At 32.6% G+C, this 72,089-nt stretch overlaps 6 protein-coding genes across 6 annotated transcripts in view; 3 read left to right on the top strand and 3 right to left on the bottom strand.

Moving 5' to 3' along the window:
* Positions 1-2,310: 2,310 nt before the first annotated feature.
* Positions 2,311-10,679, bottom strand: LOTGIDRAFT_203282 (hypothetical protein). Its single transcript, XM_009068229.1, has 7 exons — positions 10,616-10,679; positions 5,392-5,564; positions 4,980-5,206; positions 4,396-4,552; positions 4,082-4,225; positions 3,682-3,797; positions 2,311-3,278 (listed from the first exon to the last, which is right to left on the bottom strand). Exons 2-7 carry the CDS (start codon positions 5,546-5,548, stop codon positions 3,165-3,167), a joined length of 915 nt encoding a protein of 304 aa, XP_009066477.1. The 5' UTR covers positions 5,549-5,564; positions 10,616-10,679; the 3' UTR covers positions 2,311-3,164.
* A 10,589-nt stretch (positions 10,680-21,268) lies between these two features.
* LOTGIDRAFT_109083 (hypothetical protein) lies at positions 21,269-28,683 on the top strand (the record flags this gene model as incomplete). Its single annotated transcript, XM_009068230.1, has 8 exons — positions 21,269-21,534; positions 22,881-23,005; positions 23,155-23,522; positions 23,859-23,960; positions 24,153-24,323; positions 25,153-25,302; positions 25,584-25,692; positions 28,406-28,683. Coding segments are annotated over 8 exons (1,569 nt in total), but the record flags the coding sequence as incomplete, so codon positions are not given.
* A 3,099-nt stretch (positions 28,684-31,782) lies between these two features.
* LOTGIDRAFT_155694 (hypothetical protein) lies at positions 31,783-37,320 on the bottom strand (the record flags this gene model as incomplete). The annotated part of the gene is made up of 7 exons (XM_009068231.1): positions 31,783-31,863; positions 32,172-32,286; positions 32,406-32,570; positions 33,828-33,946; positions 36,199-36,257; positions 36,531-36,702; positions 37,273-37,320. The coding sequence occupies 7 exons, from the start codon at positions 37,318-37,320 to the stop codon at positions 31,783-31,785; spliced, it is 759 nt and encodes a 252-aa protein (XP_009066479.1).
* Positions 37,321-39,763: 2,443 nt separating this feature from the next.
* Positions 39,764-42,168, top strand: LOTGIDRAFT_177635 (hypothetical protein; the record flags this gene model as incomplete). Its single annotated transcript, XM_009068232.1, has 5 exons — positions 39,764-39,969; positions 40,340-40,478; positions 40,771-40,913; positions 41,169-41,346; positions 41,539-42,168. The coding sequence occupies 5 exons, from the start codon at positions 39,764-39,766 to the stop codon at positions 42,166-42,168; spliced, it is 1,296 nt and encodes a 431-aa protein (XP_009066480.1).
* A 1,674-nt stretch (positions 42,169-43,842) lies between these two features.
* LOTGIDRAFT_229745 (hypothetical protein) lies at positions 43,843-53,586 on the bottom strand (the record flags this gene model as incomplete). The annotated part of the gene is made up of 12 exons (XM_009068233.1): positions 43,843-44,041; positions 44,330-44,447; positions 46,658-46,721; positions 46,968-47,060; positions 47,401-47,508; positions 48,008-48,109; positions 48,594-48,661; positions 49,042-49,133; positions 49,518-49,591; positions 50,901-50,982; positions 52,614-52,854; positions 53,055-53,586. The coding sequence occupies 12 exons, from the start codon at positions 53,584-53,586 to the stop codon at positions 43,843-43,845; spliced, it is 1,773 nt and encodes a 590-aa protein (XP_009066481.1).
* Positions 53,587-65,319: 11,733 nt separating this feature from the next.
* LOTGIDRAFT_211321 (hypothetical protein) overlaps positions 65,320-72,089 on the top strand; it is a gene marked incomplete at its 5' end in the record, with an annotated part of 26,895 nt that continues 20,125 nt past the window's right edge. Inside the window, one exon of the mRNA XM_009068234.1 lies at positions 65,320-65,371. Within this exon, the coding sequence (XP_009066482.1) occupies positions 65,320-65,371 (52 nt within the window). The remainder of the gene's footprint in view (positions 65,372-72,089) is intronic.

The following is a 72,089-nucleotide window of genomic DNA, read 5'->3' on the forward strand; positions in this document are numbered from 1 at the left end:
ATTTGATCTTAGTCATAATTTTTTCTATCAACGGAATTGGAGTTATTGCCCTTGACTTAGTAAAAATGTATCAAAATTTATTGGTTTATGAACGCAAGAGAGGTAACAGTTTATGTCTGGAAAAGTGGAAAATTCATAAAAATAAGTAATATTGAAAAATCTTGAGATTAAGTGTTTTTCAATAGATAATTGCATATTTATGGATAATACTAAGTTTTTTTGATTAATCAGATTTGAAATGGATCCTGTTAAATTATTTATGACACCAGGTAAATCTACTAAATCTTTTTCGCCAAGTTTAAAATTCTTGAATTTTATGTTCATTCCCAAGATGTAGTATCACTTTCAATGAGCAATGTATTGCACAATTTAGATTTTTAGTATGATTTGATGCAAATTGGTAACTGCCTTGTTATACTGAAAATGCATCAGAAAAGTGGGAATATCTTGCTAGGCCACCACTTATTAGATTTTTTTAAGTATACTCATTATGTAGTAAACTGATATTAAAAAAGGATCAACATTTTCAGAATAAAATAATAAAATTGTATGAAAATTTTCAGAATACTTTCTCGTTTGTTTGTTCCTCGATACCTTCCTCTATTTTGAGTAATTTTTGTGTTGACGACAAAGGGTTAAATTTTTGTGTAATTCCATATACCATTCTTAAGTCTCGGCTATGATAGATCACTTTAAATCATTAATACATCAAAAGTTAACACATCCAATTCAGTGTTTATTATTACTTACAATTTTAATCCAATTCAGTCTTTGAATAGCATGAATATGTGGTCGTATATTGTTGTTGCCCCTGTCCGTTGGTCCACATTTCTTGTGAGCACTATAGAGACTACAGTTTTTATCTGACTTTGATAAAACTTGGTGTGATGCTTTAGATTGATAAGATCTCGGTCAAGTTCGAATTTGACATATTTTCGATGAACGGTTTTTGAGATATTGCCCTTGACTTAGAACGCCTTGAAAATTGTTAAAAATTGTTCTTGAGCAGGATTGAAGCTACAGTTTTCATCTGATTCTGATGAAACTTGTTGTGATCATTGGAATTCATAAGATCTCGGACAAGTTCTAACTTGACGCATTTGCGATGAATGGTTTTTGAGTTGTTGCCCTTGACTTTGTTAAAGCGCTTCGAAATTTGTTAAAAATAGTTTGTGAGCAGGATTGAAACTACAGTTCTCAACAGATTCTGATGAAACTTGGTGTGATCATTGGAATTGATAAGATCTCGGACAAGTTCTAACTTGACATATTTTCAATGAACGGTTTTTGAGTTATTGCCCTTGATTTTGTTAAAACCCGTCGAAATTTGTTAAAAATAGTTAGGATTGAACTACTGTTTTCATCTGATTCGGATGAAACTTGGCATAATCATTGGAATTGATAAGATCTCGATCAAGTTTTAACAAGACGGATTTTCGCTGAATGGTTTTTAAGTTACTGCCCTTGACTTCGTAAAAACGCGTCAAAATGTCTTTGTGAGTACTATAGAAGCTACAGTTTTCAACCAAATTTGATCAAACTTGTTATGATCATTGGAATTGATAAGATCTCGGACAAGTTCTAACTTAAGGCATTTTCAATGAACGCTTTCGGAGTTATTGCCCTTGACTTTGTAAAACGCTTCAAAATTTGTTTGTGAGCACAATAGGAGCTACAGTTTTCAACCGATTTTGATGAAAATTGGTGTGATCAATGGAATTCATAAGATCTCGGACAAGTTCTAACTTGAGATATTTTTGATGAACTTAGTTATTGCCCTTGACCTTGTAAACACGTGTCAAAAGTTGTATTTTGCCCTTGATTAGAGCTGTGTGATTTAATTGTTTGTTGTATTTGGGTTATTTATATTGATTTTAAGAAATTTTATGGAATTACTTCACATATATAACTGGCATATATGTAATCGAATTCAAAATGATAAAATTTCTTCAATATGAGAAAATTCGTACTTTAGTCACTAAAGACTGTTTTATTATTTCTGACAGCTGCCAATGGGCGTATGTTACCTTGCCTCGCAAGCTATCTTTGAAGTATCTTTGTTAAGTTAACTTTTGTTTGTTTGTTTGTTTGATTTGAAATTATATCTTTTATGCATGTTTATACTGTATGTATTCTTTGCTTTGTATACAGAAATCCACTTAATAGTGCTTTACTCTTTTTACCTTTACTTTATATCATATAAAATATCTGCATATTTCAGAGTATTTAAGATTTAAACCAGATTTACCTTTGGAAACAATTTTATTGAAGTATGAAATAGAATTTTCCTTTTTTTTTTTTTTTTTTTTTAACTTTATCTTAAATAGTGCAGGCCTCAGATCTGAACACAAGGTTAGGGCCAGGAGGAAAGGATCACTTGGTCTTGTCGTTTTGGCTCATTTGAAGCCAATGCAAGGGAATGATTAGAGAGCTATATCCATTTTAAATTTTACTATTACCATTATAAATTATATATAACTATATTGTAAACTCTTTGTTATTTACTTCTATTAAAGATACATTCCCTACAAAGTTGTTCCCTTACACCCTTTTGCCTCGTAAGTATGACAGTTAACAACCATGTATTGATCCCATCGAATTAAATGTATGCTTTATACTTAACGTACATGATATCCAGTTTTCAATTTTTATTGTAGATTGAAAATCAGTTTTCTTAACTGTTTCCCTTTTCAAGTGAATAGACTTTGCTTAGGTTGGCTGGAATAAAAACCTCAGATATTTCAAGGTAGAGTAGTGGCCTTGAAAATTTGCTTCATTAATCAACAAGGGTTTTCAATTTTTTTCTTTCTTTTACCCCCTTTCACACTACAAAGCGCCTCATTACCCAAAAGATGCCAAAATTACCCCATCAGGAAAAATTACCTCCACATTGAAAACCCCTTGAATAATATATGCAGCTTTGGCTAGAAATTTGAATTATCACATTCTTTAATATCTACATCTTTCATCCCTATACATGTAGCATTCTCAAACATACCAATATCTAGTATTTACGATAACATTGTTAATCTAACAGGGATTGATTTACTTTGATTTTACACATGATTAAAATTGAATATTTAGAACTATGATTTTCAATAATTGTTGTACAGAGATGGAGTATAGAGAGTTTCCTGTGGAATTCAATTTCTGATGGCCAATATTTAAGCATCAGCTTTCATCTGTCTTTGACTTAATGAGACTTTTTCACCTGGTTTAAAAGCTGGCATACCCAGATAAGGACAACTGGAACATCTGAATGCATCACCTAAATAACACTGGAAAGAAAAACAAAAATACAATATTGTGTTCTTTCAAGTGTTTAGGAATAAATCATTTTTATACGCCCACATCTCTCTATGTGGACGTATATTGTCGGCACCCCTGTCCGTCCGTCAACATCAAATGAAATTCGGTATGTGTATAGATATTCATAAAATGAAAATCATAGCTCAATATCAAGTTCGAATTTGAGCTATTTTCGACCGTTAAAAGCAGAGATATTGCCCTTTGCCCCAAAATATTTACCATCCATATGGGTGTGGTCCACTATCTTTACAAAAAGCAACAAGTCATATCTCTAGTAAAGTAGTTCAAAAAGATTAAACCGATTCATTGAGTATAAACAATACCTCCATTTTTTGTCAAATCTTTTTGAAAGAATTAGAATAAGTAACTTACACTGCCACAAGCAGATGAAAGGTTTGACTGTTTGGTATCATCACCATTATCTAACTCTTCTGCTAAACCACATGTACAGTCTTTACAAGCTTTTTTTCTTGTAGGACCACAACCAGCTAGAATTATAACATTGTTTCAATATTCCATTCATTCTTTAATCCAAGAAAAGAACCTTTGCATCCATATGGTATTTTGACACAAAATAGTCCCAGATATTTCCTTTTGCATCTGCTCGACATGTATTGCATGTTTTATGCTGTTTATTCAAAACACAAGAACTTAATAACCAAACTAACATTGAATATGTATGTTGTGACGGTTTAAGTTCAAATTCATTTTGAAAGGTCTATTTCATTGTCTCAAACTGAGATTATATGAGATGTCTGGTTCTAATTTCTACCTTTTAGTGTGGAAGGATCAGGCTTTTTTAAATCTTCAGGATCTAGTAATGTATCTGAATCTAGCAATTCTATATCATTATCTTCTAAATCATTACTATTTAAGGTCCATACTTTTGCTACTTGTGGATCTATTTCTTGTTTGGCTGAAATTTATAATTAAATAATAGACAAACATAAAAAGTCTTAATTAAAGCAGAGCTCACTGTTTGATAAAACAATTATGTAACTTAGTGAGCAATTTGAACATGTGTACAGATGATTAGGAAAAGTGATAAAATCACCAGGAGCTCATCTCACATATCCTTTAACTAACCTTGAGGAACTGTTGTAAAATTAAGTTTTAATTGGGTTGATGAACCAATCTCATAACTTGGCTTACTTGCTTCTACCTGTACTAAATCTATATCCCCATGATTCTTACTTTTAATTAATGCACTTTTATCATCATCACTTAGTGGTACCAGACTAGGCTAGAAGAAATATTGGAAAAAACAACATTTAAATTTGTTTTATGATCTTTTTATGACCCTCTAAAAAAACTGAGATTTATCCCATTCCAACAAACATTCAAATATAAGACTGTTCATGCTCCTCTTAAGTCTTGAAGCTGTTTTGGTTTAACATTTTGAACACAATGCATGGCAATGAAATAATTTACCATCAATCGTCTGTTATTGCTTTAACAAGTTATTAATAATAATTGCATATTTTGTCAAAGATGGTAGAATATTATTGAAATCAGTACACAGCAATGAAGGCATTGTTGAATTCTTTAAATTCAAATTGCAAGGAAATAATACAAGACAAATATTGAAGTCTTTACTTCGCAATATCCATCACAACCACTATCAGTAATTGAAACCTAGTAAGGGTAATTTATTGAATAGAAGACATTACCTGTAATATATCAATAAAACCTGATAGTTTGATTTCACGACATAAATTGTCTGCTGTTTTTAATTCTTGTGTAGGATTTGATTTACTGATAATTTCACGAAGATATAATTTACCGCCAATTTTTAATATAGCACACACTTCACCTAATAATTCTATTGTATGGGAGATAACTCCAGGTTGAAACACTCCAGATAAGACCACATCAAAACTTGAATCAGGGTGTTTGGCTAAAATGGATAATTTCACAAGATTAACTAACATGTATATTTTTTAAAACTGCATAAAGTTCTAGTTGTTTCTTTACCCACTTGACAAATAGTTAAAAAATGTAATTTTAATGAAAATGTGATGAAGATATGAGTTTCTAAATGAGGGATCATTTTCATCTCGCATCTCACAACAATAAACTTACCAAAATTCAATCTACCAACATGCTCTAGCTGAACTCTTCCAGATGGGCCAACTTTTTCCTTTAAACTATTAACAACATCAGTCATATTTTCAGTAGGCTGGTTACCTCCCCATAGCACTAAAACACTTTGTCCTTTTGTTACATTAATACTCTCCATTCTGACAACCACAACTCTGTAACAAAAAAGAGACCAATCAGAGTTACTACTTATTCATTTAAAGTCTCAAACTTCTCACCTACGAAAGAAAAAAATTGATGTAATTCCAATTCACATATCATAAACGATAGCTTACAAGGCAAGGTAATATACACCCACTGACAGCTTTGATTTTGAATAAATATATTTAGCAGTACCGGTACAGTAACAATCACCAGTATGAAATATCCAAACTTCAGTCTTACACTTCTTTTGAACTCTTTAGGGCGATACTGAATAATATTGGGTATGTGTTATCGCCCTAGTTCTTGAAAACATGTTCAATTTTTAGCTCTGAAAACTTAAAGAGGCAAATATTCAACCTTCAGCGCGGCACTGAATAATAAAACCAAATTTTGTCAAAATCCGGCAAGAATCATGCCTCTTAGTGTTTAAGAGCTACAATATGAAAGCGTTCTCAACAACGTGGGCAATAAGTGATACTAAATATTTTTCGATTTTTCTGATTTTTGATAGGGTTCATGATAACGAACAATCACACCAAGTTTTGTCAAAATTCGTCAAGAATTGTGCCTTCTAGAGTGTTCACAAGCTAAAAATTGAATTTGTTCTCAAGAACAAGGGCAATAACTCATACTAAATATTTTTCAATTCTTCTGATTTTCAATAGGGTTCATCCTTGGGTGATTAGGAACATTCATACCAAGTTTTGTCAAAATCCGTCAAGAATTGTGCCTTGTAGAGTGTTTACAAGCAATTGTGGTCGGACAGACAGGGTGACGACAATATACACCCCCCATTTCATGTGGGTAACAACATGTTTTTTTAGGTTCTGTTTTAATATATCCTCTACATATTTTTTTCTTTTTGTAGAATTTAAGCTTGTGTATTTGATTAAATCAAACTATTCGGCTTTACAAACCCTTAGCTTATGTGGAAATATAGGGGAAGAAACCACTGGGGCGGAAATTGAAAAGGGGGGAAACCACGGGCTACCAACGCTGTTTAACTGTCATTTCTTAATTGAAATTTCGATTGTAAATCATTTGTCTTGGAATATTTAAGGGTACATAATTTTTCATTGGAGATTTTCTTAAACTTACAATACATATTTATAGGGAAGGAAACCACTGGGTAGAAACCACCCTGAAGACAATTTGACAGCCTTTTCGCATAGCTGTCGATTCAAGCTGTCAAGTTAACATCCCTTTAGTAGCCGCCAATTAAAAAAAAAATGATACTAACTCGCCCAAATGAATAAATATTCCTTAACCAATCACTGCCATTGATACATAATATAAAATGAAAGTAGATCTAAAAATAGTACATAAGGCAAATAACCTAAATAAAACAGACATTTTCGGGCTAAAATTACGTCCCATTGTACAAAATTCTCAATATTGAGACAATTTGGTCACCATTACGCGTAGCCGTCGATTTGAGCTGTCAAGTTAGCCGCCCTTTAGAAGCCGCGGATTCAAAATAGTGATACTAACTCACCCAAACGAACAAATATTCCTTAACCAATCACTGCCATGGATCCATAATATAAAATGAAAGTAGATCTAAAAATAGTACTTATACATACTTTATATGTTTCAAGAGAGTATTGAATCTAGGTTAAAACCTGGCACATTCATATTAAAGGGTAGATGTCCCACACTTAAAATATATACAGTTTGACTATTCTTTCAGAATCTTCACTTATAGACATTTTCGGGCTAAAATTATGGCCCATCGTACAAAATTCGATTTTTTTTTAAATCTTCATGTTTAGTGGGGTGGCCACCCTTTAATACTAATGTGCCAGGTTTTAACCTAAATTTTATGAAAGCTCATCTGATGCCCTTTTGAAACATATAAGACTCAGTGTTGAGAATTTTGTATGATGGGTCGTAATTTGAGCCGCAATATGTCTATAAGTGTTGATTTTCAGAAGTGTCGAAAACTAATGTACTATTTTTAGACCTACTTTCATTTTATATCATGTATGCATGGCAGTGATTGGTTAAAGAATATTAGATCGTTTGGGCGAGTTAGTATCACTATTTTGAATCGGTGGCTGTCAAAAGGCGGCTAACTTGACAGCTCAAATCGCCGGCTACACGAAAAGGCGGCCAAATTCAGTTGAAACCACTAGGGTGGAAATTGAAAAAGGGGGAAACCACTATGGGAGGAACTTGTAAAAGGGGGAAACCACTGTAAGCCAGTACATCAAGGCTCTTATTACATCAAGGCAAACTGAGGTATATGCTGATTCGGCACCGTTTCAGATCACATTTTAAAGCCACATCCGAACACTTTTTTACTAGTAGGCCATGGACTGTGCCTCTCAAATGTGCTTTAAAATGATGTTTTGTAGCACAACCTGGAGATTACTTGTTCTCAGTTGGAATCTATTCCTATATGTTATAGCTTACTAAAAATCCATGTTCCCACATTCAGAAAGTTCCACAACTCCAAATTTCAGCTTTTAAAGATGCACATTTTTATTTGATTTTTATACAAATCTAGAACTTTAATGAGCTATGAAAAAATATTTTGAGACTCTATGAGGCATGAAACACTCAGGATTTGTTGAATATATGGTGCAGTCTCCCCAAATGTTATAAATCAGTTAAAGAAAACGGTTAGTCAAAGGTAATAACAAAAATACACTCAACATTTCAAATACTTTCATTTAACCCACATTCAGTAGCAAATATGAAATATTATGACTGTTAGTTATATTAAGAGACAATTTAATAGTTATATTTCACATTTACCAGTCTAGAATAGTTTAAATGCATCGAACATACATTAATCCTCTTCTAAATCTGTTAGTTTCCAATTTGAGACATTCACACGACCAAAGTAATCAGTGAATGAAAAAAAAAGTAGATTGACATGAGAACCTTTTTCTTTCTCAACTTTTATTACATTTACAATAAACATTACTATTACATAAACCGGAATTGGCAAGATCCATTTCCATCCAAATAATTAATAAATTGTCATTCACCACATTCCATGAGACTCGGCTTCAAAATGTTGTTGACCATAACACTACATCAGGTTATAAAATTTTCTCATTGTCTGTACTTAAACTAAACATTTTCTTACATGCTTCATTAACATTTCACTTTTAAACTTGTATTTCAAGCAAATTAAACTAAAATAAATAAAATAAAGACATTGGAGGTGATAGAAAGGGGTGTGTGTGTGTAGGGGGGGGGAATGGTAAAAAATGGGAAAAATGAAAATCTGGGAGACGATTGCTTCTCTGGAATCAAGGATGACTAGATACCACTTGAACTAAACATTCAAGTTGGATATACATGTTTTACAAAATACCTGTAATTTGTAGTCCAGCCATGGATTCTGTTTTATACAATGCGTACAGAACAACCATCTATGTATTTAACTTCTGTAATTTGACATATACTTCTTCATTGAGATTTTAACAAAGATATAATTTTCTTTACCAGTAACAATTTGTTATCATCGATCTTGAATGTTTTTTCATATAAAAAAGGTTCTGAACCAAACCTGAAGAAAATGGGTAATAAATAAAGTTTATGTAATAATCAAAATATTTAACACATTAATATTAGATATATAGAATACTGCACAAATTGTTTTTTATATTTCTATTGCAACCTGTTCTATGGGACAAAATTGCTTAGGAGTTTTACACTTTCTGTGGCAGTTGTAAATGTATTATTTCTCAATAAATGTACAACAGCTCTATAATGGTGAATATGCCTTCATTTTTTATGTAGGCCTACATGAATTAAGAATTTACAATCAAACTCAAAGTTGTGATGGAAGATATATTCTTGATAAAACCTTTCTTTATTACATGAATTGTTATTTTCATAACAGGTAGTAGCTTTACCTATAGCCCACATGTATTTAAAAACTGTCATCAACATAATGCAAGCACGGTCCCTACGAAAAAAAAAAGTTGGCATAACACAGACACCACAATTTTGAGTAAGCCTCATACAATGATATTGACCTTACTTTTGGCTATAGGCCCTATATGTGAATTTTTTAGAAAACAATCTATTTAAAACTGCGTATTAGTTTTACAATTAATCAAAAGCGACCAAACCAAAAATGTCAACAAACCAGTGTCGTGTAAAAAACCCACTTTCATTTTCTTACCTGCAAATACATCATTCTGCACTTCTTTTTCGCCGCGCTCCAGATAAATACATTCTTTGCAAAAGATACGACTCTTGTCCAACACTTTTCCAAAATATTGAATGACTTTTGCATGATCTTTCGATTCCGGATGAATTGAACACTTCGTTTTGTCAATCAGATTGTTTACAGAAAGTTGACCTCGTCAAACTAGAAAAGGTCAACTAGCGGAGTTATATATAAGAATAACGTCATTTGTTTGGTTTGATCACAGGTCACACTCTCGGCAAGAGGTGCAAATATTTAAGTTTCATATTTTCAACACCGGATACAAGAAAACTGGCAAGATTCCAGCTTGGGAACATGGATTCTTAGCTCTAGCATTACAATATCAACACACTTAGCTTGAAATTTTTAATCCCCTTACAGACAACTCGGACCTTAATAACACTTTGATAGAACCACAGATGTGACATAAATTATTAAGGGGGCAATGATGGTATGACGGAACAGAACAAAAAATATATCTCTGGGTTTTGAGGATCCATTTTAAATAAATAGGTTAAACACCTGCACCTTCAGAGCTGCAGAAAATCCTGACAAAACTGCTTTGGCCTAACTCTATAATATATTAGACTCTGTGGTCCGAGTTGTCTTTGAAAAGTGGTCTAAGTTGTCCCGCACGGACCAACAGGAAACTTCGAATGATAAACCTACCTACCTAGTTACAACACTCTGAACGGAATAAATGTCATAATAATATCATGTTCCTTGTCACTAATACTAATGTCATTGTCAGTCAGAATTTATTTATTTTTTTGTCATTTCTGTTTTACTTACAGCCTTCGTCAATGAGTTCATTTTACTGAGGTAATGTAGGCTGTCAAGTTCAATATAAACAGGCCGTATTATATTCATAATGAGTAAAATACAAGTTACCTCACGGGTTACGTAAATGATATCTTATTAAGCAATGGCGACACCAAGGAAAAAGTGAAACGATTGTACCAGTAAACGACCTTCACCTTGAATTCATAACATTAGGTGCGCAGTAAATTTCATTTTCTTTGTTGTGTAATGAAAAATGTAAACTTTTTCTGCAATGAAATTGATACAAGTGGCAAGCCAGTAACAAATCCAATAAATTCTTTCGACATTATTTTGACCTTGAAACCTTTATTTTCTTCGAAAATCTGGTCACGTGCTATTATGAGTGTATTTTCATTGGCTGTTGTAAAAGTGCGGGTAGATTGAATTTTATTCGGTCCTTTTTCTTACTCGAAAGTTGGATGTTCATGTAATTTAGTCTTCTATTATAGGCCCAGAATCTGTTTGAAATTTGATAAACAAGGTTTTTTTTTTGTCAAATTTCGAATATGGAATCGCAAGATGACAGTTGGAGTTTCAGTGCTCCACAGTATGTTGATTTTACTGCACCAGAGCCGACGGATGATGATGCGGATAAGTGGTTTGGTTAGATTTATTGATTTTCTCTTTTTATTTACCGGTACTTTTATTTTATTTAGACACATCTCGTAAGGAGTTAGGTTATATAGTCAACTTGGCATTTGACAATAATGGCTCCAACAATTGGTCAGGTCAGTGGCTTACAGTGGTTTCCCCCCTTTACAAGTTCCTCCCATAGTGGTTTCCCCCCATTTACAATTTCCACCCTAGTGGTTTCCTCCCCTATAATGCCTGGCTGTATACAGTGGTGTAACCTATTTTCGTGGATATAAGGATTCAACACCGAATTTCACAATTGTTTCTCCGTCACACGTCATTAGTCAGTCAACACGTCACACGTCAATGCTACCTTATAAAATCAAGAATCATATTATTTTTAGTCACAAAACGAAATAAAAACGATATTTTGAAAATGGACACGTCAATGATACCTTACAAAATACAGAATTTCAATATATTTCAACGAAAAACGAAAGATCATTTAGAAAATTCTGTTATGAAAATAAACACGTCGGTAAACACGTCAAAACAGTAGGAATTGCCAATATTGTTCGTTCTTTACAGAGTTTTTGTAAAAAACGCATGAACAATAGGAACTTTCTCAAAGGGCTGCTTTTTTGGAAAACTCAAGATCTGTGTGGCATCAGGTATTCTAGAAAGGTTAAGTGTGCGTCAATAATTTTAGGCCGTAAATTTCATCACACGGTCGGAACACCAAAACTTCTGTCAGTAAACAAAGAACTGGTCTTCGTCACACGTAAATACGTCAGTACACAGGTCAGACGCGTCAAAGAACTGTTATTCCTCACAAGTCAGTCCGTCAGTAAAGAAAAGTTAATCAAACTATGTGAACTCTCTTAAAACAACTGCCTTAATTGTTGACAGACTCAATCGCAAAGTGGCCTCAGGTGTTCCAGAAAGTGTAAGTATGCCTTAAAACGATTAGATCGAGTTTTAAACACATTCTAGTAGGTTAAGACTCAAAACCGTCAGTACGTCTCAGAACTGGTCTTCGTCAATACGTCAGTACACACGTCAGACGCGTCAAAGAAATGAAAACACGTCGGACGCGTCAAAGAACTGTTATTCCTCACAAGTTAGTCCTTCAGTAAAGAATAGTTAATCAAACTATGTGAACTCTCTTAAAATTCCACGTTTTTGACAGACTCAATCGCAAAGTGGCCTCAGGTGTTCCAAAAAGTGTAAACATGCCTTAAAACGTGTAGGTCGAGTTTTAAACACACCTCAGTAGGTTAAAACTCAAATCCGTCAGTAAACACGTCTCAGAACTGGTCTTCGTCACACGTCAATATGTCAGTACACACGTCAGACGCGTCAAAGAAATGAAAACACGTCAAAGAGCTGTTATCCCTCTCAAGTCTTTCCGTCAGTAAAGAAAAGTTAATCAAACTATGTGAACTCTCTTAAAATACCACATTTTTGACAGACTCAATCGCAAAGTGACCTCAGGTGTTCCAGAAAGTATAAGTATGCCTTAAAACGTTTAGGTCGAGTTTTAAACACACCTCAGTAGGTAAAAACATCAGTACGTCAGTAAACAATTCAAAGAACTGGTCTTCGTCACATGTCAATATGTCAGTACACACGTCAGACGCGTCAAAGAGTTGAAAACACGTCAGACGCGTCAAAGAACTGTTATTCCTCACAAGTCAGTCCGTCAGTAAAGAAAAGTTAATCAAACTATGTGAACTCTCTTAAAATACCACATTTTTGACAGACTCAATCGCAAATTGGTGTTCAAGAAGGTTTAAGCATGCCTTTATACATTTAGTTTGAGTATTCATCACACTTCAGTAGTAGAACTAGCCAACAAAATTAACTTTTTTGAAGATTGTGGGTATTCTGAATGTCATAAAGTAATAAAGGTAATACATGTTTTAAGTTAAGCACAGTAATTAGGACTTTGATGTTTGTCGGCATAATGACATATAAGGATTTGTACAAGGGCAATTAAATAACTCATGAAGATAGATTCGTAATTGGTCATACTTTTGACTAATTTTCTAGTCCAATCGGTAGTGATTAGGAATTATAGGGTGTAAAATGCAGGTAAATTAAGCAGAAGAAAATAATTTGAAAGGTTATTAAAATTTTAAACCTTAGACCTAGGATAACAGGAAAATAAGTAGTGTCATTATTGTGATGGATTACTACTCTGGATAGCTGCTAAATGCTAAATAGTGAACCCTAAATAATTAATATTAACTAATTAAACAGTCTGTTAATAAATTAGTGTGATGAATTAACGGTAGATGGACAAAAGCCCCTACACAATTTTGCTCTAGGACAAAAGCCCCTATGGACAAAAACCCCCTATTACCTAGGACAAAAGCCCCTACAAAAAAATCAAATTATTTAAAACTTTTAATATATATCAAACAAACTTAAAATTGTAAAACAAAATTAATGTAGCACATTGAGTCATAAAAAAGGTAACCTATTTGAAGGTTGGGGCACATTTATGTGTCAATAAGGAAACAGGATAGGACATATAATTTCTCATCGGACAATCACAACAATCTTATATTTCTTGCTACACCTTTCAAGAAATCTTCCACATTTTTTTCAGCTTTTTTGAACTGTTCACATAAGTTGTAAAGACGGAACTGCAATTGCTGGGTAGAGCGTTTGGTGCGTTTGGATGGTAGTTCACCCTAACATCTTGATGGAAAGCAGTTGCTACGAGACATGCATCTTTCGGAATGTTGTCGAACACAGTCAAGATACCAAAGTTGTTGGTACGACTTTCATTATCTAAGGTGGCCAGATGTACATTCCATTGCTCGGGAGGAAAAAGAGCTGGTCGCCTACTCATTCTTATTGGGGGGAGAGGACCTCCTGGAACAATTACAGGGGGCTGTATAGCACGAAATCCATCAGACACATATGTATTATCAACATAGTCCAACAAGTCTGTCAGTTCATCGGAAACATTACTTCTTAGATAGAGCATTCCATCTTTCACACGATCAACAGGTAAAAAAAAGCCAATGCGTCAATCATGCCACAAATACTCAAACTAAACGTATAAAGGCATGCTTAAACCTTCTGGAACACCTGGGGCCACTTTGCGGTTAAGCTTGTCAAAAAGGCAGTATTTTAAGAGAGCATACTTGATTAACTTTTCTTTACTGATGGACTGACTTCCGAGGAATAACAGCTCTTTGACGCATCTGACGTGTTTTCATTTCTTTGACGCGTCTGGTGTGTGAACTGACGTATTGACGTGTAACGAAGACCAGTTCTTTGACGTGTTTACTGACGAAAGGGAGTTTTTACCTACTGAGGTGTGATTAAAACTCACACTAAATGTATAAAAGCATGGCTAAACTTTCTAGAACAACTGTGGCCACTTTGCGATTGAGTCTGTCAAAAACATGGTATTTTAAGAGAGTTCACATAGTTTGATTAAATTTTCTTTACTGACAGAATGACTTGAGAGGAATAACAGTTCTTTGACGCGTCTGATGTGTTTTCATCTCTTTGACGCGTCTGACGTATATATTGACGTGTGACGAAGACCAGTTTTTTGACGTGTTTACTGACGGTTTTGAGTCTTAACCTACTGGAGTGTGTTTAAAACTCGACCTAAACGTTTTAAGGCATATTTACATTTTCTGGAACACCTGAGGCCACTTTGTGATTGAGTCTGTCAAAAATGTAGCATTTTATGATGGTTCACATAGTTTGATTAACTTTTCTTTACTGACGGACTGACTTTTGAGGGATAACAGTTCTTTGACGTGTCTGACGTGTTTTCATTTCTTTGAAGCGTATTGATGTGTGACGAAGACCAGTTCTTTGACGTATTTACTGACGTACTGATGTTTTTACCTACTGAGGTGTGTTTAAAACTCGACCTAAACGTTTTAAGGCATGCTTACACTTTTTGGAACACCTGAGACCACTTTGTGATTGAGTCTGTCAAAAATGTGGTATTTAAGAGAGTTCACATAGTTTGATTAAGTTTTCTTTACTGATGGACTGACCTGAGAGGGATAACAGTTCTTTGACGCGTTTGGCATGTTTTTATTTCGTTGACGCGTCTGACGTGTTTTTATTTCGTTGACGCGGCTGACGTGTGTACTGACGTATTGAATTGTGACGAAGACCAGTTCTTTGACGTGTTTACTGACGGATTGAAGTTTTCACGTAATGAGGTGTGTTTAAAACTCGACCTAAACGTTTTAAGCATGGTTACACTTTCCGGAACACCTGAGGCCACTTTGCGATTGAGTCTGCCAACAATTAAGGCAGTTGTTTTGAGAGAGTTCACATAGTTATTTTATTTTTCATGTACCAACGGATTGATTTGTGAGGAATAACAGTTCTTTGACGCGTTTTCATATCTTAGGCATGCATTCACTTTCTGGAACACCTTATCCCAGTTTGGGATTGAGTCTGTCAACCAGGCAGTTGTTTTAAACCCCACTATAAATCATTGAGAAAATATTCTTTTTCTCTTTATAAATAAGTAATAATTCTTAAATTTGTACGAGGCACTAATTGAATTGAAATGACTGTAAAGAATGGCGATTTGTTTTGCAAATTTCTTAAAATTTCGTTTTTTGATGTAGTAGTTTTTATAAACATAAGTTATAAGTTTGTAAGGTAGCATCGACGTATTGACGTGTCTGGCGTGTTTACTGACGTGTTTGACGTATTTGATGTATATACTGACGGGTGTGACGGAGACCTTACTCGAATTTCATCAAGTTTCAACAACAAAAATTTTATGTCTTAGATGTTTCCTCAGATATTCTAAAAAATAATTAAAATTGGTTTATTTCGATTTTCTTTAAGAATCCTTCACTTTGACCCATATTTCATGAGCAACCAACTAGACATCGGCGGCAGAATGCGTCACCTATTTTCGTGTACAATGTTTGATCTATAAATTAGTCTAGGTAAACACGTTGTATGGATACCGGGTGGTATAATTAACTTCTCTTAGTATTTATCTTTAATATCAATTCATTATAACTAGTGAAAATTCCTTCAAAGAACCACGATTTAAAAAAAAAATGGTGACTGACAAGATAAATCGGAAATCCTCGAATAATAGGTTTCCACGAAATTAAGTTACTTGACTGTATGTAAGCTTTGAATATTTAAAGAAGGAGAATTTGATTTAATAACATGTTTTATTTCATTTTAGATATAAAAATCTGAAGTTATATTTTTCCTAATTCAAATTATTTTTTTTCTATATTTTTTAATAATTATATGTGTTGTATACACGATTGCCTGAAACAAATAAAGAGTTAATTTTTTTAAGCAATCATTATTGGTTTGGTCTTATGTTCAATTTCATACTTGTGTATTGGATTATTAAAATTTTAATTGATATGTGTCTCATAAGCCTCTTCTTTCTTTATATATTTATATTTTAATGATTTGTGACTTAAATAAAATAACTTATATTACTGTTAAGGGAACTTGTAAAGGTAGTACATGTTCATTAAATGGGGTGTTTTGATTATTTATCGATTATGCCTCTCCGATTATTTCGATTTATCAATTATTATTTTCAACTGATTGCCCATCACTAATTATATAATGTAGGTCTTTGGTCTAGTTCCTATGCGTTGACCTTGTGACGTAGAAACTGTTTTAAACATCAAATTTGAGAACTGCTGTGAATTGATAGAAAAACTTTTGCAGGGACAATGTGAAATTAATGCTCGATTGGTTTTTAATTATTTGTGGTTCAATCAGAATTCATTTTTAATAATCAAATATCTGTTAGTAGGCCTACAGGATTCAAAATACTTTCTAACTGGTTAAAGTGATACTACACCTTAGAATACACTCGTCCTCTGGCTAATATTTGTGTTTAATAGTGACCATTGGTTAAATAAGTATGCATCCCCCACTTTATCAAGTCAGTGGTGGAGTATTCATTCTAAATTATATGAATTACTTTTTCGCAGAGTTGCTTAATCTCCTACGAGGCATTATTCCGTCTTCAAAATATGACAATGTCGAGGTCAATTCAAGAGTAGAGGTCAAGGACGCGGGAAACAACACTTGAGAGTTACTTCCCCTTGAAAATTACACCAGATTTCCTAGACTTACGATTTGAAAATCGCATAATGGATGTATTAAGCGTTTTATACTTAATTACTTGATTTTGTGGATATATCAGATTATAGAGGAATTTGATGTATAGTTAGGACACCAGGTAAGTCCACTGATGGATATATACTGTTATTGGCCAAATTTGAGCAAAATTAAAAGTTTATGTTCATCTTAAGATGTAGTATCCCTGTAAGACTTTTTAATTTTTACCGCTTAGCGGTAGATATTTTAATTAAGTAAAAACTTTCAAAAAGGTAAATGACATCTTCTTTTACATATTGGCTTGGTAGTTTTATGTTTTTATTCACACTCCAAGCCACAAAAGCTGATTGAAAAAAGCAGAATTTCCCTTTGAATAGGTTAGTTCTACACTAAATGCTATGATTGGAATGGTTAAAATTAACGTCATTAGAACGGGACTATGAAAACAAAATATCATACAAGAATCTCAATTTATTGCAATGTTTTTTGTAAAATAAGTTAGTATAGTTGTACCGCGTAGTAGTAACCCTAGTACCGGTACTGTAGTAGTGAAAGTAATCTACTTGGATTGAAAACTAGTCAACAATATTTTTTGGGAGGAGAGTCCTCCTAGACAAAAGACATGATCAGATGCAATCTTTCTAAGAGAGATTCTTTCTACCTGTTGAGTGCATAATTGCGAGTTGCATGACAATCACTTTCTAAACCACTTATCGGCTATTGTAATAGGACTCATATTTTGATCTTGTGATCTGTATTTGACTATATGGTACATGGGCCATTGATGATTTGATGTCATGACCTGTCATACCAATTGACTTCTGGTAAGGACTCATTCAAGTCTGTATTATAAGTGAAAAAACAGAGTTCATTTCTGGGCTAATGAACTGTAAATCTTTTTAATATCAAAGTATAATTGCATTTAGATGTGAATGATGATGGCAAGGAAATTAAAGAAGAACATTTTGTGGGGTATGGAGAAACAGCTAGAATTAACAAATTTTCAGATCAGAAAGAAAATAGTGACCCACAGCAAGGTATGAATAAAAGTTAAACTTAAGAACCATTCATTTATTCTAATATCAACCTAAGGAATAATGAAAAACCAAATATGCTTGCAAAGTCTCAGGAAATCAAGTCAGGAACTTGAGATTGATTATACATGTAATCATATGTGTCTAATGCTATATTTAACATTGTGCATTTGGACAATTGAGGAAGCATTGTTCTAACCTGAACCTGAGACTGCCAATAGTTAATAGAAAAGACAAATACAAATTTATAAGTAGTATTTCTAGTTTGACTGAAGCTTATATTTGAAGGGATGAGAGTGCATTTCTAGTACTATTTTCTTAAGGGTATTAACATATTAGACCCAAATCCTAAGAAAATGCTGATTGTTGATCTTTAACAAGTTAAAATGTCGTTGAATATTACCTTGCTTAGTGAGCCATCTTTCTTACAGGTGCAAATACTGATGATAAATTAATAAAAAAGGAGAATAGTGATGAAAACAATATTCAAGAAAACTTTAATGGTACGGTGTTATTATAGTTATTATACCCATAGATTCAATACATCAAACAAAATTTTTATTCTTACTAATTAAACATTGGTGACTTTCTTGCTGGACTTTATTTACAAACTCATACAGAGTGGAAGGGATAGAGTGATCACATCTTTTTATGTTGTATGTAATCTTCACAATGAATTGTCATGCTGGAGACAATTCTGCTTGATTTAGATTTATGGCCAATTTACTTTAATTGAAAACATTTGTATATTTGTCTCTTGTTTACAAATATTGAATAAATAATTTCAGATGAAATGAAAAATTTGACAAAAAAGAAGCGTGGTAAGATATTAACACCAGAGGAATGGTTTGGGAAGAAACCAGATGAATCCAAGACAAATTGTAATGCAGGAACAGCACAGTGAGTTTTACCCAATTCTTTTGGTGTGATTTTCTCTATTTACAAGTACAGCCCTAGAGATTTAATCACGCCCTGTGTGCAAGAGGCTGTAAGCTTACACATTAAAGATCCCCTGACAGTTGGAAATTAAAAAAAAGGTAGGCTTATGCCGCTGACCTGACAAATCTCCACACTGCATCAGGGTTGGTGATTTTTTTATTTAAATCTGATTTTGTATAGGTTTTTTTATATATGTGAACTTACATTGCCGTCGCCCCTGTCCCTCCGTTCACTTTTCTTGTTTTTATCCAATCTTGATGAAACTTGGTATGCATGTATATATGTATGAGATCTCAGTCAAGTTCGAAATAGGTATTAATTGGATGACCAGTTTTAGAATTATTGCCCTTGACTTAGCAAAAGCGCATCAAATTTGGCTTGTAGGCACAATAGAGACGACAGTTTTCATCTGATCTTGATAAAACTTGGTAATGCATGTATATATTGATGAGATCTCAGTCAATTTCGAAATTGGTAATAATCGGATGAATGGTTTTGGAGTTATTGCCTGTGACTTATCAAAATGCATCAAATTTCGATTGTAACCACGATAGAAAGTGGCGAATCTAAACATTCATTGAAATGCATTCGAAGCACATGGCTTGTATCGAGGGCATGCGTTTAGCTTATCCATAATATTATTATGTCTTTTATTTAATGATTTCAAAATTGAGTTTAGGATAATATTAACTAAGCAAGTTTAACTTTAGAAGTGTTCAGTTCAATATTTAATTAGGCCTATTTATCTTTGCATTTGCATCGACCATGCTTCTTGTTTGGTTTTGCGGGTCACCCCAGGACTGAACTTGGCGCGAATTGTATTAAAAATTTTTATAACAGCTTCGAAAAATGACGATTTTTCATAATTGAACCAGTTATGTTTTCATGCGGATGATGCCATTTTGACAAGTGACAGTGAAAGACGATTTTTTTACGTCACACGTTTTCATACTTACGTCACTTTTTAACTTAATACTTACGTATGTAGTGAGACGGATGTAAGTAAATGCAAGTGACGGTGAAATGCGATTTATTGATTTTATGTCACGTATTTTCATACTTATGCCTCTTTCTCACTTAATACTTACGCATGCCTTAGTGAAACGGGGGCCAGTGGTGGGTCGCTATCCATGAGGTCATGGGTTCAATCCCCTGATAGGAAAAGTTTATCAAGATTTTCGAATCCATCTTCCCTCAGACACTCTGGCAAGGAGTAGCACCTAGGGTGCTGTATTAGTAGGCATGATAAACTATCCAGGACAAGACTAGGACTTGTGTATATTGATAGTCTAAATATGGTATTAAATTTTGTTACATTTTATGCTGTCAATAATTTTGTTTTGATTTGAGAAAAATTGTTATTCTATTTCTGCAACAGATAATTTGTATTTTCCAGGAGAGTACTAAAGTCTGCACCTGTAAGACAATCACCTCGTCTGAATCCTAATTCTGAAAATAATTCAATGAAAAAAGTTAGTTCTATGTCAAATTTACATAAGAGAAGAAATTCAATGGAAGGTGCTAAAAAGGTACTTAAGAAAGTTGATTCACAATCCAAGTTAAAGCGTTCATCATCTTTAAGAACAAAATCGTGTAACAGTCCAGTAAATCGAACTACTTTAAGACGTGGCTTGTCTACAGAAAGATTGGTGGTACAAACCACAGATATTCAGAAGAAACCTAAGATCACCATGCCCATGACACCAAAATTTATGAAGTAAGTACAAATATAAGCGTTTCTGAAATCTCAGTGGTACCTCTTTTCTATACTAAATACTGAAGTATCACTGTAACACAAACTGTTATTACAAAAAACCTTGTCTTAATGCTACATCATGTTTTGCATTTTATTCCAAATGTACCTTTGTACAACTGTTCTGAGATTAAAGGTTGCTCTATTAGCCCACTGATGTATTTCACTTAGTGCTAAGCTAGTCAAGAAAGTTAAAGACATATGTAAAAACTGTTATTGATAAAGTGTACTTTATACCTAATTTCTGACAAGATTTAACTGAACATGAACTGAACATTATTTTATAGGAGAAAGACAGCAAGTGTTGGCTCACCAAGAGTTGTTAAAAATTCTGAAGAACAAGAATTAGAGAAAATAGCTGAATTACAAAGACAAATGGTACAGAGAAGGAAGTTAGCTGAAGAATCATTAAAGAAGTTGAAGGAAGGTGGAGCAGCTGTCCCTGTGATCAAAGGTCGTAGTGACAAAAATATAGAACAAGAAAATAAATCCCAGAATAGACTGAAAGGCTTCTTCAGTAATATTAAAGATAAGATGAAGTCAGGATCTGTAAGTGTGCAAAATATTCATTATTCAAAATGGTGTAAATAACACCTTGAAAAATTTCTAAAATATGTTATTTACTGCTATGTTTCTTAATCTAGATGATCAACTTGAAAAGGGTTAATATAAAAACAGAGCGTACTAATTATTAAGTAAGCGGTATAAACTAGTATATCCATCGGTCCGTCCGTCAACATTTCTTGTGAGCACTTGTGATGCTTTAGATTGATAAGATCTCGGACGAGTTTTGGAGTGATTGCCCTTGACTTTGTAAAACACTTCAAAATTTGTTTGTAAGCACAATAGAAAGCTACAGCTTTCAACCGATTTTGAGGAAACTTGGTGTGATCGTTGGAATTGTTAAGATCTTCGACAAGTTATAACTTGAGATATTTTTGATGAACGTTTTTATTGAGTTATTGCCCTTAACTTTGTAAACACGCGTTAAAAGTTGTTTTTGCCCCTTGATTAGAGCTGTGTGATTTAATTGTTTGTTGTATTTGGGTTTTTGATATTGATTTTAAAAAATTTTGTGGAATTACTCCACATAAATAACTGGCATATATGTAATTGAATTCAAACTAATAAAATTTCTTCAATATGAGAAAATTTGTACTTTAGTCACTAAAGACTGTTTTATCATTTCTGACAGCTGCCAGTGAGCGTATGTTACCTTGTCTCGCAAGCTATCTTTGTCCTTTATAATGGCCTACTATTTGTAGTTGAAACCACCAGAAAAAGTAGCAGTCATATTTCTCTCTCATTTGGAGTTTATTTTGCTTATAATCTGTTCATAAGTTTTCTAAATTTAAGATTCCATATACTCGCCATGCGTTAAAAATGGAAATAGTTGGTTTAAGAGCGTATGATTCCATATATGCGGAAGCGGTATCCGTCAAATGGTCTCCATCTTGCGCCAAAAAAAAAATCGTTGGGCGTAGCAATTTTTGAATTTAAAAAGATAACACATACGTTTAACGCACATATGAAATCATATTTGACGCATGATGGATCCACAAGGGCCATGTATGTATGCGTATATGGAATCTTAGCATAACACCGACAAATATACCGGTACTTCTTGGTGTTAAAAGGTTTACGTAAAACTCAAAAGATATTTTTTTTTTGCCAGTTTATCGAAATGTCCCTTCTTTTTTCACATCCGGGTTAATGTCCCTTCTTTTTTCAATTAAGAAGTATCATAGATAGTTTCTTAACTATGCTTAAGCCCTTTTGATTGTAAACCCCCAACTTTTGTTATTGAGGCAATAGATTTGATGTGACTCTTAATACATCATTGACTTGTTATTTTAAAAAAGCAGGAACATTGAAGGCTTTTAAAGTTCCATGTATCTGTTGAATTTTTGTTTTAGTCAAAAGAAAGTGAGAAGGAACGAAGTAAACAATCAGTAGACAATAATAAATTTGAGTCAATGGCTGAAAGAATTTTGAATTTTCAAAAAGGAACACCAGAAAGATTTCATACTAGAGCTAAAGACAGATGCAAAGGTAAATAGACCTATTTTATTTTGATTTTCACAGTACCGGTATAGTTACCGGCTTTAGGTGAAGGTGTAACTATAAAAATGTAATGATTGGTTTAAGTCAAATAGTGATGCATACTATTAACTTCAAAACACGGTTCTGTACTCTTTCAGGTTTAAAAAGATTGAGGTCTAATTCTAAATCACCACAGAAGGTAAAAATAACAATGCCTCATACCCCAAATTTACAATGTACAAGACGAAATAGACCAATCAGAGTTCCAAGCCACCAACAGTTAGAGGAAAAAGAAATTGAAGAAATGAAGAAAAATCAGTTCCATGCCCGTCCTGTTAATACTAAGATATTAGAACAAACCACTGGCATAAAACAGATTGTCAAAAAACCTACAACGAAAGTTGAGGGTTTTAATTTAAGCTCTGATAAAAGAGTTAAAGACAGGGAAGCTTCTAAAGTTAAAGATGAGGAAAAGTTTGTTTTCCATGCACAACCTGTTAATAATAAAATACTGGAAGGTGTAGTGGTAAGTAATTCTCTGTGTTTTTAAACATGAAGATTGTGTTTATAGACTTTATTTGAGATGATTGACATACAATTGTATTTGAATTTACATACAATACAATCAAATCACTGCATTTGCAGTCAAGTCCAGACTATTGCAGGTACGGTAATAAATCAGTGGTATCAATCTCATGAATGTGCTATTCAATGTTTTCTTGTAACTGGTCAATTCCTATGTGTAAGCAGAACATGAAGGACATGCAACATTTATTAGTTAACAATAAAATTTTACAAAAATATGATCACCTGTTTTAATTAACTTGTAATTTTGCACAATTATTGATAATCAATTTTCTAGGGAGTGAAGCCTGCAAAAGAAATTCCTGGTACAGTTCCACAATCACCAGCTTTTGCTTTGAAAAACAGAGTAAGATTACCAGTAGAAATACCAGAAGATAAGGTTAGCTATATTTTATATTGTTATCAAAGTATATTTTTCGAATGGTATTAACGAATGGTAAATTCTTTGTCCAAATAGAGAAATTCCCAACTTATATGCAGATCATGTAATTTTGGTAACATCAAATTCAATGTGTTATGAGAATACTTTTGGATAGATCTCTTATACATGTACGCAGATTGTGATTTTCAGCATGATAAAATTCATAGAGCTCGTCATGTACCTCATTATGGTTTACCATTTCAACCTAAGATATCACACAAAACAACAGTCATGCAACCATTTAGTTTTGAAAATCGGGATCGAGAGAGGGCTGCTAAGAAAGAGGCTAAAATACAACAAGTACTGGATGATGAACAGAAGGTCAGAAGCAGCCAGAAAAAGAAATGACACTGTATTAACACCACTGTTTAACACCTTTTATATGAGTGCTGAATTATTTTAATTGAAATAGTGGCAAACATGAATTGATACTGTCCTCAAAATGGTATTTAATATTTGGGATTAAAAAAGGTTATGAATTTTATAAAGATCCTATTAGAAACATATTGATTCATGTATGTTGCTTTGTTTTTATTTTGCACTTTTTAATCACTTTAATAGTTTTTAACCTTTCACATTGTTTTCAATACCGTTATGCACAGGAAGCAGTACATGTTCTTAGATCACGCCCTGTTCCACATGTTGGAGTTCCATTTAACCCTAAACTAACTCACAAGAAAACCATACCAGAACCCTTCTCCTTTGAAGAACAGACACATCAGATGGAGCTAAGGAGAGCAGCAAAACGGCGAAAAATATTTGAGGAGGAGAAAAAGGTGAAAATAATTCTGTTCTTTTCATTTTGCATTTAAGCACTGTTTTCTATTAATCTTAACAAGTTGCACAAGGTTTTTATGAGTTTTTTATGTCCAAAGATGATCGTGATATGCCACCTTGGACTATCCATGACTCATTTCTCATGATCTAAAAAATCACAATCTTGTGGCTAGAAATATGAACTTAAAATTCATTAAAACTTAATTTCATGGGCAAAAGATAAAAGATGGCTTTTGATTCTATATGAATCATTGAATGCATTTTCAACTGATTTTGGACTGATACCTAGTATGTTATTAATTATCAAATTAGCCACAAGTATTAACTAGTTGATGGTATAAAAAGACGCTACCATTATTATATATTATTACAGGCAAGAGAATTCCATGCCCAGCCCATGCCACAACTTGATGAACCCGTTGGTATACCAGAAAAACAAGGTAAAAAATGGACAATGCCTGTTCCATTTGAATTTGAAGTTGATTTTAGAAGTTCAAGGAGAGCTGAGGATAGTCAAAGCAGAGTAAGATATTTTATTTATTACAGAATTTTCCTTACCTAAATTTGCTTTTCAAATCCAAATCATATCTGGAAAATTCTTAAAAATTTTTTTTAAAAGATATTAAAGATTGTTTTTTAAATAAAAGCTTCTTGTTTGTACCTCGTAAATGTTTGAAATGTTAGACATACATACTATTCAACTAGGTGGTGACAAATTCAATCTGAGACTGAAGAACTCCAGAATTGATTATTAATTTTGATTTATAATTGATAAACAAAACCAAGTCAATTGTTTTACTTTAGAATGAAGAAGATATGTTATCTGATGACAAGACTGTTTTTAAGGCTAGACCCCTTACTGTTATTTATCAAGAACCATTTGTTCCTAAAAAATCAACGAAACCCTTAACAGGTAGGTTTTTTGCAGTGCATTCTTTTGGAAATGTCTATTTTTTTTTTTTTTTTTAGAATTTTACGTTTGCTTGGGTTTTTTTTCAAGAAGCAAACATACTTGTCCGTTCCTGTTTTCTATTCAGTATATTGGACAATTATTTTTTAAATGTAACACGGCACCATTTTGACCAACTGGAAATGACCTGTGGACAATGGCTTTTTTACATTTTTTCTATTTATATTACGCTATTTGCTTGTAAAATAAAAAAAATGCTTTTCTTCTATTTCTGGTCATATACGTATTTGTGTTGTCCAATGTTTTCTTCTGGTTTTATAACTTATTGAAAAGTACGATTTTTATCTTTAAAGAGCTCTGTCACGTGACCTAATTTGCAAACACCAAAAATCTGCCCTTAATAATGATACATAACACTAGATAATTCAATCAAAATTGCATTTTTTAATTTCTGAAAATTTTGTATTTTCTTCTTTGTTAACTATGCATGTTTTTTTTTAAATCAAAATGGGTCCTAATATTGATTGCTAAATAATATTTGAGAACCGATTTATCAGTTTTGATTTTGTTTTGTATTTACTTCCAGTTGAAAAACATGAATACTTTGAAAGGTTGTATATCGTGACCTTGACCTTTGGTGACCCGAACGATTTTTATGCCCACATGAATATGTGGTCGTATATTGTTGTTGCCCCTGTCTGTTGGTCTGTCAACATTTCTTGTGGGCACAATATAGACTACAGTTTTAATTTGATTGTAAAGAAACTTGGTGTGAGCATTGGGATCAAGTTCGAATTGATAATTTTTCTATGAACGGTTTTTATACGCCCACATCTCTCTATGTGGACGTATATTGTCGGCACCCCTGTCCGTTCGATTTTTTGATGGAATCAAATGAAATTTGGTTTATATATACATATTCATAAAACGAAGATCAAGCTCGAATTTGAGCTATTTTTGACTGTTAGAAGCAGAGTTATTGCCCTTGACCAAAAATCTTGAATATGCTCTTTCTCTCTTAGTTTTCAACCGATTTTGATGAAACTTAAAATGGATGTTATTGGACCTAAATCGAAAGGTTTGAGAAAGTTTAGTTTACTTCTGATTAAATTTAAGGATTTTTCAAGATTTATGCCTCTTACGTGAGTTTAACCTCTATACAGTAAGTGCTTATATCAATATCAATTGCTCATAAACTTTCTAACAACTAGAGGAATCAAATGAAATTCGGAATGTGCATACATATTCATGAAACGAAGGTCCATCCGTCAACATTTGCTTGCAAACGCTCTAAAAACTAGATTTTTTGATGGAATCAAATGAAATTCGGTATGTGTATATGGCTGTAGTCCACTATCTTTGAGTAATTGCTCTTGACTTAGTAAAATCGCGTCAAAATTTGTGAGCATTGGGATTGATAAGATGACGGGTTACGTTTGAATTTGACGATGTTTCGATAAACGGTTTTTATATGCCCACATGGAATGTATATATTGATGAGATCTCAGTCAATTTCGAAATTGGTAATAAAGGGTTTTGGAGTTATTGCCTTTGACTTTTGATTGTAGCCACGATAGAGACTACAGTTTTTATCCAACCTAGATGAAACTAGGTATGCATGAATATGTTGAGATCTCAGTTGAGTTCGCAATTGGTAACAATCGGATGAAGGGTTTCAGAGTTATTGCCCTTGATTTAGTAAAAACTACTCAAATTCGGCTCACAGGCACAACATAGTCTACAGTTATTATTCATTATATATTGATGAGGTCTCTGTCAATTTAGTAATTGGTAATAATCAGGTGAACGGGTTATTGCCCTTGTGTGTACAGCAATGAGATATTGTTCATGTTTGAATTTGATGATATGATGAACTGTTTCAGGTTTTTGCCTTGACTTATAGATGAATTTAAGAAAATACATTATTAAGCCACTAAAGATCATTTCTTACAGCTGGTAGTGGGTGTATGTTACCTTGCCTGGCAAGCTATCTTTGAGTTATTGCCCTTGACTAAGTAAAATTGGATCAAAATTTGGTTGTGAGAGCAATAGAAGCTTCAATTATCAATGGATTTTGATGAAATTTTGTGTGAGCATTGGGATTGATCAGACGCGGTCAAGTTCGAATTTGCTACAAACTTTTTTTTAGTTATTGCCCTTGACTTAGTGTGAGTTTGAGGATACGTTAATATCTATCTTTTGTGGTCTAAATGATAAAGGTTCCGTAGTTTGCTACCCTTCAACTGCTGTAGCTTAACTTATATAGGACATCCTATTGAGCACATATTTTTAAAATCATGTAAATTGAATTGTTCTGTACACAAGTCTGGTGACAAAATTGACCCCGTAAGGAATGTAATGAGTTAAAGCGATCTGTCGAATATGCTGTGCGATGGGTGATCTAGAGAAGGAGACACAAGTTTCAGCAGTCTGTTGAATATGCTTTTTAGTTTAAACGACCTATATCCAGTTTATTAGTGTAGAAAATCATGTTACTGTAATGTTTTAAGTTTTAAAAATCAAAACTGTTACGCACTGCGTCAGAACCACATGCAGCCTGTGGATCTAGTCTTTGATTTCTTTTATATCACAAATGTATATCAACCCATTATTTTGTTTGTTTATCATTTAAACGGCAGTTCATGTTGAAATTCGAAGGGACAATATTGGTTAATTTTTGCAAATAATTTCCTTATATTCCTTTTTTCTCATCCAGATGTATCAGATTTTGAGTTATTTACTGAAAGACGCGCAGCTAAAAGGGAGAGTTATGAAATGTACAAGAAGTATAAAGAAGCTGAAATTGATGCACAGAAGAGGCAAAGAGAACATGAAGAAATGGAAGCTGAAAAGGAAAGGATAGCTCGTGAAAGACAAGAAACTGTACATAAAGCTAATCCTATACGTAGCTTTGCTGCTGTCAAAATACACCATAGTGACAAGCCATTAACTAAAGCTGAATCACCTCATTTCTCCGATAGATTTAAGATTTAATTGATGGGATATTAGATTTAGATTTTAAATTTATTTATAATACATTAACATGTGTTAATAATTCTTTTTGAACTCTTCTCTAAGAAGTTTATTTATATTCTGATAACTAATCACATAATGGTATAGGTTTGTTAAGATATTTAATGTTGATACCAATTAATAACAAATCAAATACTTTTATCAAACTACAATCTTTGGACATGTGCAAGCTTTTAATGGGAAGTATTTGTCTTTATATTTGCTTTGCTAGTTAATTTTAGCTAGCTGTATCTGTATGAAACTATATTTCTTGTTCACGAAGAGTTTCTGGTTTATTTAATGAGCTTCAAATGTCTAGTAAATTAATACAGGACAGGTGCTGCATTTTGGATGGTTGATTTTAGCCTTGAATATATCTAAATAGTCTTCAGAAGTACTTGAAATGTATGAAAATCACAGAATTCCTTCAAAAATACTTCAAACTAAGAAATTTTCTCCCTATTTCTATATATGTCACTTCTATATATCACAGAGTATTTTAACATACTACCACAGATAATTCTGGATGCAGATGGATTTGAAGAACACTATTAGTGATAAATTCCAGTTTCTGAGACTAAGGTATGATTGGTCAAAAAAAATGGCCTACCTGTCCCTTTAACCATTCATGTTGCCGCATATAGTTAAAATTATGACCATTTAACTGTTTTTGAATTATTTAAATGTGGCATCCATTCATGTTTTAACTGTTCATATGTTATCTATTCTCGTTTAACTGAGATTTAGTAGCCCGTAAAACTCATTTCATTTCAACTGAGATTCTTGATTGTAGTTTCTGTACTCACTGTAACACAATCATTTCCATCCATATATAAACTTCATCCTGAAAATCTGCTGGCCAAGAATATGTTTTGGCATGTTATTTTTGAAATATTTTATACATCGATTTCATTCACTTTTTGATCATTGTCATGTTTTCATTTTATTCTTGCCTTTTAACTCTTTCTGGTATTTCTCTTTCAATGTAAATATTCTCAACTATTAAAGACAAATCATATTAAATATATATTCTAGTAGTTGGACCATTTTATTTTCATAACTTAATATAATTTATATTTAATGAAGTTGTCTGTCTGTTCAGTGATAGGCTTGACTGTGTCCTTTAATAGTAATTGTTACCATGCAATAAACATTTAATTATGCCCCTATCAGCAGTACACAAGTACTCGGTCTGATATTAGACCAAACTTTCCGTTTTATTATTAGTTTTTATACGCCCACATCTCTCTGTGGACGTATATTGTCGGCACTGTCCGTTCGTTCTTCAACATTTGCTTGTAAACACTCTAAAAACTAGATTTTTTGATGGAATCAAATGAAATTCGGTATGTGTATACATATTCATAAAACGAAGATCAAATTCGAATTTGCTATTACTCTCTTAGGTTTCAACCGATTTTGATGAAACTTAAAATGGATGTTTCGTTTATACCATCTGCATGCCGTGAAGGGCGTATATGGCTGTGGTCCACTATCTTTATTATTTCTATTTAGACACTCCAGTTAGTATCTAACCAATCCCTAATATAACATTTAGCTGTCAAATAACACTGCCAGCCAATCAAACAAAAGGTCACCTGCAATGTGCTTCAAAGAGAATGAAACCTGTTTTTCAAGTTTACTGAAACGGCAGTGGCTATTTACCACTTGCGTGGAAAGCTTGGTAAATAGTCACAAGTACCCTTACAGCTATATACCACGGTGTGGTAAATTGTTAATTTAGGCCAATGTCACCATGTTAGTCTATCATAGAGACGAAACGTGGTAACTAAATTTTACGTTTTTTTTTTTGGTGGATTTCATCACTTTTTAGGTTTCAAAATTATAAATATTGTGCCCATTTCAAACAGAATCAACATGGGGCAAACATGAAAATACCAAAAATGTATAGGGTCGAAAGCACTTCTATGGGATTTTTATTCTCATATCACCCAACACCACAATTGTTGTGGAAATATACACTACATACTCAGGGGCATAGCCAAAATTTCATTGACGGAGTGAAGGGCACTACCCTCTAAATACACTATAGTTACGCACTAATATTAGGAGACAAATTGCATAAAACTTATTCTCAAACAAAATACCATCGGGGAAGATTAGTCCTGAATTGATTTTGAACTATAAGCTTGCTTTCCCATTTATTAGCAGGGTTAAAAGTAAATTTTGACTAATATGTAATTAAAATCTATTGCTGAAAGCAAATGAATGTACACCAAATTTCATACAATGCAGAACTTTTTAGATAGGTTTGAATTGAGAAGTATTCAGCCTTGAACTTGGAACTCTTCACAATTGCCCTTGACATTAATTTGTAAATAAACATAACATTTATTTTTCAAAAAGGGGATTTATGATGAACATGAGTTTTTGATTGCAAAATCGTTATTTTGAATGTTTAGGTATTTTTAAGCAATTTTTCCCGAAAGGAATATCAAGTCATGACTAATTTTATTTACCACACTGTGGTAAATAGCTGTAAGGGTACTTATGGCTATATACCACGCTTACCACGACAGTGGTAAATAGTCATTGCCCAATGAAACTGAACATCAAGTCAGAGCAAAAGTTATTCATAGGAAGAAACCATAAAAGCTTACTAGAACAAAAAAATAAACACAACAAACGGTTGGTTTGCACAAATGCTACATATTACTTTTCACTACTTAAAGGAATAATACGTCTTAGAATAAACATAAAATTTTATACTTGGCTAATAAGAGCATATATTCATCAGTAGATATTCCTGGTGTCATAAATAACATAACAGGATCCTTATATAATCCGATAAATCCAAAAAAACTTAGTAATTATCCATTTATCTATAAAAATATAAAAAATTATTATATTAAATTAACTATTGAAAAACGCTTAGCCTAATATTAAGATTAAGCTTTTTTCAATAATTACTTAGTTTTATGAATTTTTCTCAATTTTCCAGATTTTACAGGGATTCTGTGGTAACTTCATGACACCAGGTAAATTCACTGATGAATATAATATACTCGTACTGACCATTCTTGAGAAGTTTTATGATCATTCTTTGAAGTAGTACACAATTCAGTGAAACAATGTTTGATCAAAATGGCTGCCATAAACTAATTTCCATGATTCTGGTGTTTTCCAAGTGTGAATATTTTTCTGAAAATTAAAAGAAGACCGGTCATTCAAATTTCAGTGTTTCTAATATAATTATTCTTGCCTCTTTTAGACTTTGGTTTAAGTGAGATAACTTTGCTCCTTTTTTTGACTATGGCTTCCTTTTGAGTAAACATGGTTGACAAGGGTTGTTTTCAAAGATAGCGATGAAAGTAGTCTTTACCTCCCAATTTCCTTGACAAATATCAATATTGAATATACTTCATTATGTTACGTCATTGGATCCTCCCTTATATCTTTAAAACTCAGCACTCCAATGAGTACATCAAAAATTCTAAAACAACACTTACTGAAGGTCCAATCAGATGTAACCAGGAATTCAGACAATTACATAGGGTTATAGAGTCTTGTATATTATCACCTTCTGAACAAAACAATGACATCATCAATACAGAACTCTCTGAACTAAAAAAAAAAAAAAAAAAAAAAAAAAAACCTTGGCTTAGTGTCTGAACTAGTAACATTTATTTACTTAACTTGGCATTTTATTATTTTAATTTCTACTTGTGCAAATTGAAACATACCACTTATGAAATAACTGTTTAGCCATACCACTACCAGGTAAAAATATAGAATCTGTCATTTCATCACCATGTCTCTTTTCTACTTCTTTCCATTTCAAGGTTTCCAAAAACAATTTACCATTTTTTTCTTCAACAGATTTTGACATTAAAATACGAAGCTGACATCTGGAAGAAATGTATGCCCAATACAATACAATCTGACTCTCTCCACAGGCTACAGACATTATTTAAATGAAATGCTACCATTAAAATGCATTCAAACTTAATGGAAGTTTAAATGCTATTAAAACATTGCATTAATTGTTAAAAGTAATTAATGAGAAGATCTGAGCTGTGAAAAGTTTGCTGACGAAATTTACTCCCTGACTATTGCCCAATGAAATCACTGCCAACAACTTGAGGGTGGTCTTTTTTGACTAATCAAATATGAAAGTAACATCTGAGAGCATTACACTGTCAGTATTTCTGCCTATTATATTTAATCTAATTGGCAATGATATTCAATGACCTAAAAAAACAATATGGGTTTTCTCCCTGACCCAATGAAATCACTGCCAACAACTTGAGGGTGGTCTTTTTTGACTAATCAAATATGAAAGTAACATCTGAGAGCATTACACTGTCAGTATTTCTGCCTATCATATTTAATCTAATTGGCAATGATATTCAATGACCTAAAAGACAATATGGGTTTTCATAGGATCCTAAATTTTTCTCCAATGTCTTATATTTAAACAGGTGAGATAATTATTTACATTATGTAGTTCATGGTATGTATGACACATTTTGCATTCAATGGCACTGGAAGCTCCTTATTGCAATAAATTATGGATTTGACTGATAGTAAGTTTTTTAAATTATGGCCTTAGATTTGATGCTATAAAATCTAATATCATAATGTGTCTGAGACATATTTTAGCTTTTAAAGGGACATTCCGCTTTTTATGTAGGTCAAAAAATTATTTGCTAAAATTTGTGAAAACTATACAAAAAAATAGATAGAAATTTTTCCCAAAAGTTTACGTAAGGTTATGAATTTTACTCACTATTTCTAAATATGTCTTTTCTATATATCACAGAAGATTTTAAAATGACAAGTCGTCATTTTAACATTCCAACGCGGATAATTCTGGACACACATGGATTTGAAGGCTCAAATTTTGACGGTGAGCTGAGAACACTATTACTGATTGACTTAGCTAAAAAATTCTGTTTCTGAGACTTTTGTATGATTGGTCAAAAAAATTGGCACACCTGTCCCTTTAAAACAAATTCAGTTGATAAAGAAGATACATAGAGATAATAGCACACTTTAGAAATATTTTCAGGTATAATTTATGATGTTTTTGACAATAAAAATGTTTTACCAAAAAAAAAACCAGAATGCACCTTTAACAAATTGCATAATTAATATTTTCTTACCCAAATATTTGAGAGTCAACCCTTTCATGAGCAAAACTACTTGTTAGAATAATGATTTGTTTAAATCTATTTTCTTTTATCCAATCTGATAGCCAGGTAACAAATTCTTCTTTCTTTCCCTATGGATAGAGTTAATAATATATTGCATGAAATTATAAGTTCTAACAACTAAAGATAATGGATATACCCAATCCATTTCCATTTTGCCACTTCCCATTATGTCCCTTTCCCATTTCGCCCCTTCCCAATTACCTCCTCAATCTCATTTCACACATTCCAAATTTTGCATTGTATTTTCAATAAGATTTCGACACAAATAATCCCTTCAAATATACTTCAAACTAAAATTTCACTTTTTAAACGCCCACAAATATATTTTGGATGTATATAGTAATCACCCTGACAGTCCGTCGGTCCGTTCACATTTGGCTTGTACTCACTCTACAGGCTACAATTCTTTACAGATTCTTTTTATACAGATTCTTTTATGTGGTCGTATATTGTTGTCGCCCCTGTCCGTCTGTCCGTCAACATTTCTTGTGAGCATTATAGAGACTACAGTTTTTATCTGATTTTGATAAAACTTGGATTGATGCTTTAGATTGATAAGATCTCGGTCAAGTTCGAATTTGACATATTTTTTTCGATGAACGGTTGTTGAGATATTGCCCTTGACTAAGAACGTCTTGAAATTTGTTAAAAATTGTTCGTGAGCAGGATTGAAGCTACAGCTTTCATCCGCTTCTGATGAAACTTCTTATGATGGAATTCATAAGATCTCAGATAAATTCTAACTTGACGCATTTTCGATGAACGGTTTTTGAGTTATTGCCCTTGACTTTGTTAAAACGCGTAGAAATTTGTTAAAAATAGTTCGTGAGCAGGATTTACGCTACAGTTTTCAACCGATTCTGATGAAACTTGGTGTGATCATTGGAATTGATAAGATCTCGGACAAGTTCTAATTTGAGGCATTTTCGATGAACGGTTTTTGAGTTATTGCCCTTGACTTTGTTAAAACGCGTCAAAATTTGTTAAAAATAGTTCGTGAGCAGGATTGAAGCTACAGTTTTCAACAGATTCTGATGAAACTTGGTGTGATCAATGAAATTGATAAGATCTCGGACAAGTTCTAATTTGAGGCATTTTCGATGAACGGTTTTTGAGTTATTGCCCTTGACTTTGTTAAAACGCGTCAAAATTAGTTAAAAATAGTTCGTGAGCAGGATTGAAGCTACAGTTTTCAACCGATTCTGATGAAACTTGGTGTAATCATTGGAATTGATAAGATCTCGGACAAGTTCTAACTTGACGCATTTTCGATGAACGGTTTTTGAGTTATTGCCCTTGACTTTGTTAAAACGCGTCAAAATTTGTTAAAAATGGTTTGTGAGCAGGATTGAAGCTACAGTTTTCAACCGATTCTGATGAAACTTGGTGTAATCATTGGAATTGATAAGATCTCGGACAAGTTCTAACTTGACGCATTTTCGATGAACGGTTTTTGAGTTATTGCCCTTGACTTTGTAAAAACGCGTCAATATTTGTTAAAAATAGTTCGTGAGCAGGATTGAAGCTACAGTTTTCAACTGATTCTGATGAAACTTGTGATCATTGGAATTGATAAGATCTCGGACAAGTTCTAACTTGACGCATTTTCGATGAACGGTTTTTGAGTTATTGCCCTTGACTTTGTTAAAAAGCGTCGAAATTTGTTAAAAATAGTTTGTGAGCAGGATTGACACTACAGTTTTCAACCGATTCTGATGAAACTTGTTGTGATCATTGGAATTGATAAGATCTCGGACAAGTTCTAACTTGATGCATTTTTGATGAACGGTTTTCGAGTTATTGCCCTTGACTTTGTAAAAACGCGTCAAAATTTGTTCGTGAGCACAATAGAAGCTACAGTTTTCAACCGATTCTGATGAAACTTGTTGTGATCATTGTAATTGAAGATCTCGGACAAGTTCTAACTTGACGCATTTTCGATGAAATGTTTTTGAGTTAATGCCATTAACTTACGAAAAACCTAAACGTGAATGGACAACAAACAATGATTTGTACTTGCAATTAAAGCTGCTGGTGGGCGTATGTCTTTTATTTCTTTTAACTTTCAAAAGCAGATAATTCTGGGCTCAAATTTCGATGGTGAGCTGTGAACACTATTACTGATTAGCTTAGCTAAAAAAAATTCCTGTTCCTGAAACTCTGGTACAATTAGCTGAACAGTCGGTGAGACTGTCCCTTTAATCAAATACTCTAATTCAAATTTTCATAGTCAGAGAAAGTGAGAAGGAACAGTGATTAAGAGGTGAATTGGGAAGGGTGATTTCAATTTGTATACAAGTCAGAAGTAAACATAAAATACCTTTATTAATGGTGATCTCTGTTGTAAGACAACTAAATCTTGAGAACTATTTTCATAGACTGTAAAAGGGTTAAAATATGAACTGTGAAATTATAATAGGGGAAAAAAACAGGCTACTACACATTTTCCTATTTCAAATCTCCTCATGTATTTTCATCAGAAACATGAGCTGAGAGCTTATGACGAGCTCTCATTATTGATTAGACTTCATGGTTCAGTTTAGTGTATCCATTTCATTGGTTACATCAAACCATTTTAACTTGTCAAGATTCCACGTACAACCAAAATGAGAAATTTGACGGAAATACAATGGCTGGCTGAAACATACATACCTTCACAAGGTGTTGTTAACCTACAGTTGTTTTGAGAAAACTGAGTATAAGGATCATTACCAATGACAGGCAATATACTACTGTGATAAATAATTCCAACCTTTTCCAGATTTAATGATGAAATTATCAAATCTGTCGCTAGCTGTCCCACATTTCCTACTGACACACATGGCTGAAAATATTAAATTACTTATAATAAACCCAAAAGTACATCATTCTAGATAAGAATTATTGGCTGTGTACTACACAGTGTGTAGGGTGAAATGTTTTTTTTTTTTTAATTTTTCCATTATGTTTTTAAGAAAATTGGAAAGGCAGCATCAAAATAGTACTGTTAGTCTTAGAATATCATTATATTGATAAAAACATGTTCTTTTCTTGGATAATTTTCTGGAACTTTTTAGGTTAAAATTTTTACGAGAAAAATGTGTTTCTTTTTAAAATAAGACTTATAGTAGGCTACTATTTTGAGGTAGATATAATCTTATAAAAATAAAAAAATAGAGAAAAAAATCAATTAACGTTTTGCTTCGCTCAGATCACAGGCCCTTGAAGTTCTGTCAATATTAAAAAAGGCAATGTCGACAAAATAGTGTCAACGTACATAAAAAAGAGAAGGCTGCCAATGGCATAACAGGCACAAATGTAAACGTAGCTGTTACCTGTTCATAAAAAACTTCTGCTTTACTTTTTTAAATGAAGGACTGCTTACTTATGACTCCAGCAATCAATCTATTAGTACTTGACAAAAACCACTTTTGTCTTGTTTTGGAAAATAGTTAACTTTCATGATCAAAACGCCATTACACTGCAGTCCCACACAAAAAATTTACATATGTGTGTAAGAGAGTTTTGCTCAGGGAAGTTGACTATTTTCCAAATCAATACAAAAATGGTAAGAGTACAAAAAGTAGTCATAAGTAGGCAGTCAAAAAGTAAGGGAGAAGTCTTTCACGAACAGATAAGCAGTTTTGTTTACATTTGTGCCATTGGAAGCCTTCTCTTTTTATACACATCTCTCTATGTGGACATATATTGTCTGCACCCCTCTCCGTCCGTCGGTCTATCAGTCCGTCGGTAAACATTTGCTTGTAAACGCTCTAAATACTAGATTTTTTGATGGAATCAAATGAAATTCGGTATGTGTATACATATTCATAAAACGAAGATCAAGTTCGAATTTGAGCTATTTTCAACCGTTAGAAGCAGAGTTATTGCCCTTGCCCCAAAATCTTGAATATGCTATTTACTCTCTTAGTTTTCAACCGATTTTGATGAAACTTAAAATGGATGTTATTGGACCTAAATCAACGGGTTTGAGAAAGTTAAGTGTACTTCTGATTAATATCAAGGTTTTTTCAAGATTTAGGCCTCTTATGTCAGTTTTGAGGAGTTATCTCCCTTTAACCTCTATACCGTAAGTGCTTCTATCAATATCAATTGCTCGTAAACGCTCTAAAAACTAGATTTTGTGATGGAAACAAATGAAATTCGGTATGGTTATACATATTAATAAAACGATCAAGTTCGAATTTGAGCTATTTTCGACCGTTAAAAGCAGAGTTATTGCCCTTGCCCCAAAATCTTGAATATGCTATTACTCTCTTAGTTTTCAACCGATTTTGATGAAACTTAAAATGGATGTTTCGTTTTTACCATCCGCATGCCGTGAAGGGCGTATATGGCTGTGGTCCACTATCTTTATATACGCTGACACTATTTTCTCCACACTGCCCTTATTTCATTCATGTTGACAGAACTTCAAGGGTCTGTGCTCAGACAATACATGAATTTGAAATTATTTGAAATAAATTGTACCTATTTTATGACAAATATATAAGATTAATGATGTAATCATTCATTCAAATTGAAGCTATTGTCTGAGTAAATTTAAAACTATAAAAGTTTTTTTTAATTTTTTCGATATTTTTGGAGAAAATGGGAATATCTTCCCCATGTCATATCTGTGTTGATAAAAATACAATCTGTTGTAAGTTTACATTGAGAAGAGACACATTTCTCTCCCAGAAATTTCAACCCCAAAAGTCACAAATTTTGCTTGAAAATTGTCCTCTCTTCTGTAAAAATAAATTTTAACTGGTTAAATGTTAAATGTTGTAAACATGAATGAGGCCTGTATAGGCCTAGTGTATAGCAGGGGGGGTTCTTACAACAATTAAAGTTGAATTACTCCAATCATTCTTCCTCTTGCTTATATTCTTATACATTGTCAATAGAGTTATATTAGCCTAATGTCCACTAGAATATTTGACAATTTTGTTTAACATGGACGCTGACATCTTGAATTTTCATACTTTGCTACAGTAATAAAAACGTAAGAGTCTGTAGATAACTGTAGAAAACTCCTATTGATGTTGTTAGTCCGAAACCAGGTCCGAAGATATATTCCGAACGTCAAGCTGAAAAAAGAAATTTTAGATGCAGAGTAATTAGACATTCTAAGAGTAAATACTTCCTAGCGCAACTATACCACTTTAGAAACTGTTAATACATGTTGCATTTCTGTTATTATAGAATCTACATGGTTCTTGTTTGTTTGAACTTTGTCCTTACAAAATTGTTATATATGTCTAGTAACTCAAATATACAAAAATATATACATGTATAAACAATACTAATAGTATTTTTAAGAAAGTTTTGGAATACGATAGACAGATTATTTCAATATTATTCTATGTAAGCTTGTAAGCTACATGTTTACCTTTTTTTCAGATACATAAATATCAAAGAATGTACCGGTAACTAATTTTTGTTTAGGCCTACTTCCATTACTGAGTTTTGGGGACTATCAAAATGGGATATTTGTTAATCTGACTTTATGATTAATGATAATCAGCATTTAATTCAAACATGCAGTTCTATTACAGGTGTATAGTCATGTTGACTTCTCATTTTGATGAATATGCATTCCATAAAAATACAAGAATGAAAAGTTAGGCTAGGCCACTGTTGTCACTTTCTCTCAATATATAAAAGCAGTTAATTACTAAGTTAATCTGATGTTGGTTTTTCATTTATTATTAGAGTGATACAATTAAGTAAATGAAGTTAGGTTCTGTTAGCATATACAAATAAGTCAATTAGGCTTACATGTGTAGGAGCTTTTGTCTAAATATCTAGATCTATTAAACAAGATTAATAACCATAGGCCTACTTTAACTAAACTTTAGTATTGAATTATGTCTAATTTAGTAAATCTTATTGAAGGTAATATGGCTAGCAATATAAGAGTCGCAGTAATTGGTTCTGGTGCTGCTGGGCTTTGTGCTTTACGTCATCTAATAGCCAAACCACATGTATTTGAAGCCGTTTGTTTTGAAAAAGGTAATCAAGTGGGTGGTACGTGGATTTATACAGATAAAACTGGAATAGATGAAAATGGTTTACCAATACATTCTAGTATGTACAAACATCTAAAGTAAGTTTTACTTACGGTACATTGTTCTCAAACTTATATTATGAAGATGTAAACATGTTATCTAGCAATGGAAATTTTAAAACAATTTTATTTTTTCAAAAATAAAAAATTGTTATCAAAAGAATTAAACAATCAGAGTTTTAATGCCAAACTATTTTCAAATATGGTTTAATATAGGCTACCCATTTTACTATTCACCCTTTGTCTTGAAAGTGGCATGATACACTTATCCATGGATTATTATTTCTACTATATGTTTGTAAATTTAGCAAGGATTTTAAATTAGTAGATGTAGGCTAGGAGTTTGGTCGTTAATATGATCAGTATTCCTTCTAAAAGATTTCAAATTTCAAATGTTACTTTTTTTCAGGACCAATCTTCCAAAAGAAGTTATGGCATTTCCAGACTTTCAATTTAATGCGAATCTTCCTTCATTTATTGGTCATGAAGAGGTTTTGAGATATTTAGAAAGTTATAGTAACTTTTATGGTTTATCATCATATATTAAGGTTAATTTCTTTCGACTTAGTTTGATTTTATTTTTTTACATATCATCAAAATTATCCCTTTTCTAAAGAGTGTCATGAGCATCTTAGTATAGCACTGTTCTTTGTCAAGTAATTTTTTGTTTTACAAGCATTAAAGATTTCTTTTCTAAATCTGATAGGACTTTAAATTTTTGTATCTAAACAGTTTGACCTTTAATTTTTGGTATAGATATTATTTTAAAAACACTTGTCCATTTAAAAATATCTTCTGTACAAGCAAATACTTATTATCCACATATATGTATAATTATAGTTTAAAACTTATGTTTTACGAGTAAATCCTATCAAAGACCTGAAAGATAAAACAAAGTGGGAAGTATCTTACACTAATACTACTGATAAAAAGGAAGAAAATAACCAAACTGAAATATTTGATGCTGTTATTGTTTGTAATGGGTAATGGATTGATTTTGTATAATTTAAATGAAATGTGAACTTTTAAACCTTTTTGCTCAATTCAATCCACAAAAATGGTGCCAAGTTGTGAAGTAACTCTACAAGAATTAAGAAGCGAGTTGAAAGGCATTGAAGGTATTAAGCTGTGGATTTGTTTTGTTGCTCATCAAGGTGTCAAATATTGATAAGCAATTTGTCCCTTTTTCAAGTTTTCTGTTTATAGCATTTTTAAAAAAGCAAAAATTTAATTTTCAGTCATTATTCTGATCCAATTTATCCTTCATTGCCTGGTATTGAAAAATTTAAAGGGGAAATAATCCATAGTCATAATTATCGTGATGAAGAATCTATGAGAGATAAAGTGGTAATGGTATTAGGTGCTGGTGCCTCTGGTCAAGATATAGCCATTGAAATTTCTTCAACAGCTAAAAATGTAAGTTTTAATTCACAGGACAATGAAGCACAATGTCTAAATTTCATTTCTACTCTTTATATATTTCTCTTTTTCTAATATAGCCTACAACATAATGAAAATATTAAATGGCTTATTCACTAAAAATTCATGTTCAAATAATTCTTGAAAGTAATTTGTAATATTTTATTCATCTTCTCTTGTTTATTTAAGGTTTATCTAAGTCACAATAAAGCTCCACTTACTTCTATTCTGCCAGCCAATGTTGAACAGAAATCAGGGATACAAGAAGTAAAAGACACAAGTGTAATATTCAAGAATGGTGAAATCTGTGATGCTGATGTACTTTTATTATGTACAGGCTATTATTTTACATTTCCATTTTTAACAGAAAAGTGTCATTTAAGTATAAATGATGAAAGAGTTACTCCCCTTTATAAACATGTAATACACACTGAACTACCTAGTTTGTCCTTTATTGGTATCTGTAAGACAATTTGTCCCTTTCCTCTTTTTAACAACCAAGTTCAGTTTGTCTTAGGTAGTTTAGATGGTACATTTTCCTTACCATCTGAGGAGGAAATGAATAAAGATACTCAAAATGATTTTGAGAAACGTTTATCAGAAGGTTTACCACCACGATATGCCCATCATATGGGACCTCGCCAATGGAATTATAATCAGCAGTTGGAAAATATTGCCAATCTCAAACCTATACCGAGAAGTGTACAAGTTCTTTATGACATGGTGCATAAAAAACGGGTTCAAAATCTACCAGGGTATAAAAAAGTTAACTATAAAATGGTTGGTCCGGAAGAATTTGAAACTATTGAACCTGTGTAAGAACATTATAAGTGTTTATTTTCTTTGTGATATGATATATTTTAAAACACAATTAATTTTTATGTGTCGTATGGTATTATGGTATATGATTTTATTTTCTTGACAAAATTTGGCATGTTGCTTGCACAATAATATCGGTTTTGAAACAGCAAGTTTATTTTGATAGTAATATTGAATCTTTAAAATACAATATTGAATAAAATATAAATAAAATGAAATAATAAATCATGAAGACAATTATAGTTTAATGAAGTAGATTTTGAAATCAGATGTTTTCATCAAACAGAAAGGTTTAGATTGGTTGACTAATGTTTTATCACAATCTCTAAAAAAAGCTGTTTTCAAATTTTTTTTAAAATATTGAAATCAAATGGTACCATATGGGCACAATGATATAATTAATAATATTGTACATATAGTTTTAAGTAAGGTTATTATTGTTATTTCTACAAATGAGAGTAAAATTTAAATTTGATAAATTGTAATTAGGACATTTAATTATAGTATTGTTATTGATTATATTGTTATAATAAAAACCAATGAAATAAGTCATTAATTGTTTATTTGTCAATGAGTTCATGAGCAAATTCGTTAGCAACTGACATGAACTGAAGAATCACAAAGTGGAAAATCATTGTATATCAAGGGCGGTTACCTATCTGTGTCAAATCAAAATATAGTTGATTTAATCACACACGAAGATCAAGTTCGAATTTGAGCTATTTTCGACAGTTAGAAGCAGAGTTATTGCCCTTGCCCCAAAATCTTGAATATGCTATTACTCTTAGTTTTCAACCGATTTTGATGAAACTTAAAATGGATGTTATTGGACCTTAATCAAAAGGTTTGAGAAAGTCTAGTTTACTTCTGATTAAATTTAAGGCTTTTTCAAGATTTAGGCCTCTTACGTCAGTTTTGAGGAGTTATCGCCTTTTAACCTGTATACAGTAAGTGCTTCTATCAACATCAATTGCTCGTAAACACTCTGTCCGTCCATCGGTCTGTCAACTTTTGCTTGTAAACGCTCTAAAAACTAGATTTTTTGATGGAATCAAATGAAATTTGGTATGTGTATACATATTCATGGAAATCTGTTAGAAGCAGTTATTGCCCTTGCCCCAAAATCTTGAATATGCTATTACTCTCTTAGTTTTCAACCGATTTTGATGAAACTTAAAATGGATGTTTTGTTTTTATCATCCGCATGCCGTGAAGGGCGTATATGGCTGTGGTCCACTATCTTTATTCTGGTGCTAAACCACTAACAAATACAATTTTGTTATATATAACACATTCAAGATGCTAGAAAAAATGATGAAATAGTACAACTCATTATCATCAATTGTTATTATTTTAAAATGAGTTACAATAATTCACTAGCCTACCCCTGACCTGCTAATCAAGAGGATAAGGTTTCATCGCAAAATAATTTACAGAGTAACAAGTATCAGATTTTTCATGATGGTCATTCATTATATTCATCAAATTATAGCAAAGGACTTGATAACATTGTCTAGTATCATCACTTAATATAGTATGTTTAGAAGTTAGAGTGATTGAATGGTAAGTTACTATACAATAGAAGGCAATGGCACAGGAGTAACTTGCCATCATATCTTCACTTTGCTATTGGTCACAAGGTTGCGATAATTTACAGTGTCAGATATGACACCATTATTGTCCACAGTTGCTTTTCTCTGGTAACATGTCATCTTTCTCAGATATGACATCATTATTGTCTGATATTTGTTTGCCTCTAACTGGTAACATGTCATCCTTCTCAGATATGACATCATTATTGTCTGATAGTTGTTTGTCTCTAACTGGTAACATGTCACCCCATAATAGAATTCTACTGCATCTATACAAATCTCTACAAAATCAGAATTGTAAAGTAAATCAAAAAGACATAGATGTAAACTGTATTTTAAGATCATGATAACAATGTAGATCTGATTATAAGGTTTAATAACCTTATATTTAATACTCTATCACCAGAGGTTAAGCCTACATGCCTTCACCTTTGCTTTCGCAACATAAAATTTGCGAATTTAAAAAAATATTCTATATTCTACTGGTAAACCTTTAAACTCTTCTTGTCTTACACTGTCTCTAGTTGTATAAAACAACCCTGGTACAACATATAAAATAGTCAACTTACTTTTCATGTTCTTGTGAACTAATAACTGCATGATGTAATTTACCATTTGAACAACATAAATGACAATGTGTACATGATTTCATTTTAAATGGCTCATCTACAATCCTTGGAAAAGATTCTGCAAGTAAAAAGTACATACAATTTCTATGAATATTTTTGAATAATTGAAAGAAAAGTATTGCATAAAGTCACAAGGATTGTTTTAATTATTTTCATAAATTTATTAGACATGTCTTGGAAACTGGAATTTTTATCTAAACTAATCAATAATATTGTTCATAGCTCACCATCGAAATTCAAAACAATTGCATTTGAAAGTTAAAAAGAATGACACACTATTTCTTGAGAACACACCATTATATAGAAGATACCTTGCCAGGTAATATACGCCCACTAGCAGCTTTGATTTTGAATAAAAATATTCAGCAGTACAGTAACAATCACCAGTATGAAATATTCAACCTTCAGACATACACTTCTTTTGAACTCTTTAGGGTGATACTGAATAATATTGAGTATGAGTTTTTGCCTTGTTCTTGAAAATGTGTTCAATTTTTAGCTCATGAAAACTCTAGAAGACTGAATAAAAAAACAAGTTTTGTCAAAATCCAGCAAGAATCAAGCCTTTTAGTGTTTACAGGGTTCATACAGCACTTTGCCTCAAAAATTCAAAGACTTTTCAAGGACTCTGGGCTTTGAAATTAAAGGACTTTTCAAGGATATTAGTCTGACAGAATACACATGTACCTTACTTCTGAACTGTGAAATCAATAAAGATAGTTAATATTTGTGAATGGGGTTAATGATAAAAATATACACAATACACAACTCAAAATTCAAGGACTTTTCAAGAGAAAATAGGTTTTTTATGGTGTTTTCAAAGACTTTTTTTGAAATCAAGGTTTTTCAAGGCAACCCTGGTTTAAGAGCTAAATTTGAAAGCGTTTTCAAGAACAAGGGCAATAACTCATACTAAATATTTTCAATAGGGTTCATCCTTGGGTGATTATGAACACTCATGCAAAGTTTCGTTAAAATCCATCAAGAATTGTTACTTCTAGAGTGTTTACGAGCTAAAAATTGAATGTGTTTTCAAGAACAAGGGCAATAACTTATACTAAATATTTTTCTTCTGATTTCAATAGGGTTCATCCTTGGGTGATTACGAACACTCATACGAGCAATTGTGGACGGACAGACGGATGGAAATTTACGCCCCCCATTTTATGTGGGCGTATAAAAAATGATTTATATTGTAACATTATAATGCATCATAATGAGTAATTTTTGTTATATGAAGTTCATTGCTTGAAACTGGTAAAAGATAGCTTGCCAGGCAAGGTAACATAAGCCCACTGGCAGCTGTCAGAAATGATTAAACAGTCTTCAGTGACTACAGGGTTGCACAATATAGCTAATAGAGTGAAACGTCAAGTCAGACACGATATTTCGGTGAAATATTATCCGATCATCGCAAAAATCGATAGGGATCATCTTCATAATGACATTGACATACAAAATAAAAATCAAAAGAATCTGTAAACAATTGTAGCCTGTAGAGTGAGCACGAGTTGCACAATATAGCTAATAGAGTAAAACGTCAGGTCAGACACGATATTTCGGTGAAAAATTATCCGATCATCATGAAAATCGATAGATCATCATGAAAATCAATAAGGATCATCTTCGTAACGACATAGACATACAAAATAAAAATCAAAAGAATCTGTAAAAAATTGTAGCCTGTAGAGTGAGCACGAGTTGCACAATATAGCTAATAGAGAAAAACGTCAAGTCAGACACGATATTTCGGTGAAAAATTATCCGATCATCATGAAAATCAATAGAGATTATCTTCATAATGACATTGACACACAATATAAAAATCAAAAGAATCTGTAAAAAATTGTATCCTGTAGAGTGAGCACGAGTTGCACAATATAGCTAATAGAGAAAAACGTCAAGTCAGACACGATATTTCGGTTAAAAATTATCCGATCATCACGAAAATCAATCTTCATAACAACATTGACATACAAAATAAAAATCAAAAGAATCCATAAAGAACTGTAGCCTGTAGAGTGAGCACAAGCCAAATGTGAACGGACGGACGGACGGACCGACGGGGTGATTACAATATACGCCCATCTTACATGTGGGCGTATAAAAAAGGTTCTAATTTCATAATTTTCTCAACATACACTTATTTTTTTTAACTCTATATCATCTGTGGTTAGATTGACAAACTACTGGTAGGTGACTTATCAGTAACCTTCAGTTGCTTTCAAGTTTGCTCCTTTTAAAATTTTTCTTTACAAAATAACTAACCTGTGTTAGGTTTAGGACCAACTCTAAAAATAATATAACTAAAATATTCTGTCTCTAGCCCTTCCTGTAATTTATAAATATTGATTAAAACAGTCAAATGTTTTTCTGTCCATGCTCAAATTTAGGAGTAGGCTACATTAGATAATGGAAACAGATTTTATTCAAGATTAAGATCAATCTGAAGATTCTTATTTTCAATCTTCCTGTATCCTAAATTTTCCTTAACATTGAAGAAAATTCTGACTTCACCGACAGTGCTTCAGAAATCGACCATGGGTGTCAGCTTTGACCAAATATACAAATTACTTACAGGTTCCATCTGGTCAAGATCAGTATATCTGGCTTCAAAAAAACAAGGAGAGTTTTTTTCTTTTAATTTAGGACAAGGCTCATGGTGAGGACACTATAAATATAACATTTGTTGATTTTGTTAAATACTGTTAATATCATGAAAACAAAGCCACTTCAAGCAAATATTGATAGAGATATTTAATCATGCCAAGTAACATACACCATTTTGTAGGCTTAAATGCAAGCTTTATCCCTCTTATTTCGGATATTCTATTTCTATAAGGCTCTTTGTGTTTGCCTACCAGTGAAAACAATAATATGAGCGAAGGCATTAGGAATAACTGACATATAATACAGACATACCTTATATGATTCTGTTCTATTCAAGCAAATAATTAGCCATTTCTTTTCATTATATAACAATATATTTTAGAATATAATTAGGTACTTACGGGAGAAAATATATGGCCTTTCTTTGATTGTTTTGATAACTTTAATAAATGCTGTCTTGTTTCATGTATCAATGCAAACCCTGAATAGCTGCCTTTTTCTACAATAACCTGTCAAATATATGATATATCTCAAACAAAATGAAATTCTTGAGTCAGAAAAATCATCCTCTGCTTGCCTTTAACATGCCCAAATTTATCTGTCCAACTTCATTTTTTGATCAATACATACTAAGAGCATAAGGGTTATTAAAACTGGGTTAATATACCTAGAACAAAAAGATAAGCGCCACCAGATTTTGAACCATTGTTTCACAAATGAATGCAATTGACAATCATACTTGATAACAGAGATGTATATATTGGGACCTAATGTTGAAAACAATATTTATTTGTGAAAAAATCAACAACAGGAAGTGGATGAATGTAAATTATATTGTCTTTATAGCCCAAAATGCAAAGTATCTGTTTTTCATCAGTCTTTGAATGTCCTGTTGAGGAATTTGCTGCCTCTCCTTCTATTTTCAACCATAGATCACAATGGTAAATATCAAGGTGGTAAATATTTAAGAATCAAATTCAAATCTGATAATAATAAAAACTAAAATACCAAATAATTTTCAGTCCTATTCCATAATGATTCTATCAACTTTGCTCTTTCTTGTTCACTTTTAATCTCCATTAAAGTATATGTAGAAATAACTAGATCAAACTTGAAATACAAAAAAAAATGTTTTATAGCTTCAAAGTAATATTTCTGGTAAGAATATCGAAGGCAATGCAGTTTTAATCATTATGAAGACCATGCCCTCAAAATAAAAAGGAGCATGGTACTTTTTTTCCAAGTTTCTTAAAGGGGACAAATTTCTATCCATGAAAATGATTTTTTGATACAAGAGGGGTTGCCTTCACTCTTACATAATTCAGGAATTTCTTGCATGTTTTCATAATTACAAACTAAAATGTTAAAATGGCTGTGTGCAAATGTGTTGTTTGGTATTTATTATCTTGGTCCTTAATAAAAGGTTTATCTGCTCAAGGGAAACTCAGTAGAAATATGTGATAGTTTTAAATGTTGAAGAAGAATGCAAATCAATGTAAAATGTTATCATTTTCTCAAAAGTTCATAAAATTAACTCCCAATAATTACACAATATAAATTATTCATTTTGACGAGTAATTCTTTTTAATATTACCTTATAATCAGCTGGCAGTTTGTTTCTAAATACAACAGGTACCTTCATATATCCATCTTCTTTTCCATCTGAAAAATCAATGACATGTCAATACTTATTACTGGCAAATACTGGGATACAAAATGATTTTAAAATTCATTAAAGGGACAGGTTCACAATTTTCAGGGTTGATTCAAGTAATTATTTCAAAAATATCTCAAACTAGGAATTTCACTTCCTATTTCTATATATGGCTGAGCCTCGAGAATAGATTACCATCATTTAAACTTTCAAATATGGATAATTCTTGACATACATTGATTTGAATTCTCAAATTTTGACTGTGAGCTGTGAACACTATTAATGATTGGCTTAACTATAAAATTCCTGTTTTTGAGATTAAGGTATAATGGGCCCTTTAACCATTTTCATTAACCAGACACATAGCCAAAGATATCTAACTTATTACCTTGTAACAGAAGTCTGGCTACAGTATTCATATCACTAGAATAATCCACACAATAAAATTCTGTTATTCTTTTCCATAACTTAGTACTTGCCCTATCAAAATAGATGTTCAATATTCATATGTCACAAGGCACCACTTTTCAGAACAATTTAATCTTAAAGTATCTATATTTTGTTCAACTTACACATGATGATAAACATATCAAGTTTTAAGAACATCCTTATGTCAATAACTCAAGAAAATCCAACAAAGGCATGCAACTAGTCACTATTCAACAGAAGGCACAGGGTTAAAGTTGTGTTTTCATGTTAAGATAAAATGAATTAAAATCAAAGAAAATTGTAGTAAGCCATTCTCGAATTATTAGATCATGGTGTTTGATTACCATCTAGAATTGTGTTGTTGTATGTTTCAATCATACAGGTCATGTGCTATGGCCAACAAGACAAGAGAGTAGTTTTGTAAACAATACTTACCAAACAGATGTTCCTAATCCTGAACCAAAATCAAGCATTGAATGTGGTTGGAAGTCTTCATCTCTTAAATTTATCTTTTAAATGAAGGTAAAGACATAGTTTTACTCAAATTGTTCAAAGAGACAGCTGCACTATATTGGGGGCTGATTTGAGTCTTGAATAAACAGTGGTGAACCTAAAGTCATGCATATAAGGATTCAACATCAAATTTCATCAAAATTAAAAAAATAATTAAAATTGGTTTGTTTCAATTTCTTTTATGAATCCACAACCTTGACCCATATTTCATGAGTAACCAACTTGACAATGGCTACCAAATGTGTCACCTATTTTCGTATACAATGATTGATCTATAAATAAGTTGAGAAAAACACTTTGTATGGAAACCCAGTGATATAATTATCTTCTCTTAGTATTTTTAACTAATGACAATTCGTTCAAAGAACAATGATTTAAAAAAAAAATTAGTGACAAAATAAGGCAAGTAAAAAGTGAAAGGTAATTTATTGCTTAAATTCATTGAAACAACATAAGAATATGGTCCACATTTTCTGCTGACAAGAAGTTTGTCATGTGACTTGGTTCACTGGAAATATCTTCTAGTGTATGACACTTGGAATTCCGATTACAGCTTGGAATTATAAAGGAAAGGAAATTTGGCCGATAAAAACATTGTGATATTTGGTATTAACCGATATCCGGCATTTTGTATGTGTTAGAAATAAAAAATAAATTTGACGTTTCTTTGAATAAACAAGAAAATTCTGCTAGTTGACATTGTACAGACAACCCATATATTTCAAAACAAGCAAATGCAGAGGTCGTGCAAGGTCGCACATGTGAATTATTAATTATTTCCGAAGATGCACGAAATTAGTTTATTTGACTTGATGTATATATAATAGTCTTCAGAAGTAAGAAAGAGGTTACAAAAATCGCATAATTCCTTCAAAAATATCTCAAATAAGAATTTTCTTTTTTCTACAAATGGTAGTGTCTCAACTTTCAAACAGACAATTCATGGAAATGAAGGCTCAAATTTAGACAGTGAGTTGTGTACACCACTGATTGGCTTGGTTAAAAAAGTTTTGATTCTGAGACTAAGGTATGAGACTCATGCAACTGTCCCTTTAATGAATAATAATCAATGAGTGTTATATACTTTATATAATGAAATATCAATAATTCTAAAAGAAAGATTAAAGAGAAAGTTGCATTTTTAAATTCTGGGCTGTGTTCTGGGTTTTTTGTTCATACAATCATGGTAATTTTTGCATATGAACCAGATAACATTTTTAACAAGGAAACAATGACAAGCAAAAAAGAGGTTCAGCTATCTACTGCCTAAATCAGCATCAAATAATACATCAATAAAAGACTTACTTCTCTGAGACAAGAGTGAATAGATGAATAATCACCACATAATCTGGCTGCTAAATACTGAATAACTTTTGGTCCACTATACCTGAAATATTTTTATTGCAATCTATATTTTACTGAAATACCAGAAAAAAGAACATAACATGCACCATTTACCTATTTAAAAAACAAGACACTTTTCTGAGTTGTTAACTGACGATTACATAGTATGTAAGTCAAAATAAACAGTCTTTTTTACAGGCCCCGCACGCTCCAAATCTATTGATTGACATTTTGAAGTAGTTAATAAATAAGGACTCACTCCACTAAAACATTTTATGCAAATGATTGTATAGGAATGTAGTCCAGGCTATTTTTAGAAATCTTCTTTCTCTCTCCTTTTTGGAATGTAGTCCAGGCTATTTTTAGAAATCTTCTTTCTCTCTCCTTTTTGGGGTTTTTGCCTGCCTATTTTTGGGTAAAATTTGGTCTAGATTTGGAATTTGATGTCTGAAATTGCATTATCTTTCAGATTTGGTGAGATGATGAGAGACTTAAAGGCGGAAGGCTAATTCTAAAAATAGTCGTTTTGTGAAGTGCCAAAGTCTAGCGAATGAGTATAACCGGTAGGAGTCTACTTTCAATTTTAGTAGCTCAAAATTTTCATGGTCATCATATAATGAATTTTTTAGGAGACATTGAGAATTGGTCAGGCTTTCATTTGACATATTGGAAAGCTTTCAACGAGATTTCTGGAAAAAGTTATAGAAGGTTGAATTTCGTGTTTTAACATGGGAAGAGATGGCAAATGAATTAGTGGAGTGAGACCTGTCTGGTAAGGTCATTTATTTTTTAAAATTGATATTTTTCAAAAAGTAGGGTTAGGGTTAGTTTAATGCTGGCTTTGACACTTCTGTTGCCAGATTTTAAAGTTGTAGTATAAAAGAGAACACGTTATTAAGAAAAAGACTGATTTTTCTTTTCTTTTTTCATTTCAAGGCAAATTATACATTTAAATATCATTTCGAATGTGAATAAGAATGATCATCTTCCAACTGCTGCAAAGCACTAGGTAAAATTTTGTCTAATTGTCCTTTTCTGTACCCACTGTCAGTTGAATTGAATTTTTTATATTTTGCAAATTCATGGATATTTCTTCCTCGAGCGAGAAGCTTTCTTCTCTTAACTTCTAGTCTTGTTTCATAATCTCTATGGAACACTGATTTCTTCTGAATACTGCTTAGTGCTTATAAACTCTTAGGGGACAATTTTGCCCCTAAAAACTCTGCTTTTGTCTGTGTTGCCTCCTTTATCCCAATATTTGATCGAAGAATAGTCGATGATAGCCGCCCAATAGAATTTCTTCCATATTTGACACTCTTTGGAAGCGAAATGTTTATGGATCGATTTATTGACTCACGTTTTTGAGTGTCAGTCTTATAACGGGTTTTGTCAATGGCTTCTTCACTTAATCTTATTTTCAAAAGTTCATTTAACAGAAACTTATCATTGTCATTCATTTCCAGGCTCGTTAAGTTGTTTGAAGCCAGAAACATGGATCAATTCCACCAGTTGTTGCTGTGACCGCCACTACAGACCACAGAGTTGGAACGGCACTTGGAACAGTCTCCATCGTAGCACATAACAGTTGCTTGTAGTATTTTCGGTAGCTGTTTTTTCAGTTTGTCCACATCTCCGCAGTAAGTAGAGTACATCTCTTTGATCATAAGGCTACACCTAGATTTTATGTCCTGACTCAAAGTTTTCTTTTGATTTGTTTTTTCAACTTTTGTTTTGCCTCTGAACATTCCGTCGCTAAAATAAGCCTTAAAACATTGGCGAAACTGAGATGCACTAAGATGGGCTGGGTCAGCTAGTCTTTCAACTTTCCACATAGGATGTAAAGTTCTCATTGCCTCTTCAATTCCGGTAGCTGACGTTGAATCTCCGTCTGTTGTGGCAAACTTGATAAGCACCCCTTGAATAGATAAATCTTCACCAATTATTCTCCCCATTTCTCTCTCAGATAAAGGTGCATGTCTTGTCAGATTTGCTGTGCATCCCTCGTGTCCTGGACAGTTGACAGTAATGCCTGTGTTTCTTAGCCACGCTCCAGTCCAACAAAGTTTATTTTGCATACAGCACTTATGATATATTTCTTATCTGTGTTTGTCTCACAAGCAATGCCGATTGATTGGGATGCTCCTTGTCCGGGTTTCTTGCTGTGTCCTATGGTCAGACAATTGTACCGGCCATCCAAAGCCACATTTATCACGTTAGGGTTGGAAGCACCTCTTCGTCTATTGACATTTTTCACCTCTTCCACCTTAGTTCTCATGCTTTCATTGTTCAAGTCAGTTGTCTTTGAACTCACATAACTGGATAACTTGGACATACCACTTTCAGCTGGTGGGGTAATGTCTAAATCTGCTAGTAGAAGCCTAGTCCTTGAATTGCCTAAAGGCATGTCTAGCAATCCAGCTTGTAAGTTAATGTTTACTGCAGCCGCTTTCCTACCTCTTTTGCCAGTCGTGATTTCCCTGTATAATTTTACCACAGGAGAGATGTATCCACAATTGAGGCATTTCAGTGAATATTTCCATCCAATTCCCCATTTTTCTTCTGTGTTGATCTTAAATTGTGGTACTGCACACACCTCGGCCTCTTCGTCTGCATGAGTCTGAATGGCTATATTCCACATTTCTACCATTTTTTCCACATTGATTATCCTGTTGCCTGAGATTTCATTTTGATCAAAACTGCTTTCTTTTTTTTCAGGCCTTGGTCGTAAAACCCTGTGACTACCTGGAGAGTCTAGTTCAATATTCACATAGCTCAATTCTTGGTCTTCATACACTGCAGAGGTAGATGGAAGATCATAGTCGTACTCAGTTTGTGTCACCTCACTAACTTTCTTTACATAACCAGGTAAAAAATGTGAACTTTTTCGTTTTCCTGTCGCCTTTCATATTGAGAGTTTTGAATGGAAATGAGTAAATTTCTCATTTTTGCTAAATATATATTATTTTGAGACTTGAGGAGGTGAAAATATCAGCAGAATGATATATTGAAGACAGAATGAATAGACAGAGAAATCATTTATTTGTATTTACTATGTGGACTGATTTTGGTTTCTGGGGTTTAGGGATCATAAACCTTAATGAGTTATGTAATGATTGTAACTTTAACACACTACCTAATGGATATATGGTCTTTTAAGATTCATTCTTAAAAACATTTGGTTCCATGTTATTTCTATTTCTGCAATTGTCATTAATTTAAGAAGTACTGTGGTTTTTGAAGTAGAAACAGGCTGAATTATGTGCGAAGTAAATGTGACGTAATAAATTTGACCCTTATTCTGTGTAATTTTTGTTTTTCAGGCTTGGTTTTGGTCAACATTCCTTAATCTTTTTACAGAATTGAATTATCTTCATAAATAAAAAAGTTCTGACCAATTCAGAATTGTACGTATACAAGCTTATACAGTGCATATATAGCTTATTATAGGAAAGAGGGGGCAAAAGTAAAAACACTACCACTGGTTTACTTTTAGGTTTATTTGCATAATTTTGGGTCAGGTTGTTCCACAGATGTTATAGAACAAATTAAAGCAAGAAAAAAAAATTAGCTACATATATAGGACTCACTTCACATTTTATGCAAATGATTGTATAGGAATGTAGTCCAGGCTATTTTTAGAAATCTTCTTTCTCTCTCCCTTTTGGGGTTTTTGCCTGCCTATTTTTGGGTAAAATTTGGTCTAGATTTGGAATTTGATGTCTGAAATTGCATTATCTTTCAGATTTGGTGAGATGATGAGAGACTTAAAGGCTGAAGGCTAATTCTAAAAATAGTCGTTTTGTGAAGTGCCAAACTCTAGCGGATGAGTATAACCGGTAGTAGTCTACTTTCAATTTTAGTAGCTCAAAATTTTCATGGTCATCATATAATGAATTTTTTAGGAGACATTGAGAATTGGTCAGGCTTTCATTCGACATATTGGAAAGCTTTCAACGAGATTTCTGGAAAAAGTTATAGAAGGTTGAATTTCGTGTTTTAACATGGGAAGAGATGGCAAATGAATTATGATAATGTGTGTGCGTGTAAAATAGAGTTATTTCCCCTTCCCCTTGAATATTTTAATAGTTATTTCCCTTGAGTTATTTTCGTACAACCGAAAGTGGTTTAATAATTCTCATCAAATTTTAAAATCACCGCTAAAAGCCATGGTTCTTTTTATATCACTTATAAGTCAGGTTGATTTTGACCATTAACCATTGGAAGATACATTAGTTTGCTGAAGGAATGAAGGAAGCACAATTAAACAAATTGTTGACACATTTTATGTTGACAATCAAAACATTAATCTTGATAGTCATTCCGGTTCTGCATACCTTGGACCGAAACAAGACAGTCTACAAGAATGTACCCTAAGTGCATCATTGTCAGAAGCGGTAAATATTCGCGCCTCTTGACGAAAGTGTGACCTGTTCACCTCTCATCTCAATATCAGACCAATATCAAACCAAACAAATGACGTTATTCTTATATATAACTCCGCTGGTTGACCTTTTCTAGTTCGACGAGGTCAACTTTCTGTAAACAATCTGATTGACAAAACGAAGTGTTCAATTCAGCTGGAATCGAAAGATCATGCAAAAGTTATTCTATTTTGGAAAAAATGTGTTGGACAAGAGCCGTATCTTTTGCAAAGAATGTATTTATCTGGAGCGCGGGGAAAAAGAAGTGCAGAATGATGTATTTGCAGGTAAGAAAATGAAAGTTGATTTTTCACACAACATTGGTTTGTTGACATTTTTGGTTTGGTCGCTCGTTGGGAATTTTTATTGGAAAAACTGGAATACTTCTAGCTTTTGATTAATTGTAAAACTAATACGCAGTTTTAAATAGATTGTTTATCAAAAAGTTCACATATAGGGCCTATAGACAAAAGTAAGGTCAATATCGTTGTATTAGGCTTACTCAAAATTGTGGTGTCTTTGTTATGCCAACTTTGTTTTAATGACATATTCTATTTAAAAAATTATTACGATTTACCCGAGTGTTTGAAGGGTTGCTCCTTATATGGTTTTTAAATACATGTGGGCTATAGGTAGAGCTACTACCTGTTATGAAAATAACAATTCATGTAATAAAGAAAGGTTTTATCAAGAATATATCTAGGCAACCACTCACAACTTTGAGTTTGATTGTAAATTCTTAATTCATGTAGGCCTACATAAAAAATTCACCGTTATGGAGCTGTTGTACATTTATTGAAAAATAATACATTTACAACTGCCACAGAAAGTGTAAAACTTCAAAGCAATTTTGTCCCATAGAACAGTTTGCAATAGAAATATAACAAGTGGTTGCCTAGCAAGATACGCCCACTTTCCTCATACATTTGCAGTATGTCAAGGGCAGTCACCTATCTGTGGCAAATCACACCAAAAATCTAATTTGTGCAAGATATTGTTGATTTAAACAAAGACACATTATTCAATAACATTCTGACATAAACTGTCACCTCTATCGCCAACAAATTTTGATGAGTTTTTACTAAAATCTGTTGATCAAAAAATTGTCAAATTCAATCTTGACTAAGATCCCATCATTATAAATGATCAAACCAAATTTCACTTAAATCGGATGAAAACTGTACTCTCTATTGTGTTCACAAACAAATTTTGACAAGTTTTTCATAAATCAAGGGCAATAACTCAAAAACCTTTCAATGAAATATAGCCCACTTCAGACTTGACCAAGATCTCATCATAATTAATATTCACACCAAATTTCAGTTAAATTGGATGAAAACTGTAGTCTCTATTGTGTCCTCAAACAAATTTTGACCTGTTTTTCAGTCAAGGGCAAGAACTCAAAAACCGTTCATCTAAAAACCATGAATATCGAACTTATTCAAGATCTCATCAATATAAATGATCACACCAGATTTCATTCGAATGAGATGAAAACTGTAGTCTCCATCACATTCACAAGCCAATTGTGGACAGACGGACGGACATGGGTGATGACAATATACGTCCACATTATAATGTGGGCGTATAAAAAAAAATTTGTGGAGTATTCTGTATATCTTATATTAATATTTTGATTATTACATAAACTTTATTTATTACCCATTTTCTTCAGGTTTGGTTCAGAACCTTATTTATATGAGAAAACATTCAAGTTTGATGAAAGCAAATTGTTACTGGTAAAGAAAATTATATCTTTGTTAAACTCCTAATGGAGAAGTATATGTCAAATTACAGAAGTTAAATATAGAGATGGTAGTTCTGTACACATTATATAAAACATAATTCCTGTCTGGACCACGAATTACAGATATTTTGTAAAACACGTATATCCTACTTGAATTGTTTAGTTCAAGTGGTATCTAGTCATCATTGATTCCAGAGAAGCAATCGTCTCCCAGATTTTCATTTTTCATTAAGGTCTTATTTGATGCATAATGGTGTAAGTTTGTTTGTTAGGGCAGTGGCTATCAAGTCGTGAATGTGCTCATCCTTGTTTTGGCCCCATCCCCTGTTGACAGCCCTTTTCAAATTAGAAAATCTGATAATTCCACCCACCCCTTCCCTTCCTCCGAATTTCCATTAAAGTCTAAGTCTGACCATTTATTTTCTCTAAATAACACCAACCAAGTTGAGAAAGAAAAAGGATCTTATGTCAATCTTCAGATTTTTTCATTCACTGATTACTTTGGTCGTGTGAATGTCTCAAATTGGAAACCGACAGATTCAGAACATGATTGATGTATGTTTGATGTATCAAGACTATTCTAGACTGGTAAATGTGAAATATAACCATATATTTCATATCTGCAACTGAATGTGTGTTAATTGAAAGTATTTGAAATATCTCCCTTTACAAGTTTAGCATTTTTGAATGTTGAGTGTATTTTTGTTGTTACCTTTGACTAACAGTTTTTTTTAACTGATTTATAACATTTGGGGAGACTGCACCATATATTCAACAAATCCTGAATGTTTCATGCCTCATAGAGTCTCAAAATATATTTCATAGCTCATTAAAGTTCTAGATTCGTATAAAAATCAAATCAAAATGCGCATATTTAAAAGCTGAAATATGGAGTTTAGTGGATTTTTAGTTAGCTATAACATATAGGAATGGATTTCAGGTGAGAAAAAGTAATCTCCAGGTTGTGCTACAGAAAGTGGTTTTAAGAGGCACAGTCCATGGCCTAATACATATTTCTTTGAGTCAATTTCATTCCCGTTTGAAAGTTTAAATTTCTTGAGACTCTGTCATATATAGAAAAGACTCATATGGAAATTCAAAGTGAAATTCATAGATTAGAGTATTTTTGAAGCAACTGTGCGATTTTCGTACATGTTTAGTAATTATATATTCAAGACCCAAATCAACCTCTGAAAATGGCGAACATGTCCCTTTAACTGAACTTATAAAACCAATATCACAAATTGATACGAAAGTTAGATAACTGCACACAAGATTTTACAACTTCATTCTGTATGAATAAACAAAGATAGCTTGCGTTGCAAGGTAACATACGCCCACTGGCAGCTGTCAGAAATGATAAAACAGTTTTTAGTGACTAACGTACGAATTTTCTCATATTGAAGAAATTATTTATGCTGAATAATTCCACAAAATTTTTTAAAATCAATACCAATAACCCAAATACAACAAACAATTAAATCACACAGCTCTAATCAAGGGCAAAAAACAACTTTTGACGAGTGTTTACAAAGTCAAGGGCAATAACTCAAAAAATGTTCATCAAAAATATCTCTTGTTAGAACTTGTCCGAGATCTTATCAATTCCAATGATCACACCAAGTTTCATCAAAATCGGTTGAAAACTGTAGCTTCAATTGTGCTCACAAACAAATTTTGACGCGTTTTTCGTAAGTGAATGGCATTAACTCAAAAACATTTCATCGAAAATATGTCAAGTTAGAACTTGTCCGAGATCTTATCAATTTCAATGATCACACCAAGTTTCACCAGAATCGGTTGAAAACTGTAGCTTCTATTGTGCTCACAAACAAATTTTGACGCGTTTTTACTAAGTCAAGGGCAATAACTCGAAAACCGTTCATCAAAAATGCATCAAGTTAGAACTTGTCCGAGATCTTATCAATTACAATGATCACAACAAGTTTCATCAGAATCGGTTGAAAAGTGTAGCTTCAATCCTGCTCACGAACTATTTTTAACAAATATTGACGCGTTTTTACAAAGTCAAGGGCAATAACTCAAAAACCGTTCCATCAAAAATGCGTCAAGTTAGAACTTGTCCGAGATCTTATCAATTCCAATGATCACACCAAGTTTCATCAGAATCGGTTGAAAACTGTAGCGTAAATCCTGCTCACAAACTATTTTTAACAAATTTCGACGCGTTTTAACAAAGTCAAGGGCAATAACTCAACAAACGTTCATCAAAAATGCGTCAAGTTAAAACTTGTCCGAGATCTTATTAATTCCAAAGATCACACCAAGTTTCATCAGAATCGGATGAAAACTGTAGCTTCAATCCTGCTCACAAACAATTTTTAACAAATTTCAAGGCGTTTCGACTGAAGGCAATATCTCAAAAAACTGACGGACAGGGGCGATGACAATATACGACCACATATTCATGTGGGCGTATAAAAATGAAAGATACATATCTAACCTCATAGGAAACCAGTCAAACGATGATCTTGTTTTCTTAATAGCTCTATTTCTTAATCTTTTCTCATACATATCATCATATTGCAATTTACCGGACATTCCATCTGGAATAACAACACCTGAATTTGATATTTCTATCACGAACAAATACTCACTGCTGTCACTTTCCGCACAACCTATTCAACATGAATTAGTTTAAAGGACTTAAAGTCCTATTTAAATTCTATATATACCTATAATAACACTTTCCAAAATCTTTGTGTTTCAGAAAATGTAGTAAATAATCTTGATGTATCACAAACACAATCAATTTTAAAGGGCTAAATTAATTATGTCTAAACCCTTTATATAGTTTCTATAAATTTACCTGGCCACTGAGGAATTGTTTAAAAAATTAGCTTGCCAGGTAAGGTAACATGCGCCCACTGGCAGCTGTCAGAAATGATAAACAGTCTTTAGTGACTAAAGTACGAATTTTCCCATATTAAAGAAATTTTAATAGTTTGAATTCAATGATCAATATATATATCTACTGCCAGTTATTTATGCTGAGTAATTCCACAATTTTTATCCAAATCAATATCAATAACCCAAATTCATCAATTTATTAAATCACACAGCTCTAATATTAAGGGCAAAATATTGTTAAGAGTGAAATCGTTGAAAATTCAAGATCTCATCAATACAAATAAAAAGACGTAAAACTCTTTTCATTTCATCTCATTTATCAACATAAATCATCACACCACATTTCATCAAAATCACATGAAATCTGTAGTCTCTATTGTGTACATGAACAAATTTTGAAGCATTTTTATCTAAGTCAAGATAACCGGGAGACGGCAATATACGTCCATTACAGACTTTGTGCTCTTGAAACATGTTGGACTTCAGGAGTACTTAGTTATTTTCTATTGTAAACATATTTCAATGTGTGCGTATAATAAAAATCATATGGAAAAATTACCTTGACTTCTTATTTCTTTTATCCTTTTTTCAACTATCAAATCAAATTCCTCCTGAGTTATATTGTGTTTTCGTGTCTTCAGAAAATTTCTCAAGTTTTCAGAACATTTCAACAGATCAGTCACTGGGTAATCTATAAAAATCATGTCAGTAGTATTATAAATAGGTATAATGTGCATGTACTGATTCGAAGTGTTGAAAATCTTAGCTCATTTTACCCAAGCTGAGGCCTAATTCTTTAAGCTCTCGAATCCGACTGATTTAACAAAACTAATAAAATAAAACAAAACCTTTCAAAACTAATAAATTTGTGATACAGTCACATGACCTAATTTCGTGCATCTCTGGAAAAGGTAAATAATTTACATGTGCGACCTCTTGCGACATCGACCCCGCATTTGCAAGTTTGGATAACCATGGGTTATCTCTACAAAGTCAAATAGTAAAATTAAAAATTTAACATATACAAAACGGCGGATTTCACCTATTACCAAATATCACATTTTTTTGTTGTACTCGGAATTCCATGAGTCGTCTGCTAAATATATTCCAATGAACAAAGTCAACAAATGATAAAAGGATTGTCAAGTTTTGTCCAGTGTTGTTTTTACCCGGCCAGCTTTGACCGGTAAAAACCTTCCCGTCCAGAACCCTTTTGAGTGGACAAAAGTGGTCAAAACCACACAGTTTTTCTTCCTTAATCCAAAGCAATTAATCATACACAATAATTTCCAAGTTATAATTGTTATATTATACAATGAAATTACATTATGTAGTATGTACATACAGATAGTATAATGAAAATCATACTAATTCGCAGACTTGAATAATAATATAAATACAATTCATAGTAAAATTAAATACAGATACTAGGATAGCTTGCTTGCAAGGCAAAATAATATACACCCACTGGTAGCTTTGATTTTGGCAGTACAGTACAGTACATATTTGGCAGCACAGTAATAATCACCAGTATGAAATATTCAACCTTCATACAATTCTTTTGAACTTTTTGGTGATACTGAACAATATTAACAAGTTGTGTTACATCTGTTAAGAATCAAGCCTTTTTACCAGCTAAATATATGCTTTTTCAAGAATTAGGTCAATAAGTCATACTTCGTCATAAAGATTTTTTATTTTTTTTATTTTCAATAGGGTTCATCCTCGTGTGATCACAAACACTTACACTGGTAGATTCAGAGGAGCTTTATGTTACAGTAAGTGTAATATAAAGATTCAATTACCATTATAAAGAAAAAAACATATGAGAGTGTTTTATTGTCAAACAAGATTATACTGGACATTTGCTGAAATTGTACCGGACACAAGCCTTGACACAACTGTATGTTTAAATTTTTCTTGTTTCGTTCACAAACATTTCTACTTACTGTCTAACACAACAGACACAGCATCGTTTAAGTCAGTTGGTATTCTGTTCACATGTCTTCGTACTGAACCTGATTTACTTTTAGATTTAGCCTTTCTAGTTCTGTTCTGTTTTACTTTTTTTTCATTTGCTGGTAATTGAAAGTCGACATCTGCACCACTCTCTGAAGCAATGGCTGTGACATCAGTTATTTCTGAGATACTTTGTTTCTTCTGTAAAATAACACTCAAGAATTATGGGATTTTATAAAGATAGCTTGTCAGGCAAGGTAATATACTGTATATTAGCAGTACAGTAACAATCACCAGTATGAAATATTCAACCTTCAGTCAAACACTTCTTTTGAACTCTTTAGGGCAATACTGAATAATACTGAGTATCAATTATTGCCTTTTTTCTTGAAAATGGGTTCAATTTTTTGAAAACAATAAAAGGCAAATATTCAATCTTCAGCGTGGGACTGAATAATAAAACCAAGTTTTGTCAAAATCCGGCAAGAATCATGCCTTTTAGTGTTAAAGAGTTAAAATTTGAAAGCATTTTCAAGAACAAGGGCAATGACTCATACTACATATTTTTCGATTTTTCTGATTTTCAATAGGGTTCATCCTTCGAGTGATAACGAACACTCACACCAAGTTTCGTCAAAATCAGTCAAGAATTGTCCCTGTGTCTAGAGTGTTTACGTGCTAAAAATTGAACGCATTTTCAAGAACAAGGGCAATAACTCATACTAAATATTTTTCGATTTTCAATAGGGTTCATCCTTATGAACACTCACCCAAAGTTTCGTCAAAATCTGTCAAGAATTGTCCCAGTGTCTAAAATGTTAACGAGCTAAAAATTGAACGCGTTTTCAAGAACAAAGCCAATAACTCATACTAGATATTTTTCGATTTTTTGTATTTTCAATACGGTTTATCCTTGGGGTATAACAAACACTCATGACAAGTTTCGTCAAAATCTGTCGAGAATTGTGCCTTCTAGAATGTTTATGAGCTAAATATTAAAAGCTTTTTCAAGAAAAAGGGCAATAACTTGTACTAAATATTTTTCGATTCTTCTGATTTTTGATAGGGTTCATCCTTGGGTGATTACGAACACTCATACCAAGTTTTGTTAAAATCCGTCAAGAATTGTGTCTTGTAGAGTGTTTATGAGCAATTGAGGATGGACCGACCAAAGGACATGGGTGACGGCAATATACGCCCCCTCATTTCATGTGGACGTATAAAAAACCAATTTGATTGCTTGTAGTGTTTTGTCATTTATCCATATGTTTTTATATATAATGCAAGCCAAAATGTACTAAATGACTAATAAGTAATAGATATTCATTTCAATTAGGCAAGAAGGGATTCTAAATCTGCATGTTATTAGAATGCAGAGAAGCATAAACATACTTAACAATACAACTAACTGCATTCAAAAATCCTTGAATACAGATACTAAAATTGCTTGCCGGGCAAGGTAATATACACTGACTAGTAGCTTTGATTTTGAATACAAAGATTTGACAGTACAGCAACAATCACCAGTATGAAATATTCAACCTTCATACAATTCTTTTGAACTTTTTGGTCATACTGAACAATATTACGAAAGTTGTATTAAATCTGGCAAGAATTGAGCCTTTTTACTAGCTAAATATTAAATGCTCTTTGAAGTTTTTCAAGAACAAGGTCAATAAGTCATACTTGGTTTGACTTGGTTTTCTGATTTTCGTTAAGGTTCATCTTTGGGTGATTACATACACTCAAGCCAAGCTTCTTCAAAATCCATAAGAATTGTGCCTTCTAGAGTGTTTACGTGTTACAAATTACATATTTTCAAGAACAAGGGCAATAACTCATACCCATTATTTTTCGATTTTTCTGATTTTCGATAGGTTTCATCCTTCGATGATTACTAACTTTCATACCAAGTTTTATCTAAATCTGTGAAGATTTGTGCAATCTGGTGCTAAAAATTGAATACGTTTTCAAGAACAAGGGCAATAACTCATACTAAATATTTTTCAATTTTTTATGATTTTCGATCTAAGGGATTAACCTTGGATGATTACAAAATCACATCAAGTTTTGTCAAAATCTGTCAAGAATTGTGCATTCTAGAGTGTTTACAAGCTAAAATTGAACATTTTCAAGAACAAGGCCAATAACTCATACAGTTACTAATTATTTTTTGATCTTTCTGATTTTAGACAGACGGATGGACTGACATGGGTGATGACAATCTACGCCCCTATTACATGTGGGCGTATAATAAAAGCATTACAATTTCTGTGACATAATAGCCTTTACTAAGTTTACAGCTGATAATGCCAGTCTCCAAACTGTCCTGAGGAATTAAGAGTTTTAAAAAGAGTGGCAAGTGTGGCAAATATACTCGGACAATTCTATGCCTATGGACCTGAAAACATTCTAAGACAAATAGCCTACAGATGAAAATTTGATTTAGAACATCTTTGAAATGAGATAATAAAATCAATTCTAAGCTCAAGAATAGCAAGTAGGCCTAGCATGAAATTGGAAATTTCCATACCAAATAAAAGCTATAGGCCAAGACAAAATCTAAATTTAATGTGGTTGATTATTGCCCAGAGTTTCTACAGGTATATTTTTCTTACTAGTATTACTGTTGCATTCAGCTGTCTAAATCGCAATCGACAAAGATTGCTTAATCTTTTGAAAAGCAATGATGTTAAGGGGGCTGACATCTTAACTGTATGTACAAAGTGCGAAATATTTCGTTTCAACAGAAAACGAAAATATGACAAGTGAATAATTTTGAATTTCGTGTTAGATCTAGTTAGTCATATAAAATTCTAATTCATTCGATATCTTACAACATATCTAACATGTCAAGATTCGTTAAAATCAAGCTGCATTAACTGATGATAGTCAACAGATTCATTGACGCAGTGACGAAATAGTGTAAGTAGGCTAACGAAAGATTGAAGTAGCCCTAATAAAAGAGGCTCGTACTCAATATCAGTCTTTTCTCCAGTTTTGTCTTAGGCACTGTATTCTAAATTACTAAAGGTATACCTATAGAATTATATATAACTCTATGGGTATGCCATTCCTCAAAATATTCAAGTCTAAAAATATATATTAGTAAAATATAGTCTTGATTGCTACATTTATAATAGATTGATATTACATTAATGCTGGATAAAAGAGTCTATACTGTTAGATGAAACGAGAAAACCAATCCAATGAAAAGCAGCAGTTACATATCAGCTGATTGAAACTCAATTAGCCATTATATTTTCGAAATGTATATTACTTGATTAGGTTCAGGTGAATAGATAAACATAGATAGACACATATTGGTTGTTGTCAAACATTCATCTGTTGTTATTCACCTATTCAAAAAGTCATCGCCAAAATGAAAACTGTAACATGCACTGCTCCAGTAAATATTGCAGTTATAAAATATTGTAAGTATATCAGGGCTATTTCTTTTACATTTTCCTTACTTAAAAATGAGTAGACAGATTAATAAGAATTAGTCCTAGGATGCATGGCTAGAATTCGTCACCTCCCAATCACATCAGATTCAGATAATAGCCTAGCCCATCTAAACGATCAATAATCCAAATAATCCCACAGTTCTGTTGCAGGATTAACATTTTTTAATATAAGACTTTGTAAATTACCTGGTATGGTATATCTAGTGACTAATGTGGAAGTTTAGTCAAGTTCTTCGGCTTTTAAAATTTACTCTTTATGATTTTTTGTCCTTTTCGTACAGTTATTGTGTCAATGGTGTCAAACTTGTTTTGGGTGAGTCTTGGACCTGTTGTTGTTATAGGTTTGATCAACTAACTTGACAACAAAAAAATTGGGGTCATGCGATTGCAGACAAGTGAAAATATTTGTCAAGTAAATGGTAAGGCTGGCTAAAATGATTAAAATAATCAATTATAATTGATACCTGGCCCTAGTTAGAGGATCAAACCTTTACCAGCCATGGACCGGGGCATCAAAAAAAACATCAAGGACAAATTTATTTTTATTTTCATCATTCATTCTTTGTGAAATAATAATATATCACACATTCTTCACCATTAGATTTATTTTCAAAAAATGATTTTTGTTATCGAAATGTCAATTCTTTTTTTTTTTTTTTTTTGCGGGACTTTGCTTTCAGCAAAGTCCCAGTTTGTTATCGAAATGTCAATTCTTTTTTTTTTTTTACGAACGCCCTGCATTGTTTTCTAACTGTTTATTGCAGGGCGTTCGGAAGCGAACGCCCTGCTTTGTTTTCGTATTGATTTTTTTTTTTTGCAGCTGCATTGTTTTCTTACTGTTTATTTTTATTTTTTTTTTCTTCATCCCGGGAGCTTAGTTCTCGGAAACGGCAACGGGTATGGCAAAACGGATTTCACCATGTTTTCTAACCTGTGGAGAATTGTGGAATGAATGTAAAACGAAAATTTTCTGAGCAACATGAAGCGACGTTAGCAACAAACAGAAAATCGCCTCTAGAGGGCATGTTTATCAACCGATTTTGATCGCGTTTCTTTCATCATATTTCTTGTAACAAAGGGCAAATGATAGCAGTTAAAAATTTTCGATTTTCGAAAATTCATTGCATACTTTTTTTTGCTGAAAATAATCGAAAAATACTATTTCGGTTGTTATTTGGCGGATTGACTTGAAACTTACATGGTGTAGACCGCCAGCAGAGTGGAATAAAAGCACACATTCAAAATTTTTTCATTACTTCCGGTTTCGATGTTAGTACTTCCGGTGGCGTCACTTCCGGTGGAATTGATTTATGTCAAAAGTAACATATGCATTATATTACCAGCCTTAATACAAACCTTTTAAACTAAAAAAAATCGTACCGGAAGTAACATGTTTGTCGCCATATTGGTTTGCCTCATTTTTGCCCAAATCGATTCCCAGAATTCATTTTTAATCCGATTTGCGTAACATTTGTGTCAAACGATCTGTTTATTGTTTGTCTACAAATGATAGGAAGCATAATTTTGATTTTCGGTTTTGCCTTTTTTGTACGACTAGATTGTTTTTTTCAAAGTTTGAAGGCGTATATCTCATGACCTTGACCTTTGATGACCTTCATATTTACTGTGATGATAATTTGTGACCTTGTCTATCTGATGACCTTTTGACCTTTGGGGTCAGATTCCTATTTCCGATTTTAAAGGGGTCTAAATATGGACCATTTTGAGCCTTTAAAGTGCTATATCTCGGTCCCTAATAGAGATATGGCAATAATTCTTTCGATTTTGTAATGTAGAGATTCCCAGCTTTCCCTAGATATATAACATGCATACCTTACATGCAAATTCAAAACTCCATTCACTTAACATGGGGTTATTATTAGATAAATCGGCTAATTAGATTAACCTGGCTGTCAACCCCAATAGAAATCAAATTTTAAGTTGTTTTAAAGATACCCTCCCTTTTATATTTCTTAAAAATGATCTTTGTCCAGTTATGGTATAAAATTAAGCTCTCGGGTGGATTGAATCATGCCATATTGTAGTTTAAGCTCACGGCAGCATATTGAAGGTATACCTCCACTTAATTTACCAACTTTCTCATTTCTTATCCGATTTTCATCAAACTTGGTAAGTATGTGTATAATCAAATTCTAAATTTCATGGAATAATCGAATTTGCGTAATGCGCATGCGCATTGCCAACTTTCTTATTTACTATCCGATTTTCATCAAACTTGGTATGTATGTGTATAATCAAATTCTTAATTTCATGGAATAATCGAATTTGCGTAAAATGCGCATGCGCATTGCCAACTTTCTTATATACTATCCGATTTTCATCAAACTTGGTATGTATGTGTATAATTAAATTCTAAATTTGATGGAATTTTCGAATTTGCGTAGTGCGCATGCACATTGCCAACTTTCTTATTTACTATCCGATTTTCATCAAACTTGGTATGTATGTGTATAATCAAATTCTAAATTTCATGGAATAATAGAATTTGCGTAATGCGCATGCGCATTGCCAACTTTCTTATTTACTATCCGATTTTCATCAAACTTGGTATGTATGTGTATAATCAAATTCTAAATTTCATGGAATAATCGAATTTGCGTAATGCGCATGCGCATTGCCAACTTTCTTATTTACTATCCGATTTTCATCAAACTTGGTATGTATGTGTATAATTAAATTCTAAATTTGATGGAATTTTCGCATTTGCGTAGTGCGCATGCACATTGCCAACTTTCTTATTTACTATCCGATTTTCATCAAACTTGGTATGTATGTGTATAATTAAATTCTAAATTTGATGGAATTTTCGCATTTGCGTAGTGCGCATGCACATTGCCAACTTTCTTATTTACTATCCGATTTTCATCAAACTTGGTATGTATGTGTATAATTAAATTCTAAATTTGATGGAATTTTCGAATTTGCGTAGTGCGCATGCACATTGCCAACTTTCTTATTTACTATCCGATTTTCATCAAACTTGGTATGTATGTGTATAATCAAATTCTAAATTTGATGGAATTTTCGAATTTGCGTAGTGCGCATGCGCATTGCCAACTTTCTTATTTACTATCCGATTTTCATCAAACTTGGTATGTATGTGTATAATCAAATTCTAAATTTGATGGAATTATCGAATTTGAGTAGTGCGCATGCGCATTGTCAACTTTCTTATTTCTTTTCCGATTTTCATAAAACTTGGTATGTATGTGAATAATACAATTCTAAATTTGATGGATATATTGAATTTTTGTTGTGCGCATGCGCATTACCAACTTTGTTATTTCTTATTCGAATTTCAGCAAACTTGGTATGTATGTGTATAATCCAATTCTAAATTTGATGGAAATTTTTAATTTTTGTTGTGCGCATGCGCATTACCGACTTCCTTATTTTTTATCTGAATTTCACCAAACTTGGTATGTATATGTTTAATTCAATTCTAAATTTGATGGAAATATTGAATTTTTGTTGAGCGCATGCAAATTACCAACTTTCTTATTTCTTATCCGGGTTTCATCAAACTTATTCTTTATTAATTGACAAATATTCTTTTATTCCTAGTAAATATACTTTAAACTCCAGGCACTTTTGGATATTTGCATTTAGAGATGCAGAAAGGTATTTACATAAAGTAATTGCAATAGACCATCTTCGTATGTACCTGAATGTACCTGCATCAGTACTGTTATTAGAACAGTTCTAGTTTTTTTTTTTTTTTTCGTCCAGCGCAGGCCGGTTTTCTCGGAAACAGCAACAGGTACGGGAAAACGGACTTCGTGGCGTTTCGTAACTCGTGGCTAATAGCAGCTTAAATGTAAAACGAAAACTTTCTGAGCAACGTTAGCAACGTTGGCAACAAACGGAAAATGGACTCTAGAGGGCGTGTTTATCAACCGATTTTGATGGGGTTTTCTTCATCGTAATTCTTGTAACAAAGGACATATGATAGCTGTTGAAAATTTTCGATTTTCGAAAATTCGTTCTAATTTTTTTTTTGCCGAAATTATTGTAAAATACTATTTCGGTTATTATTTGGCGGATTGACTTGAAACTTACATGGTGTAGACTGACAGCATAGTGGAATAAAAGCACACATTCAAAAAATTTTTTATCACTTCCGGTTTCGATGTTAGTACTTCCGGTGGTATCACTTCCGGTGAAATTGAGTTATCTCAAAAATAACATATGCATTATATTACCAGCCTTAATACAAACTTATTAAATTAAAAAAATTCGCACCGAAAGTAACATTTAGGCCGCCATTTTGGTTTGCCTCATTTTGCAGAAATTGCTATTCAGAGAACATTTTTAATCTGAGTTGCGTAATTTTTGTGTCATACGATAGGTTTAATGTCTATCTACAATCCTTAGGAAGCAGAATTTTGATTTTCGGTTTTGCCTTTTTTGTACAACCTGATGTTTTTTTCCAAAGTTTGAAGGCTTATAACTCATGACCTTGATCTTTGATGACCTTTATATTGACCATGGTGATAAAGGCTGTCCTTGACCTTCTCATGACCTTTTGACCTTTGGGGTCAAACAACAAATTCTGATTTTATAGGGGTCTAAATATGGTTAATTTGGCATTTTTGCAGTGCTGTATCTCAACCCTAATTGATTTAGCGACATACTACTTTCAGATTATTAATGCACTTTATAAATGGATTCAATTTATATGGCATTTGATCGTGTCAAAGTCACATTAAAGAAAATGTTGCAATTTCCTTCAAACTTTGAACGCTTCTACCAAAGGAACTTGGCCTCGGATGACGTTGATATTTACATTAATAATTACTATTGACTTCAGCTTTTACATGATGTTAATTTTTTTTATGTCCGACACGTAGTTTCGGTTTTATGGGTGTCACTGAAAGTTGAGTCTGCACCTTTAAAGTGTCCTAACATGTGTCCTATTAGAGGTAGAGAAATAATTCTGACGGATTCAAAATGCTGAGATCTTGAGCTTTCCAGTGATATATGACATGAATGCCTTACATGCAAATTCGAAAACCCATTCACTTCACAAGGGACTATTATTAGATAAATCGGCTAATTAGATTAACCTGGCTGTCATCCCCAATATAAATCAAAGTCTAAGTAATTTTAAAGACACCCTCCCTTTTATATTTCTTTAAAATGTTTTGTGTCCAGTCAAGGTATATAAATAGGTTCTAGGATGGATTGAACCGTGTTAGACAGTAAGTTAAGCTTACGAAAGCACATTAAAGGCATACCCCCACTTAATTTCTCAACTTTCTTATCTTTTATCCAAATTTCACCAAACTTGGTACGTATTTGTATAATCCAATTGTAAATTTGATGGATATATCGAATATGCGTAGTGCGCATGCGCATTGCCAACTTTCTTATTTACTATCCGATTTTCATCAAACTTGGTATGTATGTGTATAATCAAATTCTAAATTTAATGGAATTATCGAATTTGCTTAGTGCGCATGCGCATTGCCAACTTTCTTATTTACTATCCGATTTTCATCAAACTTGGTATGTATGTGTATAATGAAATTCTAAATTTGATGGAAATATCGAATTTGAGTAGTGCGCATGCGCATTACCAACTTTCTTATTTACTATCCGATTTTCATCAAACTTGGTATGTATGTGTATAATGAAATTCTAAATTTGATGGAAATATCGAATTTGAGTAGTGCGCATGCGCATTACCAACTTTCTTATTTCTAATCCGATTTTCACCAAACTTGGTATGTATGTGTATAATCAAATTCTAAATTTGATGGAATTTTCGAATTTGCGTAGTGCGCATGCACATTGCCAACTTTCTTATTTACTATCCGATTTTCATCAAACTTGGTATGTATGTGTATAATCAAATTCTAAATTTGATGGAATTATCAAATTTGAGTAGTGCGCATGCGCATTGCCAACTTTCTTATTTCTTATCTGGATTTCATGAAACTTGGTCTTTATTAATTCAACTCTAAATTTGATGGAAATATTGAATTTTTGTTGAGCGCATGCACATTTCCAAGGAAATAACCTATTTTTGTTGTGTGCATGCGCATTACCAATTTTCTTATTTCTTATCTGGATTTCATGAAACTTGGTCTTTATTAATTCAACTCTAAATTTGATGGAAATATTGAATTTTTGTTTTTTTCACTTCCGGTTGAATATCTTCCGGTGTAATTTGTATAGGACAAAAAAATTTATGCTGATAGATAGACAAAATTATGACCAAAAAACGAAGAAAAAAAAATCCGGAACAGACGTGAAATTTTGGCCGCCATTTTGATTTCCCTGAAACTCTTCGATTTTTATTCAGCCAATTTGGACCGAATTTCAAAATTTTGGTGTCAAATGAAAGAACATAAAAATTAAGAGAGATCGCAGGAAGCCGATTTTTGAATTTCGATTTTGCTTTTTTGCAATTCTCGATTGAATTTTTTCAATATTTGATGGCGTACATCTCGTGACCTTGACTTTTGATGACCTTGACCTTTATAGGGTCAAAGGTCATTGACCTTGGCTATCATTTGATACTTTGACCTTTGACCTCCGACATGTACTTCCGGTTTTATAGCTTTCCGTAAAAAGCCAAATTCGCAACTTTGGACTGCTCTAGCACGTGACCTAATTAACCTAGAGGGTTAATTTTTTCGGTTTTCTAATGTGCTGCTCA

This window comes from Lottia gigantea, assembly GCF_000327385.1.
Source record: "Lottia gigantea unplaced genomic scaffold LOTGIsca_9, whole genome shotgun sequence".
Lineage (NCBI taxonomy): Eukaryota > Metazoa > Mollusca > Gastropoda > Lottiidae > Lottia > Lottia gigantea.

Excerpts from the sequence above, each read along its gene's own strand:
- LOTGIDRAFT_203282 (XM_009068229.1), bottom strand. The coding sequence starts at position 5,548 with ATGGAGAGTATTAATGTAACAAAAGGACAAAGTGTTTTAGTGCTATGG. Across the intron at positions 4,553-4,979 it reads GTTTTATTGATATATTACAG|CCTAGTCTGGTACCACTAAG; the intron begins GTAATGTCTTCT and ends TATTTCTTCTAG. Across the intron at positions 3,798-4,081 it reads TGATCCTTCCACACTAAAAG|CTGGTTGTGGTCCTACAAGA; the intron begins GTAGAAATTAGA and ends TTATAATTCTAG.